General features: G+C 46.3%; 4 protein-coding genes across 17 annotated transcripts in view; all 4 read left to right on the top strand.

The window, feature by feature from the left end:
• The window catches only part of LOC115179823 (ubiquitin carboxyl-terminal hydrolase 40), a 17,486-nt gene extending 14,228 nt beyond the window's left edge, over positions 1-3,258 (top strand). For all 3 annotated transcript variants that reach the window (XM_029741635.1, XM_029741636.1, XM_029741634.1), the window contains exons 23-31: positions 338-412; positions 484-613; positions 694-776; positions 852-970; positions 1,053-1,118; positions 1,249-1,459; positions 1,565-1,660; positions 1,807-1,892; positions 2,060-3,258. In XM_029741635.1, coding sequence (XP_029597495.1) covers positions 338-412; positions 484-613; positions 694-776; positions 852-970; positions 1,053-1,118; positions 1,249-1,459; positions 1,565-1,660; positions 1,807-1,892; positions 2,060-2,183 — 990 coding nt within the window. In that variant the 3' untranslated portion in view covers positions 2,184-3,258. The remainder of the gene's footprint in view (positions 1-337; positions 413-483; positions 614-693; positions 777-851; positions 971-1,052; positions 1,119-1,248; positions 1,460-1,564; positions 1,661-1,806; positions 1,893-2,059) is intronic.
• Positions 3,259-9,672: 6,414 nt separating this feature from the next.
• On the top strand, positions 9,673-45,804 carry pcnt (pericentrin). 9 transcript variants are annotated; one of them, XM_029741447.1, is made up of 62 exons: positions 9,673-9,878; positions 10,981-11,010; positions 13,609-13,788; positions 14,472-14,657; positions 17,032-17,181; positions 17,299-18,098; positions 18,224-18,598; positions 18,684-19,182; positions 19,487-19,653; positions 19,696-19,945; positions 20,052-20,366; positions 20,461-20,604; positions 22,087-22,342; positions 22,479-22,766; positions 22,928-23,007; positions 23,133-23,244; positions 23,394-23,520; positions 23,681-23,800; positions 23,920-24,103; positions 25,558-25,669; positions 25,853-25,893; positions 25,984-26,118; positions 26,317-26,590; positions 26,692-26,842; positions 27,048-27,498; positions 27,592-27,756; positions 27,910-28,014; positions 28,100-28,204; positions 28,376-28,528; positions 29,359-29,505; positions 33,474-33,634; positions 33,772-33,941; positions 34,089-34,273; positions 34,467-34,629; positions 34,746-34,988; positions 35,105-35,134; positions 35,475-35,707; positions 35,789-35,905; positions 36,047-36,067; positions 36,476-36,712; positions 36,789-36,971; positions 37,123-37,275; positions 37,387-37,548; positions 37,721-38,641; positions 39,557-39,727; positions 39,809-39,986; positions 40,075-40,403; positions 40,483-40,585; positions 40,853-41,046; positions 41,118-41,330; positions 41,409-41,579; positions 41,722-41,921; positions 42,012-42,897; positions 43,020-43,223; positions 43,392-43,574; positions 43,704-43,930; positions 44,029-44,111; positions 44,213-44,336; positions 44,493-44,626; positions 44,868-44,996; positions 45,304-45,369; positions 45,506-45,804. In XM_029741447.1, exons 1-61 carry the CDS (start codon positions 9,831-9,833, stop codon positions 45,345-45,347), a joined length of 12,702 nt encoding a protein of 4,233 aa, XP_029597307.1. In that variant the 5' UTR covers positions 9,673-9,830; the 3' UTR covers positions 45,348-45,369; positions 45,506-45,804. The 9 variants fall into 9 exon arrangements, with proteins under 9 accessions (XP_029597307.1, XP_029597315.1, XP_029597306.1 ...); XM_029741455.1 differs by lacking the exon at positions 44,868-44,996; XM_029741446.1 differs by having other exon boundaries at positions 45,304-45,804.
• Positions 45,805-49,278: 3,474 nt separating this feature from the next.
• Positions 49,279-55,810, top strand: LOC115179173 (sentrin-specific protease 2). 3 transcript variants are annotated; one of them, XR_003872873.1, is made up of 17 exons: positions 49,280-49,824; positions 50,234-50,295; positions 50,425-50,534; positions 50,697-50,766; positions 50,918-50,999; positions 51,115-51,295; positions 51,403-51,509; positions 51,605-51,690; positions 51,773-51,900; positions 52,000-52,122; positions 52,229-52,360; positions 52,508-52,714; positions 53,718-53,797; positions 53,927-54,011; positions 54,182-54,277; positions 54,368-54,691; positions 55,141-55,810. XR_003872873.1 is itself a non-coding variant. In XM_029740531.1 (16 exons), the coding sequence occupies exons 1-16, from the start codon at positions 49,673-49,675 to the stop codon at positions 54,428-54,430; spliced, it is 1,761 nt and encodes a 586-aa protein (XP_029596391.1). In that variant the 5' UTR covers positions 49,279-49,672; the 3' UTR covers positions 54,431-55,810. The 3 variants fall into 3 exon arrangements, 2 of the variants coding, with proteins under 2 accessions (XP_029596391.1, XP_029596390.1); XM_029740531.1 differs by having other exon boundaries at positions 49,279-49,824; positions 52,003-52,122; positions 54,368-55,810; XM_029740530.1 differs by having other exon boundaries at positions 54,368-55,810.
• A 241-nt stretch (positions 55,811-56,051) lies between these two features.
• On the top strand, positions 56,052-61,958 carry LOC115179317 (uncharacterized). Of its 2 annotated transcripts, XM_029740722.1 has the most exons (9): positions 56,052-56,117; positions 56,338-56,443; positions 56,594-57,442; positions 57,589-57,788; positions 58,071-58,347; positions 58,488-58,606; positions 58,783-58,830; positions 58,928-59,017; positions 59,172-61,958. In XM_029740722.1, the coding sequence occupies exons 2-9, from the start codon at positions 56,375-56,377 to the stop codon at positions 61,282-61,284; spliced, it is 3,765 nt and encodes a 1,254-aa protein (XP_029596582.1). In that variant the 5' UTR covers positions 56,052-56,117; positions 56,338-56,374; the 3' UTR covers positions 61,285-61,958. The 2 variants fall into 2 exon arrangements, with proteins under 2 accessions (XP_029596582.1, XP_029596581.1); XM_029740721.1 differs by having other exon boundaries at positions 56,052-56,443.
• Positions 61,959-69,309: the final 7,351 nt, after the last annotated feature.

Here is a 69,309-nt window from a genome sequence, read left to right as displayed (position 1 = left end):
ATCGTCTGGTGGAAGGATGAAATAAAACAAATGTACTCATTAAAACATATATCTTTTTTATGAAAACAGGTTCATCTTTTTTTATAGGTCGGCAATTGTTTTGTTAAAGCAATAAGGGCCCTCGAACCCGGGGATTATCGTGAATAACACCGTCCTAAGGGCCGTTTCCTCGAACCTCCGCTTCGCGTCAGGCTTAAGAACAGGCCATAGTCGGGTGTTATTCTCACGATAATCCCTGGGTCCTAATAAATTATTGCTTCAGCGAAATCAGGAAGTGGGATACATTTTCCGCTCTCTTTTTCACTCACTGCCATAATCTCTCTCGTTTCTTCCCCAGGAGGCGTCTCTCTCAGAGCTGAAGATGAGTCATGGAGACGCTCTGGTGATTACTGAGGGACGACTTCCTCCCAAGGTACACTCAACTTCCTGTTCTCTTACAACCCCATTTACTCTCTACAGACACATATTCCCTCTCTCTCTCAGGGTTTTCTGAAGCTCTCAGTCTGGCTGTATGTGGAGCCGAGCGCCTACCCCGTTGTCTCTATGGAAACAGAGGTCAACGGCATGGCCACGGTGTCCACGGAGGGTCAGAGGTTGGAGGTCATGACTGCAGGTGAGACACACACACACACACACACACACACACACACAGTATGAAACCAAGTTCACTGGTTAAAATGTGTGTGTGTTTAGTGGGCGGAGCCATGGTCGAGCTGAGGACTGTGGGACAGGTGGAGATCTCAGAGGAGGCTACACTGGAAGAGCTGAAGACTCAGGTAGTGTGTGTGTTGATACTGCTCCTTCTAGCGAGTGTATGTCCATGCTGTGTGTGTTAATACTCTGTGTGTTAGGTGCTGACCCTGCCGGCGCTGCAGTATGTATGTGTACCCAGTCCTGCGTTTCTGCGTGTGTGGCAGCTGGAGGGACAGAGACTAACCCGTATCCTCAGAGGACAACAACACACACTCAGGTACACACACACTCCTCCCTCTCACTTCTGCCCATCTCCTCTCGTCCCTTTCTTTTTCTCAACAACAAGTATCTGTTCACAGGAAGTTGAAGTTGAGCAGTGGGGTGGAGTTTTGTGTGCAGCAGCTACTGAGAGAAGAGGATCTTGGGTAAGCCTGGGGTTATTTTACTCTCATTGGTCAGTTAAGCAGATACCGGAAGCATGATTTCTGGATCTGTTGTTATCCCTCCCTCGCTCTTTTCTTCCTCTCTTATTGCCCCATTTCTCCCCTCCCCCAGTCCTAAGGAGGTGTTGCTGCGTGTCCAGATGGGGGTGCCAGGGGAGAGGGGTTACTACCCTCCAGAGGAACTGGTCTGGGATGCTTCTCGAGACCCTTCCCCCAGATCGCTACGCTCTGCCCTGGCCTCAACATACGGCCTCTCTCCTGACTCCCTGCTACTGGCCAAGCACCAGCCACACACACACACCTGGGAGACTTTCTCCAACTGGGTAAGAGATGTGGAGGGAGGGAGGGAAGCCTGATGTTTTGTTGTCACTCTCCTGTGGTTTATTTTATGACTCTTCCTGGCGCTTGTTATTGATGCGTGCACACAGAGCCAGCAGGTGTCCAAACGGAAGAAGAAGAAAAAGGCGGAGTCTCTGCTTGGAGCGCCTTTCCACCTTAAAGACGGTGACATCATCGGTGTCAAGGTAACAAATGCACCTCTATGGCTCATCGTATTGGTTGCTTTCCAGCCTGCTCTGCTTTAATTGGACAGAACTTGCTTATTGAATGTGACATGGTTTTCTGATTGGATAATACGTCGACAGTAACATGGTGTTTTCTGATTGGACAGAACCTGTTGATTGACAATAACCGGGACTTTAGCACCCAACAGGATGAGCAGAGGTTGAGGGAAGAGAAGGAGCAACGCAGGAAAGGGTGGGGCTTCTTAAAAGATCCAATGAGACTCAGGTCACAGTGTTGACACTGCTTTTCGTGTATGACATTAGCTTTACAAGAAAGTGTATTTATAGTTAAAGTTAATATAAATACATAAGTAAATATATACATTTTACATTGATACTATTTCCTCTTTACTCCTGTAGAGGGCAGTGTGCAGGGGCTGAGGTTGAGACCAACCGAGGCGTGGGACCAGCGAAGAAGATGGGGCCAATCAAGGCCAGAAAGCCAGAGGTGGCCCTGTCAATCAACGTGGGGGTGTTCAGATAGCCTCGCCTCACACACACATACAGTACACATGCGCACACACAGACTTTCTCACCGTGGCATCGCTCAACATCATGAACAATCTTCTGGACGTCTGTTTGTACGCCAAACATTTTTGATAATGTGTTCACACAGCATGACCCCCCCATAGATCTGCTATCTACTGCTAGTGTAGGTCTGGTGGTGGGATGACTTACTGGTTCGCTATACAGACCTCTGTCTACTCAATGTCACAAGCTGCAGTCTCTGACTATTCCTTCATCTCTCTGTCACTACCTCTGGATCCCTTCTCCCCTCTACATGAGACCCAATAGGAACCAGTGTTTCTACATGAGATCCAATAGGAACCAGTATTTCCACTCATAGTACTGGGTGTATTACATATATATTGTTATGTATTTACAGTATCTGCTGATTAGTTTGCAATGGTACACACCACAGAGGTATAGATATGTACCAGTAGATTATAGATAATATATACACCTATATTTCTAATAAGAGTTAGTGGGTTTATATCCATGCCTTAACATGGACGAGCCACAATTCAGCTCAGTCCAGAATAGTCCTCCCTACCTCATTTCTCTACCTCTGTTGCGCCTTCTCTCGCTCTACCTTTCTTTCCCTCCTAACTTCATCTTCGGTTAGTGGTCTCACCCTCTCGCCATTTTCCTTTCATGGGAAAGAGTCCCATGTGTTTTCTCTTTATCCCATCATGCCTCTGTACCGGAGTTGATCACGTTAATCAAATGATAATTATGTTTGTTTCATGCAGTGGGTGTGTGTGGACGAACTTCAGGGAGTTAAAATAATGAATGGATCATTTAACTAATATGTCATACATAACTTTTAGAAATGACGGTTGGACAGTGAATACGAGCGACTTTGTTTTGGATTATGAGATTATTTGATTTCCTAACTAATCTGATGTTTTTATTTTTGCATTTGCTGTAAGAATAACTTAAGTTAGTTTTGAGTATGACTTCTACTTGTGGTGTGGGTCAGTGCCAAGAAGCAAGGTTTGACAGATGGAGAGTTTTTTGTGTTTTGGATTAAATACAGAATAAAACAGATCAAGGTGCATGTTTGCAAATCTTGTTTTATTTATTTTGAAGTCATGATGCATGTTTACAGACCTTTATCATTTGCATATTCTCTGCTGCAACCACGAATCATTGTAGGCCTACACATTTGAATTTACAACATGTTGCCAGTGCCAAGAAGCAAATTCTCCATACAACCATCATATTTGGCTATACCAAAACAATGCTTATCAAACATGCTGAACAATTAATCAAATGGCCATCTCTGGACTATTTACATTGACTGACCCCCCCTTTGTTTTGTACACTGCTGCTACTCGCTGTTTATTATTTATGCATAGTCACTTTACCCCTACCTTCATGTACAAATTACCTGGACTAACCTGTACCCCGCACATTGACTTGGTACTGGTACCCCCTTTTATATAGCCTCCTTATTTTTATTCTGTTACTTTTTATTTTAGTTTTTACTTTAGTTTACTTTAGTTTAAATATTTTCTTAACTCTTTCTTGAGCTACATTGTTGGTTAATTAAGGGCTTGTAAGTAAGCATTTCACAGTAAGGTCTACAACTGTTGTATTCGGCGCTTGTGACAAACACGATTTAATTTGACATAAATGATGTGTGTGTGATACTGACCTGTCCTGGGTTAGGTGGTGACAGGGCTGTGGGAGGTATTGCTTTCAGCATCATGTTGTGCATTATGATCTGATGCATTCTGCATCAACATCAGCTCCACCATGTCTAACACACACAAGTAGCTGCATTTGGCATTTGTGTGTGTGTGTGTGTGTGTGTGTGCCTTTTGATGCTCCCAGACCTTGGTGCAGGGTAAGGCTGAGGAGGGGGTATCTGTTGTATGAGGGGCTGTTGCTGTGGTAACTGCTGTATGAAGGTAGTAGGCTGCTGGGGAAACTACAGACCAAGAGAGAAATAGCATCAGCTGTCTGTGTGTAAGAGAGAAAGCAGAGCTAGAGGGAGAGAAAAAGAAGGATTTTTGTCTCACCATTTGCTGGGGGTGCAGGGGCAGGCTGGTAGATATGGATGGGGGCCGGAGGCAGAAGGACGGCAGGAGGTCTGGGCGGTGCCGTCTCCCTGTCCCACCCCAGGTGTGAGGTCCCACCCCCACTCTCCCGTCCCCAATTTACCTGTAGCTCTTTAGCCGTACGTCACACACCTTTCGATCAGCTCTCAGTCTCTACGCCAAACGGAGACCACTTACCTGGTTACTAAGGGACACAACTGTTTATGCCAACCAAGCCACGCCTACTGCTTGGTTACCTTTCCTGGTTTTGGTGTTGATCCTAGGTTATTGTTTACCATCTGAGCCTACACAAGCAGTGTATTTCTCTTGAACAACCCAGTAAGGCAATTAAATAAATGTAAGGGTCAGTGAAATTGTTTGGGATAAGAATAGAAAGTAATATATGCAATCAACACACAGACTGTTAGAAATTGGTATAAACTTGGGTGGTCATTTAATCATACCAGATTGGCACCCAAATAGGGTCTGGAATGAGAAGCTCTGGGCTGAAAATGTATAAATTGAGTCTTTATTGGAGGGATTGGAGGTCTTCTCCTGTCCAAAAACTTGGACCCGGACCCAGGGACAAACTTTATAATTTGGAGGCCCCAGGCAGAGGCCAGTCTGAGGCCCCCACCCCTCCTCATTAAAAAAAAATATTTATAGTAAAGACATTTAATTTAACTGTAAAAAATATATGACCTTTTAACCCCGTTGAGTCTATGGGCCCGGGGCTGTGTTTCTACTGAGCTAACATATGGAATTGTTTTAAGATGGTCATACCAAGGATCATTTAGCTATTTACTTTAGAATTTTAGGACCCATGTAGGTATCAAAAATATATGAAAAAAAATTATTTGATGAAACATTTCATTTGGCCTTACTGCTGTTTTTTGTATTATTTATTTATGCCTCAAGCAGAGATTTTTATTTCTGTTTAATGGCAAATCCGCCAGTGCTCGGACCTGAAAACAATCAGACCCATACCCGAATGGACCCGAGGACAACCCGAGCTAGACACGACCCATACCCTAACATACCAGAGTGACAAATCAAAATTATCAGCCAAGTTGCTCTTGTAGTTAACGAATAGGTCAATATATGTTGGCTAGGCCTTCTATAAGTCAATACATACACCTTAATAGCTTAAAATAAATATGCTATAGGTCAGGGGTATTCAACTCTTACCCTATGAGGTCCGGAGCCAGCTGGTTTTCTGTTCTACCTGATAGTTAATTACACCCATTTGGTGTCCCAGGTCTAAATCAGTGCCTGATTGGAGGGGAACAATGGAACAAAAAGTACTGGAACTGGCTTTGAGGTCCAGCGTTGAGTTTGAAGGCTATAGGTTATATAGAGCCATGATCGTGTCCATTCGGGCCCACTCTGGTTTATCGGCTGTAGTTACATAGACCAGATGACAATCAAAGGCTGTGTTCACACAGGCAGCCCAATTCTAATCAAAATTTACTGGGTGAGAGGGGCTGGTTTCGGTGCCAATGCACCACACAACCAATAAACAAAGCACACTGACTTCGTGCACTTCAATGTCATGGTTTGTCTTTTCAACATCACAATAAATACACTAGTCCCCAGGTCCAGAACAGAGGCTGGGAAACAGTATTAAATAGAGCCATGACTACATGGAACTCTGCCACAACAGGTAACAAATTTTAAAAATCAGATAAAAGAACACTTTACTGCACAAAGGGGACTGAGAAGAGACACAGACATGTTATATATATTGTATTGTAATTTGCACTGTACTATGTATTTGTCCTAAATATTGTGTGTATGTACTGATATGTAGGCTATGTGTGACATTTTAAATGTATTTTGGTCCTTGACTAATGTTCTGTACTATGTATTATGTCATGTTTATGTGGACCCCAGGAAGAGTAGCTTATGCTTTTGCAGTGGCTAATGGTGATTCTAATAAATACCAAGTGTCAATCTCGACAAACAGAAAATACATTCCTACCTACCTTGTAGGCTTACCCAGTATAGAATGTAGGGCTTGACTTTTTGGTGTTTTGTAACAGATGTCTCTTTCCCTGCTGCACAGTTTGGATTGATTGATTTTATTTGTCAGTATAAAAAAAATCATATATTGTGGTCCCTATTTTTTTTTTTTGTACATAAATACATAGACACATTACAGAGATAGACATGAAAAAATGCTCATCTTCCAGATGAGTATGAGGGGGGAGTTTAAGTACAATTCTTACAAGCTTGTTTGGCTGGTACAGAAGCTTATTCTTTAGATGTTTGGGGCTGCTGGTGAACCGTGATGTGCAGGCATATTCAAAGTGACACTGGGCTTGCACATTAGCAAGGTTTCCAACCAATTGGAAACAGACTCATGTGAATATTCAAAAATCTAAATAAAACAATATGCCTAGGGCCTCCCAAGTGGCGCAGCAGTCTAAGGCACTGCATTGCAGTCACTACAGTCCCGGTTCGAGGCTGTGTTACAGCTGGCTGTGACTGGGAGACTCATGAGGCGGCACACAATTGGCCCAGCGTCGTCCAGGTTAGGGGAGGGTTTGGCTGGCCCGGGATTTCCTTATTCCATCACGCTCTAGTGACTCCTTGTGAAGGAGAGCTTGCAAGCTGACTTCAGTCACCAGTTGGCCAGTGTTTCATCTGACATATTTGTGTGGCTGGCTTCTGGGTTAAGTGAGCAGTGCGGGTTTGGTGCTGGACAACATTAAAATTGTAACAAATATATATAGCCTCTAGAAAACAGAGAAGATTAGGCCTAACCCCAGAGAGATAGAGAAATACCAGTGGCCTGCTACGACACCAACATGCATGTCTTTATGTCAGATGGCTGCTGCGTCTGCTATACATATTTAGACAATTTTTTCAATCAAAATATTTTGTATAAAGATAAGTATTATATTGTTAGATTACAGGAGTAACTCTAGTAGGCCTGAAACAGTCTTCCTCCCCTCAAGTTCACCTGTCGGAATCAGTTGGAGTGCTGGGGCGCACTGCCGTCATATCATAGGCCTGCAGTAGCTAAAGCTTAATAATAGCCACACCAAACCAAACCTCCACAAACATTTCTAAACTTTATTAGCGTAATATCAAAAGTAAGTCTAACCATTATTTATAGGGAAAGTATGAGCAGAAGAGCAGATGTAAACCAGGGAAAAACGCACTACCCTCCCATGTGCCCAATAAAAAAATAAATAGTTTGACAACCCTCCCTATTTGGACCACCCCTCCCCCAGTACATTTCGATGTGTCTATAACTGGTATTTTGACCAATCAGATCAACTCTGAAAAGATCTCACTGAAAATATACTGCTCAAAAAAATAAAGGGAACACTTAAACAACACATCCTAGATCTGAATGAAAGAAATAATCTTATTAATTCGTTTTTTCTTTACATAGTTGAATGTGCTGACAACAAAATCACACAAAAATAATCAATGGAAATCCAATTTATCAACCCATGAGGTCTGGATTTGGAGTCACACTCAAAATTAAAGTGGAAAACCACACTACAGGCTGATCCAACTTTGATGTAATGTCCTTAAAACAAGTCAAAATGAGGCTCAGTAGTGTGTGTGGCCTCCACGTGCCTGTATGACCTCTCTACAACGCCTGGGCATGCTCCTGATGAGGTGGCGGATGGTCTCCTGAGGGATCTCCTCCCAGACCTGGACTTAAGCATCCGCCAACTCCTGGACAGTCTGTGGTGCAACGTGGCGTTGGTGGTTGGAGCGAGACATGATGTCCCAGATGTGCTCAATTGGATTCAGGTCTGGGGAACGGACGGGCCAGTCCATAGCATCAATGCCTTCCTCTTGCAAGAACTGCTGACACACTCCAGCCACATGAGGTCTAGCATTGTCTTGCATTAGGAGGAACCCAGGGCCAACCGCACCAGCATATGGTCTCACAAGGGGTCTGAGGATCTCATCTCGGTACCTAATGGCAGTCAGGCTACCTCTGGCGAGCACATGGAGGGCTGTGCGGCCCCCCAAAGAAATGCCACCCCACACCATGACTGACCCACCGCCAAACCGGTCATGCTGGAGGATGTTGCAGGCAGCAGAACGTTCTCCACGGCATCTCCAGACTCTGTCACCTCTGTCACGTGCTCAGTGTGAACCTGCTTTCATCTGTGAAGAGCACAGGGTGCCAGTAGCGAATTTGCCAATCTTGGAGTTCTCTGGCAAATGCCAAACGTCCTGCACGGTGTTGGGCTGTAAGCACAACCCCCACCTGTGGATGTCGGGCCCTCATACCACCCAGATGGAGTCTGTTTCTGACCGTTTGAGCAGACACATGCACATTTGTGGCCTGCTGGAGGTCATTTTGCAGGGCTCTGGCAGTGCTTCTCCTGCTCCTCCTTGCACAAAGGCGGAGGTAGCGGTCCTGCTGCTGGGTTGTTGCCCTCCTACGGCCTCCTCCACGTCTCCTGATGTACTGGCCTGTCTCCTGGTAGCGCCTCCATGCTCTGGACACTACGCTGACAGACACAGCAAACCTTCTTGCCACAGCTCGCATTGGTGTGCCATCCTGGATGAGCTGCACTACCTGAGCCACTTGTGTGGATTGTAGACTGCGTCTCATGCAACCACTAGAGTGAAAGCACCGCCAGCATTCAAAAGTGACCAAAACATCAGACAGGAAGCATAGGAACTGAGAAGTGGTCTGTGGTCCCCACCTGCAGAACCACTCCTTTATTGGGGGTGTCTTGCTAATTGCCTATAATTTCTACCTGTTGTCTATTCCATTTGCACAGCAGCATGTAACATTTATTGTCAATCAGTGTTGCTTCCTAAGTGGACAGTTTGATACACAGAAGTGTGATTGACTTGGAGTTACATTGTGTTGTTTAAGTGTTCCCTTTATTTTTTTGAGCAGTGTATTAGAGGAAAAAAATATCAGAATTGTGCTGCCTGTGTAAATGCAACTAAACCGGAACCAACCTGCACAAGTTTGAAATTTGGACCCGGAGAAGAGCTCTACTATGTAGTTAGTGGACAAAATCCATAGTCAATATACCTCAGTTGACAGTTGAATTTGGGAAACACAACGCTTTGCTGCTTCTGGTTAACTAATTTCCCCCGGGCATTTAGTGCGCCGTTTGCATAGGTGGAGTAGTTGGTTTAAAAAGCTTCATGGTCCAGTCAAAAACAGGCACATATTTTTAAAATAAAAGTGAATGGGTGGACTATTTTTGTAACTCTCTACATGTATTGGCTAATTTCTTTTTCAATCAAAGTTTAGCTTCACCATTCAGTCCTCTGATTGGTTTGTAACTTGTCAGTCAGGGACCTGTAGAATGTGGGAGGGAATTTTTTACTGTGCATGTAAATAGTAAGAGAGCATGATTTCCATTGGCTGGGAAATTCGCTTCGAGTGTGTTGATTGGCCATATTAGCGGAGGAAACATGATAAAGGCGGTGCGAAAAACGACATGGCGGCCATATTGAATTTCATATTGACAGTTGTTCCAAAGATTTTCCATCCGAGGTACAAGAAAGTGAAAGGTTTTAGTGGAATAATCAGCGATTTCAGGACATTTGTCCTTAACCTTTAATGGTTGTGTTTCAACCAAGACATGGACGAAGATGAACGACAGAGGAAACTAGAAGCTGGAAGAGCAAAGGTTTGTAACGATTTTATGGGTTATGCATCAAAGTAGCCATCTAGCCAACAAGTTAACCTAGCTAAACGTATCAGTAACATTGTCGTACAATAAAGTAATAGGTTGCAGTTGCTTGATAGAGGGCTTTGAGTAAGTTAAAGTTTTAGCTACAAATTGAATCGCTAACAAACTAGCTAACTACATTACATGTAGCTATGGTTAGCCGAGTCTAAACTAGCTACAGTGTAGTAACTAGCTAAACACTTTGCTATTCATGAATCATAATGCCCCACTTTGTGGCTTACTAAACAAATGTTAGTATTGTTCTATCGTTAACTCACCAACCCAGCTGACGTTACACTGCCTATTTTAACTACCCTATTGTCTCATCTACTATTTTAATAACTTACTTTGATAAATGACCTAACTAAATGCACCCAGTTTACTACTGTTTATTAACTTAGTTAGCATTTGGCTAGTTGCTGTATAAACGGTTTTCTATTCAGTTTGCTACCCCAGCCCAAATATATTCCCCTTCTGTTTACTGACTAGTGTGGGCCGTATTCTGGAAGAGTATCATCCCTGTTTATCAAATCGATGCAGGTGATGATGGCAGGAGGATTTGGATAGTCTGTGTAACGTTATGTGGTTGCTTTTAAGATGCACATTCTCTGCACAACTCTGCGCATATGATCCAATATTTGCAATACATGCAGAGGTGTGAAACACTACCACTGAGGTTGAACATCTCAGGACCAGGTAGGCCAATGTAGTATAACGACCCTATAATCCGCGCAGACCTTAGCGAAAATGTCTTGACCTGTCACCTGAGCATCAAGTCTTGCACTCTGCGCACATCAACCCTACCGTTCCCCACAACGGTGTCTATATCGCTTCAGGTATGGCCTCTGCTTGGGGTGGCATTCTCCCAGCAGTTGTTGTTCATTTAGATATGCATGTGCTATAGATGGAGGAATCTGACCGCCTCACCAGAGTCTTGAACTGATGCATGACCTACCTATTTTTGGCACACCTCAAACCTGGGCGATTCTCACACAGCTGAGTTGGTATGACTTCCTTCACAATAACTTAATTGATAAACCATTGTTATACCTTATGACAGAAATCCACCAACATGCAGCGCAGTCAGTTGGTAAGTGGTGTGAAATACAGGCTCTTGGGTTGTGGTGATTCTGTCTATTGATCTAGAACAGTGGGTGGCCAACCTTCATCCAGGAGAGATACTGAGTATTATTCAGGCTTTTGCACCAGCCCTGCTCCAACACACCTGATTCGGCTAATCAAGGTCCTGGTGAGCAGCTGATTAGCAGAAAAAAACCTGTGGTAGCTGCAGCTCTGCATGCGGAAGGTTTGCCACCCCCTGGTCTATCTATGGGATCTATTCATCTGTTTTGGGATGTTGTTGACTCATCACTGTCTTGCGTCTGTCTCTTTTTCAATGGGATTCTGTTTTGTGGACGGGACACATTTATGAAGCTTTGCAGATAGAAATGCACCACGCAGAGACTTCTGTTCATTTATTTCCACATGATTGAAGTTGTCCCCCTAGACACTGATCCACCAGCAGTCTTCAGTTGTCCCCCTAGACACTGATCCACCAGCAGTCTTCAGTTGTCCCCCTAGACACTGATCCACCAGCAGTCTTCAGTTGTCCCCCTAGACACTGATCCACCAGCAGTCTTCAGTTGTCCCCCTAGACACTGATCCACCAGCAGTCTTCAGTTGTCCCCCTAGACACTGATCCACCAGCAGTCTTCAGTTGTCCCCCTAGACACTGATCCACCAGCAGTCTTCAGTTGTCCCCCTAGACACTGATCCACCAGCAGTCTTCAGTTGTCCCCCCTAATGGTTGAATTAGTGGAGGGCTCGCTGATATCATAGCATGTGTGTCATTGTGAACACACACCATCAGATGGCGCCATGACACTAAAGCTGGCCTCTGGTCCTGGAGGACTCCCAACAGAACACATTTTTATTGTAACCCTGGACAAGCACACCTGATTCAACATGTCAACTAATCATCAAGCCCTCAATGAGTTGAATGAGGCGTGTTTGTCGAGGGCTACAACGAAACTGTGTACTGTCTGTTGGCGGTACTTGAGAACCAGGGTTGGGAAACATTGGTCTAAAATAGTATAGAAAAAAGGGTTCAGTTTCAGACATAATCGAACACATTGGATCCCAGTAGGCCTTCTCTTGCAGTTAGCATCCCAACCCTGACATGGCACTTCTGAAGGAGCTAGTATGCCCTCAAATATAGCAACAGTATTAGAAAAGTTGAAAACTAATCAACAAATGGGCATGACATAGGCTGCAGTAGGCTTTTTCATGCTTGTCTGAATTGTGAAATCGTCAGTTAGCCACTTATGGCAGCTGTTGCTATGGTGACGTGCCACGTCTGCATCAGTTGTCTTTTGCTTTGAGGCAAACCAAGCTCCGGTCTTCAGGTTGAACACAAATAGCCTACATACGTACACACACAGCTGCCTGTCTGATAGTGTTAGTGTGTAGAGCAGCATGTTCGACTACAGCCAAGTCTAGCCTCACTTTATCTCAGATACAGACACAGGAGGCTGTGGATGGTGAGTGGGTGCGTACAGTATCTGTTGAAAGCTGGGCAGACTTCAATCGAGTAGAAGCGCCCACATATAGAGATCAGGCATTGAAACACACACACACTCATGTGGGTCAGTAGCACTGCTCAATGCAACATGAGTCCTGGGGCTGGACATGGCATGGGTCGGCTTGTTACGGGTTTGCTCGGGTTGGAACAAAACACGTGCTACCACACTGACACACACTTTGGGCTCAGGACAAAGCTCCTCCTGTGTTCTCTGCATTACACTGCCATCCCAACCCTCGGCGGGAGGTTGAACTGTCGTATTGAGACTAGTGTGCTTGTCTGCCGTGTGTGTGTTGTCTCAACTGTGTGTGATTGATAGATTGGGCTGATGGTTTGAAAGGGAGAGTGAGTGAGGGAGAGAAAAGGCTGCGTGAGGGAGAGAAAAGGCTGCGTGAGGGAGAGAAAAGGCTGCGTGAGGGAGAGAAAAGGCTGCGTGAGGGAGGGAGAGAGGGGGAGGGAGCGAGAGTCAAGAGGTGGAGCGTTATACGAGGGTCTCTGAACCACTGTAATCTGATTTAAGCTGCTTATAGAAGAGGGGAGAGAGGGAGAGACCAGGATGCTGAAAGAGATGCAAAGAGAGATTGGATGCACAATTACACTGACTAAATCAGTGCACTTGGACTTCAAAATGTAAGGTTTTTCCGATCGCTTTGTTGGGAACCTTGTTGTCCAGTGATAGTGGTTTTGGGAGATCTATGGAGCGATGCTGGGAGGTTGACTGTTAGGACTAAGTGGAGACTGGCTGGTTGACTGCTTTGGACTGGCAATGTGCTGGGGCTTTCATTCTCTCTGCTGGTTCAATCAGGGATGTTACCTGAGTGCTGGGAAGATGATCTGAATCAAACTCTTGTTCTTGCTCATTAGGCGGATGAAAACCTTCACCCCTTAAACCTCCAGCCTTTTCTGACTTCTTAAGTCACTGGGATGATTGATTGAAACGTTGACCTTTTTATTCCCTGATCGGAATGATGGATTTGTACTTTGATGGACTTTTGGTGGACTCTAACCCCTGACTTCTAAGTTAACCCCTGACATGCTGATAGTGTGGTGGTGTTCGGCCCTCCTGACCTACGTGTCCCTCTACCTCTCCCTGTCCTTCCTGCGTAGCTTGCTAGCTTCCGACAGAAAAGGGCGAAAGGGGACGGTCAAGTCGCGCAGAAAAAGACGCAGAAGAGGAAGGGCCCGTCTCCAACGCAGAATGACGGCCCAGCGCAAGGTCGCCCCCTAGGGATGGACCTCCAGACAGACGGCAACGCCACACAGCAGGACCACATGTGTAACCATGAGGTGAGCCTCTGGCTGAATGAATGAAAGGAATGTAAATGTCCACACTGTTGCATAGGCTGACTATATAGTTTAATGCAGCATTTCGATCATAAGGTCTTTGTCAGATTTGATTGTATGCCAATCCAATCCCAACTCTATGAGCATGTATCTCTCCATGGGTCAGAACATGTCATTCGTTTCTCTGTGGAATCAAAATGAAAACGATTCAGAAGACAGATTGGCTACGGTGTCTGACCCATATGTCTCAACCTATGGATGTCAACTCAGCAGCCTCCTATGCTTTAGCAACCCCCCCACACATAGGGTAAAAATGGGTCACTAAACACAAAGATGCTTGTGGCGGCTGGTTGTCATAGCAACATGAATGTGATTACTGTCAACTCTATGTACAGGCTTTAAAGGGGAAGTCCATCTAATTTCATGGAAATAATAAAGCAAGCCATCTATTGAGTTTGTTCAATGAGGTGTGTTTATGCAATGCTAGAACAAAAGCCTGCACCATCTGCATCACCCTACAGCTCTCAATTACTAATATTAGATGGTCACGCTGCTTTAAATGTATAGTTCATAACAATTAATCAAACTTGTCTAATGTTATAGATAGCCAAGCAGGTTGTCTATGACTATGTGCAATATGACTAGGTTTACTTAACCCCCCCCCCCAAAAAAATGTAACCCTTAAGGAACCACAATGTTTTGGTGAGACCGATCCGAGCCAACTTCCAGAGTTCCAGGGGCACATGGAGCAACACCATCCCCAGGATGGAAGCAGTGTCCTGGGGGAGCAGGTGGTCGGTGGGCAGCCTGGGGAGATGGAGGTTGTGGGAGACGATGTCCTAGTGGTTCACACTGGAAAAGATCAACTCAAGGTACTTAACCGTACATACATACATACAGTTTATTTAATCAATAAGGCCTGAGGAGGTGTGGTATATGGCCAATATACCACGGCTAAGGATACAGTGCCTGGATACAGCCCTTAGCTGTGGTGTATTGGCCATATACCACAAATCCCCAAGGTGCCTTATTATAAACTGGTTACCAACATAATTAGACCAGTAAAAAGTGTTTAAAAAATTGTCATACACATGGTATACGGTCTGATATACCACGTCTTTCAGACAATCAACATTCAGTCTTTGTCTATGAATTAGGAAATATGGAAAGCTTGTCCTATTGTAGAGGATGGATGGGAGCGAAACGGCTTGAATTCTTTTTTCATTATTGCTGGAGAAATAATCGTGTTATAAATACGTACCAGGAGAAATGGGTTAGACGTGTTCCTATGCATGCCCTGCAACAAGAGTTACACACACACACACACACACACACACACACACACACACACACTTGTGTCTTGTGTCTTGTACCTCGTCCCTCATTCAGGGAAGAGTAGTTATATTCATGACTTTATGGTTAGATGCACTTGTTTGACACACACCAAACACACACACACAACACTCCTAACTGGGTTGGGTATTTTCTCGTTTGGATTAATTTGTTCTCATGCTTTTTTACCCATAAGAACCCGGGGCTGATTCTGAATAATTAGAGAGAGAGTGCCTTCAGAAAGTCTTCAAACCCCTTGAGTTATTCCTCATTTTGTTACAGATTCAATTCAAAATGGATTAAATAGATGATGGTTCTCACCCCTCTGAACACAATACCCCATAATGGCAAAGTTAATTTTCTTTTAGAAATGTTAGCAGATTTGTTGAAAATTAAATATAGTAATATCTCATTTACATAAGTATTCACATCCCTGAGTCAATACGTAAGTCTCTAAGGGCTTTACACACCTGGATTGTACAATATTTGCTGATTTAAAAAAAAAAATTGTTTAAATTATTTTCAAAATTCTTCAAGCTCTGTCAAATTGGTTGTTTACCATTGCTAGAAAACCATTTTCAAGTCTTGCCATAGATGTTCCAGCAGATTTAAGTCAAAACTGTCACTCGGGAACATTCACTGTTTTATTGGTAAGCTACTCCAGTGTAGATTTGGCCTTGTGTTTTAGGTTATTGTCCTGTTGAAATGGTAATTCATATCCAGCTGTCAGAGCAGCTCACAGATCACTGCACCTGTTCATAGCCCATCTATAATTTAGCCCAAACTACTACCTCTTCCCCTACTGTATTTATTTATTTTATTTATTTTGCTCATTTGCACCATATTATTTATATTTGAACTTTGAACTTTCTTCAAACTACAAATCTACCATTCCAGTGTTTTTCTTGCTATACTTTATTTACTTTGCCACCATGGCATTTTTTTGCTTTTACCTCCCTTATCTCACATCATTTGCTCACATTGTATATAGTCTTATTTTTTTTTTTCTACTGTATTATTGACTGTATGTTGTTTACTCCATGTGTAACTCTGTGTTGTTGTATGTTGTCGAACTGCTTTGCTTTATCTTGGCCAGGTCGCAATTGTAAATGAGAACTTGTTCTCAACTTGCCTACCTGGTTAAATAAAGGTGAAATAAAAAAAATAAAAATAAAAATATCCCGGTGTCTGGTGGAAAGCAGACTGAACCAGGTTTTCCTCTAGGATTTTGTCTGTGCTTAACTCCATTCTGTTTATTTTTTTAGACGAGGTAGTCATGTAACAAATAATGTTAAACACATTGCACACAGTGAGGCAATGCAACTTATTATGTGAGTTGTTAAGCAAAACTAATTTAGGCTTGTCATAACAAAATGGTTGAATACTTGTTGACTGAAGACATTTCAGCTTTTCATTTGTAAAAATGTAGAAAAACAATTCCACTTTGACATTATGGGGTATTGTGTGTAGGCCAGTGATGACAAATATTAATATAATCAATTTTAAATTCAGGCTGTAACACAACAACAAAGTCTAGTGAATACCTTCTGAAGGTACATCTTTCTCTGCTCTCTCTCTCCCTCTCTCTCCCTCTCTGCTCGCTCTCTGCTCGCTCTCTGCTCGCTCTCTGCTCGCTCTCTGCTCGCTCTCTGCTCGCTCTCTGCTCGCTCTCTGCTCGCTCCCTCTGCTCAGGTTCCCTTTCACTCGCTCTGTTCCGTCTCCCTTTCTGCCTGTTCCTCTCTCTCTCTGTTATACTTTGCATTCCCCTTGCAATCATATATTTGCCATTTAGCAGACACTTTTAATCCAAAATGATCCGAAATGAAATGTAATAAAGTAAGGTGTTAAGAATAAAATGTGTGTTTATGTCTGTGTGCGTGTGTCTGACTCTATGGTCTTTCTCTCTCTCTGCAGCAGTTACAGGCAGCAGTAGAGAAGCGTAATGAGATCATTAGCAGACTGAGCTGTAACCTGCAGGAGGCGCTGGAGAGCAGAGACCAGGTACAGCAGGAGGCCTCCTCCCTCACTGGACAGGTTCAGGCCCTGCAGATGCAGCTACAGCAGGTACACACTCACACACACACACTTCAAAAAGTCTAAAAACATTCAAGTGTTTTTATTTTACTGCTAGTAATGAAGTAGTGAATGTAAGCTCTTCGATGTCCCTGTTTTATTTTCCAGACCTGTCAGTTCTTTCGCTCCAGGACACAAGGGGGCTCTGAGCTCTCCCTAGCCCAGCAGCAGGCCTCCCAGCCTGGCCACAGCTCCCACGACCTCTCCTCACTCCCCAACCACCTGGAGGTCCCAGTAACAGAACCAGGGAACCAAATACGCACACTCCGAATGGGACATGAACAGACTGGAGCTGGGTGTGAGAGCCTAGAACATTGTATTGATCCTGAGATGGATGCACTGATCCACACATTGAGGAGAGAGCTGCTAGAGGAGAGGGATAAAAACCAGCTCATGCTTTCCCAACTAGAAGAGGAGAGGAAAGGGAGGGAGGAGGAGAGGAGAGAGATCCACCAGTACAAGGAGGAGAAGGAGGTGTTGAATAGGGAATTGCAGGAGCTAAGGAGGAGACTGGAGGAGGAGGCGAGGGAGAGAAGGATCGAGAGGGAGGATGAGCGAGAGATCAGGGAAAGACAGGAAGAGGAGAAGAGGAGACTTGGAGAGGAGGTGCAGAGAGTCAAACAGCTGTTGGGGGAGAGAGGGAGAACGAGGGAGGAGTTGGGATTCAAGGCTTCTAAAGACAAACTGAACCAGGCAAAGGCCAGTGTGGAGGAGGAGGATGGAGAGAGGGAGGAGGAGGAGAGAGAGGAGTGCCTTCTGGACATGTCCCTCCCCACAGATGGCACCCCGCTGTTGGAACGCTACCTGTCCTCGGCCCTCCCCTCACACTCGTGCTGGGCCAATGAAAGTCTGGAGGAGTGCAGCCTTCTGGAAGAGCACAACCTGCTGGACAACTCTGGCAACTACAGGTCAGAGGGACATTACTGTGTGTGTGTTTTTGCCCTTATGGTGGATTTTCCCCCCATACGAATCACATCTCCTAATCTCTCTCCTTTCAGTCCTCTCATCCCTCTCTCCCTCCATCCCACCACAGGTTTGAGCTGGACAGTGATATCGTCAGTGGTGGTGACCAATCCCAGCTGTCCTTTTCGCAGGAAGAACAAACTCACTTTTCCGTCCCACCATCCACTGCACTTTCCCCCCACCCCAACTCTGAGAACGAAACCTTGCCCTCTTTCGCCTCCCAGTGGCAGAACGACCCCCTCTCTGTCTCACGAGAAGCCAGCGAGACCTCTGAGAGACTCAGTGAGACGTCGGAGAGTCAGGAGATCTCAGACCTGGGCAAGGAGCTGCTCATCCAGCAGTGTGGAGACCTCAGGGAGGAGGTGGCTCTGAGGGAGAGGGAGAAGGAGGTGGTGATGGAGGAGTTGAGGAGGAGCGCTGAGGAGCTGGAGGAGGCCAGGGCCAGGTGAGTGTGTTAGTGTGTACCTGTCTACCATATCTTTGTGTGTTGGAGAACTTACAGCTCATGTTCATGGTGTGTGTGTGTGTAGGTGGGCCCAGGTCTCCGAGGAGCTGCAGGAGGTGCACTGGGAGCTTGAGGAGGAGCGGGAGAAGAGGAGGAGAGCTGAGGAGGAGGTCAGCCTGAAAACACACGAGGAGGACAATCTGAAGAACAGACTCTGCACCTTACTGGAGGAGAGAGAGAAAGAGATGGAGAGACTCAACTCCTCTCCTCTCCTAGAGAAGGAGGGAGGTACTCTCCTCCCCAGCCAGGAGCAAGTGATGGAACAGCTAAAAGAGGAGAAATCTCTCCTCCTCTCTCGTCTAAAACAGCAGGAAGAGCTGCTCTCCTCTGTCTGGTTGGAGAAAGGAAGCAACAAGGAGAAAGAGGGGGAGCTGAGGGAGGTGGAGGAGGAGAAGAGTGTCCTCCTCTCCAGGTTGAGGCAGCAGGAGCAGCTGGTCTCCTCTCTGCAGGAGGTGAAACAGGCAGGAGACTCTGTCTCCTCTGAAGTCCATGCTCTGTTTGGACAACAGCTACAGTCACTACAGGTAGCTAGGAGCTTTCTTCTTCCTCCCTCACTACTCACTACTACTTGTCCCTCTTTCTTTTTCCCTTTTTCCTCTCTTCCTCCCTCATTCTTTTGTTTCTCCTTTCTCTCACTTGCTCAATTCACTATCTTCCACTAGCTAATCCTGGTGTTTTTCTCTCTCTCTCTCTCTCTCTCTCTCTCTCTCTATCTCTCTATCTCTCTATCTCTCTATCTCTCTATCTCTCTATCTATCTATCTATCTATCTATATAATTGGTTTGATTGGTTCTAATTGGGTCCAAGCTAATAACCTCTCCTCTCCAGACCCATCGTGACCAGCTTCTAGCCCTGCTGGAAGAAACTAAATCCAGGCACAAAACCACCACTGCCCTCCTCGGTCAGAAAACCCTGGAGCTCGACACCGCTCAGAAAGAGATGGACAGAGTCCAGAAGGAGGCGGAGACAGCGAGGCAGGAGGCGGAGACAGCGAGGCAGGAGGCGGAGACAGCGAGGCAGGAGGCGGAGACAGCGAGGCAGGAGGCAGAGGAGAGGGAGAGGAGGATAGAGCAGACGGAGAGGGAGAAAACAGAGGTAGAGTCTGAGTTGCTGTGTCTGAGACAGAACCTGTGTAACCTGGAGGAGGTGCAGGCCCATGGAGCGAGAGAGATGGAGGAGGGCAGAAGGAGAGAGGAGGAGATGGACAGAACCATGCGGAGGATGGAGAAGGTGATGGCGGAGGAGCTGGAGGAGTTCCAGAGACAGCTTCAAGCCAAGGAGGAAGAGGTGAGGAGGAGGGTGGTTGTGATGAGGAGGATGGTGATGATTAGACTATGTATTTGGACCTGTTCAGGAAGTACTGAACAGACATGATATGACATCTCTTTTTCAGGTGGAGGAGGAGAGGGAGAAGTGGGAGGAGGAGAGGCAGGAGAAGGACGAGGAGGTGCAGGGGGTGAGACGCCTGCTGGAGGAGCAGCGGAGGGAGAGGGAGCAGGAGGTGAAAGCTCTCCTGGAGCAGCAGATGCGGTCTGTGGAGGAGGCCACAGAGAGACTGAGGAGATCTCACAGTGAGGACGTGCAGGAGCTGCAGGAGAAACACCAGGAGGAGGTGTCTGAGCTGAGCGGCCGTCTGGAGAGAGAGCTGTGTGAGCAGAGAGCCACTCTGGAGGAGGAGCAGAAGAGACAGATCAGCCTTATCAAACAGGTACACACACACACCACAACAACAACCTGATACGCATGCCTGTGTGCTGCTAGTCATCCCCCCTCTCTCTATCGCTCTTGTTTTCTGTCTCCAGGTGAACGAGAGAGAACACCAGAGGATGCTGTTGGAGATGATGTCACAGCAGAGGGAGGAGATTAGCCGTTTGAAGGCAGAGCTATCAGGGGAACAGAGAGAGAGCCTGGAGGCAGCCCACCAAGCAGAACTACTACAGATACAGGTACACACACACACAACCACCCCTACCAGGTTTTCCGTTATCCAGTTTTTATTAAACTGGCGCTGACCAGTTGTCCCAAAAAATAAATAATAATCCCATTGCAAAATAAGTATGTAAATACATTTGACCGGTCATGCTTATCGGTCTACAGGTTAATTTGTATAATTTAATGGAATTCAGTTAGCGCGTGTGTGTTTTCGTTGGTCGTTATGTTTATCACACACGCACAGCATACAGATGCAGAGCCTATATGAGCGGAAAATCTGTCAGTGGCGAGAGCTGCTGCTACAGGTCCTCAAACAGCTCATTCCTTCCTGCTGGAGTGAAACATGCTTTTATAATTATAATAACAATATAATAACAATTCTAAATGAAATCTCGTGTTAAAAAAAACTTTTTGATGGCCACGATTTAAAGAGCTACTATTTTTATTTCTCAGCTGGTAATTGAAACTCGCTTCCCATTCGCCATTCAAGTACAGTGGTAGGCAGGCTTCAATCCGTCACACACCACTTTACAATGAGCTGGAGGCAGTATGCATTTGGAGAAAATATAGTTAGTAGTTTGAAACCTGAACGTTTTACTTCATATTATGACTTGGCATGGCTTCAAAGTGTAATCCCACCATAGAAACGCGGAGGCATTTATTTTACGAAGACGTCCATTGAAACCAGTAGCCTATATTTTTTTACATGTTCTATTGGTTTTCAAATCCACTTTCATTGTCCAGTAGCCAAAGGCACAATCCTAGTCATATTAGCAACCCATGCTAGTTCCTGCATCTTTAGATCTCCCCTCTTTCTAAATTTCTAACGGATATTTTCATCTCTGTCACATGAAACTGTTTGCATTTGCGGTGTGCTTTTGACCACTGTTCTCCTGCTAATTGCATTATGGAACGAACATGCGCGCGTAGCCTACTGCTTTGGTGCATTGCTGCGCTAATAATCTGAAGAAATAATAGTTTATTAAAATGTTACGGGAAATGTTTGGATCTGTTGCATTGACCTCATTGCTTTAAAAAATATATATATTCTAATGTCGCTTAGGCCTACTGGTTGTATGAATTTGTGATCCATCATCCCACAACTGTCCTGGAGTCTGTTGGGAATAGTCTATTTCTTTCTCCCACAGAACGACTAGCTGAACAATAGAATACATTGAGGGAAAAAAGTATTTGACCCCTGCTGATTTTGTACGTTTGCCCACTCACAAAGAAATGATCAGTCTATAATTTTAATGGTAGGTTTATTTGAACAGTGAGAGACAGAAAAAATCCAGAAAAACGCATGTCAAAAATGTTATAAATTGATTTGCATTTTAATGGGGGAAATAAGTATTACGCACCCAATGCATATGGGTCCGGTAAATTTCTCAACTGTCCGTTAAATTAAAATGCTTCCTTCAAATGTCCGGCGTCACATTTTCCTAATGGAAACCCTGCCCCCTACCTACCTCTCTGTCTTAACTTTCGCGCTATAGAGCCAACAGGCCCTGGAGCTGGAGGCGCTGCGTCTGAGCCTGACCAACCACCAAACGACCCAGCTAGAGCTCTCTCAGGCCAACCTGCAGCGGGAGCGGGAGGCCTCTCTAAGCGAGCTCCAGGCTTCCCTCAGGGAGAAGTGGTCCCAGGAGAGGGCCGTGCTGCAGGCCAGACAGCAGTTTGAGGTGGAGAGGCTGAGAGCTGAGTGTGAGGAGAGGATCCAGCGAGAGCAGCAGGAGTATCACAGGAACATGGGTGAGGAAGATGGTAGAAGAGTAGGGCCTTCTCACTCAGATGCTCCAATGCATAGCTCTGTTTAACAAATGGATCCTTCATCTGACCTGATTGAGTAAACTGTCATTGGTGACCATGTTTGTCGTTGTGTGTGTAGATGCTCTGAGGCAGGAGTGTGAGAGTCGTGTCTCCCAGGAGAGAGCGTCCATGGAGGAGCGGCAGGCTGCAGAAATAGTGGCCTTGAGGTCCCGTTGGCAGCAGGAGTCAGAGAAGGCCCAGTCAGAGCTCCAGACACAGCTGTCAGAGGCTCGGGCATCACTCTCTACCCAGGCAGCCTTCACCCAGACTGGGGCAGATCTGTCCGAGGACAGGGCTAGCCTGGAGGAACTCCAGAGGCTGGAGGGGGAGCTGAGCCAGGCCTGGAGCGACAGGGACGCTGCTGCCCGTGAGTCAACTAATAAGTGTTATTGATGTTGTCCATATGTTCTAAACATGTTGTAAACATGTGATAATGATGTTATGAATGTGATGATGGTGTCCATATGTTGTAAGCATGTTATAAACACGTGATAAGGATGTTGTGAATGTGTTACTGCTACTCTCCAGGTGCAGTAGAGGATCTGGTGTCCAGACATCAAGTGGTGCTGCAGGAGAGAGAGGAGCAAACACTGCAGCTACAGCAGGAGGTGAACACACACACACACACACACACACACACACACACACACACACACACACACTTCTGTTTCTGAGATTTGCTTTATGCTTTGGATAGTGCCTTTCCTAAACTCTCTCTCTCTCCTTCCTCTAGGTGTGTTGTCTGCATGGAGAACAGGTGACTCTGAGACAGACTTGTGACCAGGAGGTCTCTCAGCTCTGGGCTCAGCTAGACAACATGAGGACCAGCCGCCAGGAACTGGGAGGTGAGTACACACACACACACACACACTCTGGACCTATGCTAGAACATAATTCGTCAAGTAGTGCAAATTGGTTTGATTGGTCAACCAACAGAATTTCAGATACCTTCTCTTTTTCCATCTCTCTCTCTTTCCCTCGCCTCTCTCTCCAGAGTTGAAGGAGCAGCTGCTAGCTCGTTCGTCGCGGGTGGATGACATCGAGCGTCTGAAGGCGGAGTTTAACGAGCAGAGGCGGGAGATCAATGAGCAGAACGAGGTCGAGCTGGAGAACCTGAGGAGGTACACACATGTGCACACACACACCTATGCAGCTGAATGTGCTCTCCTACACACACCTATACAGGTAGGTGCATGCACAAGGTATACAAGTGAACACACACCAATGTAAACCCATGCAAGTGAACACACACTTACACCCCATTAATGTATACCCGGTCAGGTACTTTGAGCAGCGTCTGCGAGTAGCAGAGGAGAGCTACCGGGAGGAGATAGCCCTGCTACAGCTGAGACTGGTGGAGGGAGCCCTGGAGGACTCTGTACTCAAGACCCAGGATGCTAGGTATGCTAATGCTAGGGGCCTCACTCGGCTAATCTGCCCGCCAATTACACACAATCTATAAGCCTGGGCCAGTGGTGGGCCATCTTACTGACCGGTGTCGTGTATGTGTGTGTGTGTAGTTTCCTGTCTGAAGGGAGAGGGGAGGAGGAGAGGACCGATGTTCTGGCTGAGATCACACTGAAACTGGAGAAACACCAGGAGGCGTTTGACCAGCTGCGTATCCAGTTGGAGGAGAGACACACTCAGGAACTGTCTAACCAACGGTCCTCTATGGCCCTGTCCTACAGAGAGGAGCTGCTACAGGTACACACACACCAGGGTTTTACCGTTAACTTGTAATAGCCGGCTTTCTCCCCCAAAAAATGAAAAGTCGATATATAAAATTGGCCCCGGCCAATTGTCCGGGAGAAATAAATAAATCCCATAGACCAAAATGCCGGTATTCATTGATTGAAACATCTGTTGATGTAGCGCGAGAGCTGCTAGCTAGCGCGAGAGCTGCTAGCTAGCGCGAGAGCTGCTGCTACAGATCATCAAACAGCTTGTTTGTTGCTGCTGGAGTGAAACGTGTATAAACCCAATTATTGCGCAACAGTTCTTAATGCAGTTTTAATGGCCACGATTTAAAAATAGCTTTTTATTTCTCATCTGGTAATTGAAGCATGCTTCCCATTCACCATTCAAGTGCATAAGCAACTAGGCAGGCTTCAGCGTGTCACACATCACTTTGCAATGCGCTGGAGGCAGTATGCATTTTGAAAACATACTTAATTGTTTGAAACTACATATTATGAGGCATGTCTTACCTTGCTTCAAAGTAGCTTAGCCAAAATCCAACCAAGTGTGCAGGCAATTATTTTATAACGACTTCCATATGCCATTTAAACCAGCAGCCTATTTATCTCATGTTCTATTGGTTTTCAGATCAACTTTTATTGTCCAGTAGCCAAAGGCACAATCCTAGTCATATTACCAACCCATGCCAGTTGTTGCATCTTTAGATCTCCCCTCTTTCTACATTTCTAACGGATATTTTCATCTCTTGAAATCGCTGGCATGTGCGGTGCCCTTTTGACAAGTTTTTTCCGCTAACTGCATTATGGAATGAACATTATGGATAGTGAACACATGCCTTGTGCGCATTGCTGCTCTTAGAATGTAAAGAAATAATAGTTGATCAACATTTTAAGCTAAACGTTCTGATCTGTGGCATGTACCTCATTTCTTTTTAACCTTTTTTGGGGGGGATGTATCCTAGGCCTACTGGTTGTATGAATTTGTGCTCTATCATCCCACAACTGTCCCGGAGTCTGTTTGGAGTTGGCTATTTCTTTCTCGCACAGAACAACAAACGCTTCTTCTATGTGAAATAGTAGATTGACGTAGGCTTGTGATTTTGCTGTTCGTTACTCCTCTTGTTGGCTGAGGACAAATGCATGTGGACAGTGATTCTAACATCTTCAAAGTGTGCATCGGAATTCGTTAAGGACGCAAGCCATTGCATCTTCGAGTCTAAATGAGATTTCTGGAATTCAGAGCACTGTGGGTGGACACCCTAACCAGGTTACACACCCAACGCATATTGGTCCGGCAAATGCAATAAATGTCCGGTAAATTAAAATGCTGCCGGTCAAATGTCTGGCGCCACATTTTCCTTGCGGAAACTGCACACACACACACACACACAGGAGCAGTCTCACCTATGATCCAGCATGATCAGGCCTAGTCTTTCCCTCACTCTTTCATTTTCTCTCTAGGTGCGTTCGGACCTGACTGATCGTTACTATGGCGACCTGCAGGAGCTGAAGACTCGCCACGCCCTCGAGATGGAACAACTCCGCGCTAAACTGTCAGACAGCCATGTCAGAGGTATACAGACTCTCGCTCTCTCGCTCTCTCGCTCTCTCGCTCTCTCGCTCGCTCGCTCGCTCTCTCGCTCTCTCGCTCTCTCGCTCTCACTCACTCTCTCTCACTCAAGCAATTGGAATATTCTTCAACATATAAAAAATATTTTCTCTTTACCTCAATTTATCATTTTCCTCTTCCACACAGAGCTGACGAGGGTGCGTCTGGAGGCTGCCAGACAGGTGGAGGTAAGAATGATGATAGTGAATGAATTAGATTCTGTGAATCGAAGTTCTAAGTTTGCAGTGGGAGTAGGTTTGCTAATGTGATGTGAACAGGTGGAGGTGGAGCATAGGATGTGGTGTCACTCTGAGGAGCTGCAGACCAGAACGACCATGATCCAGAACCTGGAGACACGACTGGCTGCCCTGGCAGACGCACACAACCTGGAGCTACGCTCACACACTATGAAGGTACATACATACATACATACATACATACATACATACATACATACATACATACATACATACATACATACATACATACATACATACATACATACATACATACATACATACATACATTATTGTGTGAGTATGTGTGACAACGTAATGAGTGTTGCCACATGTTGACCCGGAATGACCGTATGTTGACCCGGATGTTTTTAGCTGAAGCAGAGCTTTGCTGAGGAGCTGGGTGTGAAACTAGCAGAGGAACGTAAGGAGGAGAGGGAGCGAGTGACGGAGGAGATGACCCTGAGGAGAGAGGAGGAGGTTCAGAGGCTCAGACAGGAGCTCCAGGAGGAGGAAGAGGTACGGGTCTCTGCCCTGAGAGAGGAGTTGGAGAGAGGGATGTCGGCAGAAAGGAGCGCTCTGGAGAAAGGGATTGAGGAGGCGAGAGCGGCGCTCAAGAGTCTACAAGCCTCACTGGACAACGACCAGAGTAAGTGCATGAAAATGTTTCATGGAGTTCAACAACTCCCTTATTTTACTGTCACTTCTGCATGGTCTTTGTCCTTTGTGTCTCACATATCTCTCCCCCAGACCCCCAGGCGGTGGCAGTGAGACAGAGACTAGAGGCCCAGTATGAAGCTGAGCTGACCAGGGCCAAGTCCACCATGGCTGCTGAGGTCAAGGAGCTGACTGCTCTGCTTCAGGAGCAGGGAGACCAGAGGCTATGCCAAGCCCAGGACAGGTGAGACCTGGCTGGGGTTAAACACCCAGAGAGACTGTGGGGTCTGGAGGTTAATACAGTGCGTTTCATGTAATACCAGAGATTCTTACTAGCTAGTGAACGTTTGCCCCTTAGTAAACAAATGCATTCACAGAGCAAGTTAACGCTCTGTATCTGTCCTTTAGTCTTGAAGTGAATCTGGCTGACCTGTTCTGCATGTGTGTAGGTTCCAGGAGGAGAGGGGGGAGTTGGAGCAGCGTCTGGCCCAGCAGGGTGAGGTTTCTCTGGGGAAGCTGAGGGAGGAATACATGGCCGCCATGGAACTCCTGAACACCACGCTACTGACCAACCACACGAAGGACATGGACACACTACGAACCAATCACAAAGCAGAACTGGACTCCTTGTTGGCCAATCACAAGGCTGAGCTCAAAGCAATGGCAACGGAGATCGCAACAAAACACGAGGAGCTTGTTGCTTTGGAAACCAGCCTAGAATCAAAGCGCAAGTCAGAGCTCGATCGCCTGGAGGCAGTCCTACAGGAAACCAATCAGGCTCAGCTAGAGGCACAGGAGGCGGAGTTAGAACACCGGCATCAGGAAGAGAGGGAGGAGCTGGAGAAGAGGATGCTGGGTAATATGGACACACTGGAGACCACGTACCTGAGGGAGATCCAGGTGAGAACACACACACACACACACTGTTTTAAATCTTGTATATCTATATTCTACATATCACATCTATTTTATCTTAATGTTCTCATATCTCAGACTCTGCGCGATCAGAAGTCTGCGCTTGAGGCGGAGCATAAGCATGAAGTGGAGCGTGATGGGTTGAAGCAGCAGTCCGTCAGGAAGGAGCTGAGGAAGGAGCTGGCTCAGCTTCACATGGAGAAGTTTAGCGCCATGGCAACAGAGCTCAGCCACACCCACCAGGTGAGATAACAAAGTGGTAATTTGAAGTCAAGGAAAGATGCAAATTCGCCACAGTAAAAAAAAAATATGTTTTGTATATTCATTAGACAATTCTGATGTTCTTTCGCTCACTCTCTCTCTCGCGCTCTCTCTCGCTTTCTCTCTCTCTCTCAGAATGAGTTGACAATCCAGAAAGAGGCCTTAGAAGCTCAGTTGTCTGTCCAGAGAGAGGCCTTAGAAGCTGAACACCACATGGCTCTGGAGGCCCTCAGGAAAAAGGTACTCATCCCTCCATCTCTTGGCTGGTCTATCCATTAATCTGAGCATCCGTCCAGGTGTGTTTGATCTGGTTGTCTGTCTCCAGGTCTTGGAGTTGGCGCAACAGCACTGCACCGCCTTAGAGGAGCTCACACGTACCTACACCTCAGAGACACAGCAACTCAACACACAGCACCAGCAGCAGCTTCAGGTCTGACACACTTACACACCATCCCAGAACATCCCATTCCCCTTCTCAGTAGTCTTAATGCTGACTGTGTCTCTAATGGCATATAAAAGCGAAGGGATTACTCTCTCATTGTGCTTTCACACACTATTAGACGAGGGGTCATTGTGTGTGTGTGTGTGTGTGTGTGTGTAGGAGCTAAAGAGTGCGTCTGTGAGAGAGCTGCAGGCGTGTCGCCGGGAGCTGGAGGAGGAGTCCTCACGGCAACGGCTGCACTTCCTGGAGGAGGTTGAGCTTCTGAAGGCCCAAGCAGAGGAGAGTCTTGCGCAGAAGACCAGCCAACTGAAGGTGAGAGAGGGAGGGGTGACAGGTGGAGGGAGGGTAATGAACTTGCTGTCTGATAGGCTAGAGGAAATATTCATCGTATTGCTTGAAGCCACCAAATCCTTTCATAACTATACAAATACCTAGGGCAGAGGGGGACTAAGAGGAAGAGAGAGGGTGGGGTAAACAGTGTGAGGTCTTCATCAGCCTTAAACATTGCAATGAACTATACAGGAACATATGTAACAGTGGTGGGTGTCTTTTAGGATACATTTGGGTTGAACGCATTCAGTTGTGCATCTGACTGGTTATCCCCTTCCCCTGTCTTGATGTCACAGTCGTCTGCCATAGTGGTCTACGTGTAGATCACTGAGATAAACTGAATACGGACAGATTACATTATATAATGGGGCTGGGTTTTGAAGGTCTGTCTCTCTCTTTCTGTGTATGTGTACACCCCAGCAAGACTAGGGTTAGCCCATGCCTGGCCAGTGTCCCATGAGATTTACACAACCATCATAATCCTTTCTTCATATAGGACAGTGTGTGTTTTTCGTATCAGTATTTCTGTGGATGTGTGTTACTGCCACGTGAACAGTGGCTAAATGGGATGGATTTGAGCCTTTGATCCTCTGATGCAGAAGGTTTTATTTTGTACACTTAAAAAAAAAATGCATTTGAGCTGAGCGTTAGCTAGCAGTCTGTTAGTCAGTCAGTCTGAATCAGCTTGTGAGTTTTTGGTTGTAGGGAGAGCTGTTACCCAATAACCTTGGCGTGAGTTTTAGAACAAGTTCTAGAACAGAAGTGCTCTCTGGCGGTTTGGACAGCATTACCAGCATCTCTTTCCTCTGAAGGCGGAGTTTGAGGAGCAGAAGGAGGCGGAGCTAGCAGAACAGAGGCAGACCTTCAGTTCTGAGCACGAGCAGAAGGAACAAAGCTACACCGACAAGATGAGCCAGCTCACTGCACAACTGCTACAGCTGGACACTGTGGTGTCACAGGTAACCCACACCACACACACCGGAGTAATTGAGCATCTGGAGCGCCGAGCGAGATTCCCTCGCTCCAATTTCCCTCCAGTAGCACTTACTTAAGGAGCTCAGGGCATGCCCGGCCCAGCATGCATTTGTAGTCTACTTATGTGCAGCTATAGCCCCTTGCTTTAGCTACTGTCTGTTTGCTGAATATTTTCATAAAGAATCCAATAAAACACACAGGTGCAAAATCAAGGTGACTTCCAAAGTTGAGGAGCAATAGAGATGAGTGCGGTGACGTAACGTTAGTGTCCACAACTAAAGAGTCATTGTAGAATCTGAGAAAGCATGATGGTACACTTACTACCTGCACATGCTAAAATAATACAGTAGATGGGTAGATATGGAAATGTCATTGTAGCAAGGTATTTATAAACAAAGAATCGGATCTCTTAAACGTTTCATTCATCATACAATCGACCATAATTGATTTTGGCCCAATATGCCTGGCATATTCCCACGTTCAAGGAGCTTTGTTTTGATTGGGTTGTTTTGCCTAAAAACCTTTCGGCCTACCTATAGAAAAGTAAAAACAACTCTGCATCCCCAGAGGATATCCTCTGCTGCTGGCCGGCTCTCCAGACACCATCGTATGAGCCTGAAGCCACAGACTGGCCAAACTCGGCTTTCTAAAAATGAAGGCACTAATAAGTCATTTTTATTTCATTTGTATTTAATTCTATGTAAGTCACAGCCTATATGCACAATTTCTAGACCATAATGATTTAATACGCTTTATGTCCCTACCAGCCTATTGTGACGCACTAGCAAATGCTTCTCAATGTATTTCTTTGTAGGCTATAGCCTTGAAATAATATAGACTAAATAATTCCTTTACGTTCCTTCTTAGAGTCCCTGTCTGTCTCCTGACATATTTAGTGTTTATATGCTGTTTAATATGACATGTAGTCTATTTGAAATTGAGTGCTTCTTAATTCACCTTTTCATGTTTATTATAATACTTTTCATTCAAATCATATGGTTTGGTTTCAATACTTCAAAACCAAATGTTAGGTCCAGGTAGTCACAAAAATAGATTGGTGTTGGTTAAATAGTGATTTTAATGAAGGGAGCAAATGCAGGTTTTTTCCCCGTGAGCACAGAGCGGTTTTTAGCGGTAGGATAGGACATGGTGCACCAGAGTGGTGTTTAGTGGTAGGAAAGGACATGGTGGCCAGAGCGGTTTTTAGCGGTAGGAAAGGACATGGTGGCCAGAGCGGTGTTTAGCGGTAGGATAGGACATGGTGCACCAGAGTGGTGTTTAGCGGTAGGAAAGGACATGGTGGCCAGAGCGGTGTTTAGCGGTAGGAAAGGACATGGTGGCCAGAGCGGTGTTTAGCGGTAGGAAAGGACATGGTGGCCAGAGCGGTTTTTAGCGGTAGGAAAGGACATGGTGGCCAGAGCGGTGTTTAGCGGTAGGAAAGGACATGGTGGCCAGAGCGGTGTTTAGCGGTAGGAAAGGACATGGTGGCCAGAGCGGTGTTTAGTGGTAGGAAAGGACATGGTGGCCAGAGCGGTGTTTAGCGGTAGGAAAGGAGATGGTGGCCAGAGCGGTTTTTAGCAGTAGGAAAGGACATGGTGGCCAGAGCGGTGTTTAGCGGTAGGAAAGGACATGGTGGCCAGAGCGGTTTTTAGCGGTAGGAAAGGACATGGTGGCCAGAGCGGTGTTTAGCGGTAGGAAAGGACATGGTGGCCAGAGCGGTTTTTAGCGGTAGGAAAGGACATGGTGGCCAGAGCGGTTTTTAGCAGTAGGAAAGGACATGGTGGCCAGAGCGGTGTTTAGCGGTAGGATAGGACATGGTGGCCAGAGCGGTGTTTAGCGGTAGGAAAGGACATGGTGGCCAGAGCGGTGTTTAGCGGTAGGAAAGGACATGGTGGCCAGAGCGGTGTTTAGCGGTAGGAAAGGACATGGTGGCCAGAGCGGTTTTTAGCGGTAGGAAAGGAGATGGTGCACCAGAGCGGTTTTTAGCGGTAGGAAAGGACATGGTGGCCAGAGCGCTTTTTAGCGGTAGGAAAGGACATGGTGGCCAGAGCGGTTTTTAGCGGTAGGAAAGGACATGGTGGCCAGAGCGGTGTTTAGCGGTAGGATAGGACATGGTGGCCAGAGCGGTGTTTAGCGGTAGGAAAGGACATGGTGGCCAGAGCGGTTTTTAGCGGTAGGAAAGGACATGGTGGCCAGAGCGGTTTTTAGCGGTAGGAAAGGACATGGTGGCCAGAGCGGTTTTTAGCGGTAGGAAAGGACATGGTGGCCAGAGCGGTGTTTAGCGGTAGGAAAGGACATGGTGGCCAGAGCGGTGTTTAGCGGTAGGATAGGACATGGTGGCCAGAGCGGTTTTTAGCGGTAGGATAGGACATGGTGGCCAGAGCGGTGTTTAGCGGTAGGATAGGACATGGTGGCCAGAGCGGTTTTTAGCGGTAGGATAGGACATGGTGGCCAGAGCGGTTTTTAGCGGTAGGAAAGGACATGGTGGCCAGAGCGGTTTTTAGCGGTAGGAAAGGACATGGTGGCCAGAGCTGTGCGTGTGGAGCGACAGCATGAGCGAGGACCGGGATTTCCAACCATTCAACCTCCTCTGACACACACACCACACACACCGTTAGTAGGAAATGAATTCTGTGGGCAAGACCAGACAAGCCCAACTATCCACAGAGCGAGAGAGGGGGGCACAAAGGGAGAAAGTGGAGACAAAACAGGAAAATGAGAGTATGGGAGAGGAGATAGAGAGAGATATCTATATATGTGTGTGTGTATAAATAAGAGTAGAGGTATCAGAGAGGAAAGAGGATGATTGTGGTGGGAGACTTGCAGGAAGAGAATAAAAAGAGGTTGATGTTGTATTTTATCACTCTTAATGTCTAGAAACACTCACAGCCCAGTGGCTCTCCTAAAGGGATTATCATCTTCATTAATCTCAATACTAATCCCGTGTGTGTTCTGTCCGGCGTGCACACACTCTGCTGGCTGGATGGAAATCTCTAATCTCTCATCATGCATAATGGCATTTCAGTTACATGCACATTCGTTTATTCAAAAATGATTTTCATTCATCTATTCATCCATCCATCCCTCCCGGTATGTTCATTTTAGCAGAGTTCCCAAGCTAACCATGACCGATAGTCCTGCTTTCTATCCAACCTTATTCACAGAGACAATCCGTTCTATGCTAATGCTATTTTAGATCCTCCTACCCCCAGGGGTGTGGGTGTGTTTGTTTCCATAGTGTTTGTTTCCATGGATCAGGTAGTGTGGGGTTTTTGTGCTACAATAACTACCCCCTCCCTTTCTTAATCTTAAGGGATATAGGTGGGGGGGAACTGTTGCTAAGGCAACTAGTGTTGGTTGTTAGAGGGAGGGAGAAAGCGAGGGAAGAAAGTGTAAGAGAACGAGCGAGACTGCAGAAGACATGGAGAGAGGAGCCAAGTAAAAGCTTTGGGAAGACGAGGTAAAGGGATTGAGAGGGAGAGGGAAGAAATGGGAGGTAAAGGGAGGGAGTTCAAATTTCGACTCACTCCCACTCAAAGTTGGTGTTGAGGCAGAGAGCTGCTGCCTGCCCGGCACGCAGGATTACACCATCTTTTGTGTTTGTGTAGCTCTACGTTTTTGTGTGAGTGCTTCCTGGTAGGCTAAACAGGCAAATATCAAACTAATGGTGACTGAAAATGGAGATTGTCCATTTCTCTTTCTCTGATTGGGCATTACAAGACACATGGTTCTGCTTTTGGTCCTGTTATGTAAAGGGAGTGTGATGTTGAATGCAACTGTATCTATGACTGGGAGGACAATTCTTTGATCACGTCTAGTGATGACTGGTTTCCTGTCTCTGGTTTCTCTTCTCTCTGGCTCTCAGCTGCAAACTGAGGTTTGTGTCTGTCTGTGTCTTTGTATCAGTACTGCTGTGCTATCACACTCTCTCACTCTCTCGCTCTCTTTCTAGCTGCGAGCGGAGGTGGGTAGTTTACAGGGGGAGTTGGAGGGGAAGAGATCGGAGATGGAGACCCTGGATACACTCCTCCAACGGCGAGAACGAGAGAGTCAGGAGGGAGGCAACCTCCTCAACATGCTTACTGAGGACCTACACACTGCCAAGGAGGAGAGGTGAGGCTGTCTGGACGAATGTAGGCCTGACCATGATCAGCTAGTGTATAGGCTTCATTTTTAAAAATTGCCTTCAAGTTGTTTTTTTTATGGAGTGATTTTGTTGGTCTCGTCTCACTTTGACCTCTGACCCCTAGGCAGTCTCTCCAGTCAGCCAATGAGAGGCTGAGGAAGGTTCTGGTTGAGGTGGTTTTGAGCACCATGGCAATGGAGGAGCTAATCGGCCGCCGGGTCAACGCCTGTGTCGGGGTCAAAGGTCATGATCAGGGTGTGAGTCCAGGAGAGAGAACAACCAATCAGGAGACAGGTGGGTGGAATCTAACAACTGGACCTGTGTCCTTGATACATTTATGACAGGAAGTGAACAAGTACACACTTGGGAAGAAAGGACTGATAACTGTGTGTGTAATACCTGACCGGTCTCCTCTCTCTCCACTATGTGTCTCTGTTGCAGACATGTCTACAGGCGATCTGGATCTCTCTCAGCGTGTGTGTGAGAGCCTCCTACTGGCAGAGTCCCAGACAAACTCTGGAGGAGAGGAAGCAGCCCTGGGAGAGGAGGCAGCCCTGGGAGCCTGCAGCCAACTACGCCATTCTGTCGACACACTCCTGGAGCTCCTCACACGTGCTAACACACAGGTAACACACACACACACTAGCTTGTCGCCATGCAGTCATTGCTTAATTCATAGTGAACGCTTGAGAGGTTATTGGGGGGGTCAACACAACATTCTATGCATTGAATTTGCATGAAGCTCAGCCACTGATCTTTGCGTTCATCTGTCTCTCTGTCGGTCTCTTTCTCACTCTCTCCTTTGTGGTCTCTCTCTAGTTGGAGGAGTCTTGTTCTGTCCATCTGTCTCTAGAGGAGAGATTTTCCCAGGGCCGTTCAGACTCCTCCCAGATGCTGCTCCAACACCAGCTCGTATTGGATCAGCTGGACCAGGAAGCGGGGCTGAAGAGCAAGCTCCAGCTGGAGCTCCACAAGGCCGAGGGTCAGTGGAGATGCTGTGTGTGTCTCCATGTGTTTTTAGAATCTTTGTTTGTAAAAACAGTGTGATATTGTGTGTGCATTCATGTATCTGTGTGTATCCTGTTTTTGTGTGTGTAGGTCTGTTGGAGGGCTATGTAGCTGAGAAGGCAACTCTGGAAGAATCTCTACAACAAAAGGAGGCTCAGGAAGAACGGCTTGTTGAGGAGCTAGAGGGCCTCCGGGCGCAGCTGCACCAGAAGGAAGGCCTCACCTCGGAGCTGGAGAACCTCAGGGTGCAGCTGCAGGAGCTCAGCGAAGAGCACAGTCTCCTCCAGCGACAGAAGGTTCATCTCACCGCCGGACTGGGAGAGAGAGAAAAGGGTGAGGGAGGGGATAGATGAGAGAAATTGTGGTTTAAGCTAAACTGGGATTGATTATGTTGCATATGTTTTGTGTACACGTTAAGTCCTGTTCTTAGTTGTCTGTTCTTCCTGTAGGGTCCTGTCAGAGTATAGAGGGGGACACAGGTTTGTCGCTCAGTCCTGTGTGTGTCTGTGTTTTAAAAGCTGCCCTGTCTCATTTCTTAGACAGAGGCCAGTTGGGGATTAGTGTGCGAGTTGATTTATGCAGTATGGTTTTTAGTGTGGTTGTATTTGTTTGCTATGACTTGTGGTCAAGTTTTGTTTTTCTGACCAATTCTATACTTCCCCTTATCTATAGGAAGTGCATGTTTGGAAGGATTGTGTGTGTGTCATTGTGGATTTTGTGAACATTTGTGTGCGCATGTCTGTTCCTAACCGTGTGTGTGTCTGTGTGTGTGTGTGTGTGTGTGTGTGTGTGTGTGTGTGTGTGTGTGTGTGTGTGAAGGCCTTCTGGTTGAGGCAGAACGTCTGGGCCAGGAGAGGCTGTGTGTGCAGCGGCAGGCGGAGAAAGACCGCAGCTCACTGTCGCTGCGCCTCAGGGCTCTGGAGACCGAGCTAGAGGAACAGGAGAACCAGGGCCTCACGGCGGAGCAGCAGCACAGGGCTCAATCAGAGGACCTCCTGCAGCGCGTCCAGGCCCTCGAGAAACAGCTCAAACACGACAGGCAGTTTATAGACGTAAGTGTCACGCTGTGGGGAAATGTATGGATGTGTAACACACACTTGCACACACTCAAGTTTATATCTCTGTCTCTACAGGAGCAGGCAGTGGAGCGGGAGCATGAGAGAGATGACTTCCAACAGGAGATCAGAAACCTGGAGGCTCAGCTCAGACAGCCAGCCAGACACTCTGCTGGGACCAGCAAGGGCCAGCGGGTAAGATACACACACGCATCCTTACCTTAGTGTATTGGCATGTGTTTAGTCAAGACAATATCTGATGTTGACTCATTAAAGATATTGAATGGACCTGTTGCTGACTGTGTGTTTTGTGTTTTATTTCATGGAATGCTCTAGATTGAGGACTTGGTTCTGCAGGTGTGGAATCTCACCAGTGACTCCTATAGCTACACCTCGACTCTTCTGCATGCCCCCACCGTGTCTGTCTGTCTGTGTGTGTGTGTGTGTGTGTGTGTGTGTGTGTTGTGATAACACCTGCGTGAATAACTGTTACATAATCATTGAAGATGCATCTGCCATTAGTGCCGCTCCGTCTCCTTTTCATCTCCCCCTTTTCTCCATCTCGCTCTATCATCCTCCTCTCCCTTTTCTTCCATCCCTCTGTGCTGTGTGTTGCTGCTCTGTCGCATGGCTTCAGTTGTTGTAGTGGCTGCAGACCCGGAATGGCTTTAGTTAACCCGTCGTATAGCTTAACATGGGAAACCCCATAGTCACCCGGCAACTGGAGCCCTCAGAGCCAACATTACTCCCCTGTTTCTTTCTCAGGTGGAGAGCCTTCAAGCTCTCATCAGGGACAAGACAGAAGACCACACCTCCCTGCTGGCAGCCAATCAACAGGTCCAGCTCGAGGTTGCTGAGCGCAATGAGGAGATTGACAAGCTGGCTGGGCGAATTAGGGAGCTGGAACAGGCGTTGCTAAGCAGCTCCGAGAGCAGCAGAGCTGTCAGTCAACTGGAGCAGGAGCTGCACAGAGCTCGGCAGAGAGAAGAGGAGCTCACACAGGTATCTCTCTCACTCTCTCACTCAATCTCTCTCACACACACACACACACACACTAAATGACTCTCTCTCCCTCCAGGATAAGGAGTCATTGCAGCAGCAGCAGTTGTCAAATCGTCTCCAGATTTCAGCGCTGCAGTCTAAACTGGACGAGACCCGTCACCGTTACCGTGACAACAACGCTAGCACCCCCGACCCCATCCAGCTTCTCCGAGACACGTTGGACACCGCACAGCAAGACCTGCAGGACAAGGAGCAACAGGTGTGTGTTTCCAACCTCAACACCTGCTTTAGTGGAAGGCCTAACAGAGCTTCACTGCTACCTGCTGGCTAGTGCATAGAGATCTTTGGCCAGAGAAGATTAGTTTGCTTGGTTGGATTCATTTGTTAACTTGTGTGTGTGTGTGTTCTAGGTGTGTGTGTTGGTTGGTCAAATGGAGGAGACTCAGAGAGACCTGACCATAAAAGAGGCGGAGTTAAAACACCTCACACTCCAGCTGGAGCTCCTGACCAATCAGAACACGGATACTATCACCCAGCTTCACGACCAAGTCGCTTCTCTCAAAGTGGGTGTGCTACAGTGTTCAGTCATGCTAGTACTTGTTAGTCCTCTCTAACGCCAACAATGGTTGTCCTCATGTGTTCTAAATCTCCCCCCTGTGTCTTTCTCTGTTTAGGAGACCGTTTCAGCCCTTACCTTTCGCCTGGAGGAGAGAGGGATAGAAGAGGAGGAGAGTCTCCCATCTGCTCTGTTAGAGGAGAAGAATGAGGAGATAGACCACCTGACCCAGGAGATACACAAGCTAGAACTGGAGCTGGAGACAGCCAGGGACATCACGGTACACCCACACACACCCACACACACACACCTCCATAATCCAGCCCCGTTATATAATGACATAATCTCTCAGAATTCAAACTACTGTAACCTCAATGTAGTACACACTACACACACAATGGAACTGTCATTATTTTTGCCTGGACTTGAAGCCATTCTCCTGGTCTCTACAGGCGTTCCAGACAGAAGTTGAAGACCTGCGCTCCCAGGTGGAGCACCTCCGCTGTGACATCATCAGGGTGCGTCAGGACAAGCAGGAAGAGGAGGAGCGGCTTCACGAGGTCATCAGCACACTACAGGCGGAGCTAAACACCCTTTGCCCTGCCTACCACGAGGTCAGCGACCTATCACAAGAGGGCGACAGTGTTAACCCTTCGCCTGCTCCCAGCCCGGAACCTGCCAACTACCCCCAACCAGAGAGAGGAGGACCGAGAGGAAGACCGAGAGGAGGAGAGGGCGACAGTCTTAAGCAGGAGATGCGTCTCCTCCACTCCTCCTCTTCCCGTTCTCTCCGTTCCCGTGTGGAGGCCCTGCAGGGGCAGCTGGAGGTGATGGTGGGAGAGAAGGAGGCGATGGAGAGACTGCTGCTCTCTCAGGAGGAAGAGTACAGAGGACAGGGGGAGGAGATGGGGAGGAGGCTCAAGAAAGAGAGGGAGAGAGGGGAAGAGGTGAAGAGAGAACTAAATCTAAAAGAGGCTGAGCTTGAAGAGGTGAGAGCCAGGATAGAAGGGCTGGAGGAGGAGAGGGATGCAGCTGTGGAGGAGAGTGGTCGCTGGCAGGCTCTTGCCCAGGATACAAACTCCCTGCGAGGGGAGAAAACTCGGCTAGACTCCCTGGTCCTGGAGCTAAAATCAAGGGTTGAAGAGCGGGAGAAAGAGACTGAAGCCCTGCTACAGACCGTGGTGGCTGTCGAGACGGCGAAGGCAGAACTTTCGTCAGAACGCGAGGCCCTGCGGAAGAGGGAGTGCCGACTCCAAGAGGAAATAGAACGCCTCCAGCAGGAAGTGACCTCTCAGAGGGCCTGCCTCCAGGAAGTCAGCCGTCAGCTAGAGGAGAGGCGAGCCAACCAGGAGGAGGCTCAGAAGGAAGTGCTGGTAAGTGGCAGCAGCGTCGGGCCAATCAGATTGACTCAACATGTGGCATCAATTTAAACACATTTCTTTCTAGCCATGTAGGAGCGGTGATATCTTCAGTAGTATTAGTTATTTGTAGATTTAGTTGGTAGGTTGACGGAGAAAGGATAAGTTGTCTGCTTTGAAAGCCTGCCTTTGATGTTTTCATTCAAACTTGAGTAATCCATTCCATTTAGCCTCTCTAAGCCTAACTTGCAACACTAAGTAACGTTCACTATTTAGGTATTTTGCGGTGTGAGCTCAACTCCCTCTACCACAGCTGGCTATGGTTAAAGAGGGAGAGATTGAGTCTTTGGAGGAAAAGCATCTGCTAAATGGTATATTTATAGAGGGGGAGAAACTAAGAGCGGGTGTAAGAGAGAGAGAAACTACGAGATGTTGATGTGTTGGCACCCAACAGAGGAGTTTTACTCACAGAGGAAGTGACCTCATCAGAAAGAGGAAGTCAGGAGTGGTCAGAAAACAGTTCCGTGTTGTGAAGTTCTTGCACACTGGCATTTATTTACTTTCTTTCTGAAATTGGAGAATGGAGTATAGTTTTCTTGCCATGTGTTCTGGAATGGGAGTTTCCAAGCGCTATTTTAAACACTATTGGTGAACAGTTTGCTATAGATTTGGGTTTGGGGAAAATAATGGTGTTGAGTAGGGTTAGTCGCTCAGTGTTATACACTGCATTTTCTGCACATTGTGGGTAGGAAGGGTAAGGGATTTGTGTTGGTGTGAGTTTTGCGCATGTTTCTGTTCTTGAATGAATCAAAGCCCTGGATAACAAATTGAAACAAAGATTTTGTGCAAAGAAGACAGATTACATATTTTATGGTGCTGTTGATATTGATCATGCTGATGATGCTGATGATGAAGGCTGTTCTCTTCCAGACGTGTGCCGAGGAGACTCTGGCGAAGGCTGACGCTGCCCTGAGACAGAGGGAGGAGGAGCTACAGAGACTAGGGGCGGAGCATCAAGCCCTGGGGGCAGAGTTAGCAGCTGTGAAGGAGGGTCTTTGCTCCAGCACAGAGAGAGCTGCGAAACTACTGGAGGAGGGACAGGTACGGACAGGCGTGCGTGTGTTTTTAAAGGACTGTAAATAACACTGTATTCTCTGATTATTTCATTCACCTGTCAATCAGACCAAAGACCGGGCCCTGGCTGACCTGGAAACCAATAACCAGCATCTGAAGGCGGAGCTCCGGGGCCTACAGGAAGACCTGGCCGTGCAGGAAGAGGAGCTGGCCTATCAGCAAGGGGAACTGCTGCAGCTCAGACAGACCTGCAACCCACACAACAGACAGACACACTCATTGAAGGGTGAGTACACATTCAAGCTGCTACGCAGACAATGGTGTTCCTCTGAGTGAAGAGCTGTTGGATGACCGTGATCATCTTCCTCCTCCAGACATCACGCCCAGAGGATTCCAGGACGGTGTGTCTCGCAACGGGTCCCTGAGTTCTCCCGAGGTTCTCCGTCGACTGGACTGTTCTGAGGAGAGAACCAGAGAGGACAGGTTCCACCCCTCTGTTCTCCACGGTTCTAGACTGTCTGACCTCAGTGCTTTAAACAGCACAGGCCTGGAGCTCCAGGCTAAAGCCTCCCCCAGGGGAAGGCAAGACCAGCCCTGCCCAGGGACAATCAGCCCAGAGCTGGGCACACACAGCACCCACTCCCCTGGGTCCATCTCTGCCTCGGACAACCTCTCCATGTTGGACTCAATGGACGCTGACAAGGTGGGTGGAAAAAGTGTTGCGAAAGTGTCCACACACACACACACACACACACATACATTAAACCTCTCTCACCTGTCAGGTGCATGAGCTGGAAGCCCTGGACCTGACGGACCCTCCCTCATCTCTTGGCTCCGCCTCTTCTCTGTCCGTAACGGAGTGGGCCAGTGATGGATATGGCAGCAGTAAGTCTGTTTGTCTGTCATTTTGTTGGTCTGTCTGTCTGTGTTCATGTGTCTAACCTCTCTCCCTTCTGTCTGTCTGTCTGTCTGTCTGTCTGTCTGTCTGTCTGTCTGTCTGTCTGTCTGTCTGTCTGTCTGTCTGTCTGTCTGTCTGTCTGTCTGTCTGTCTGTCTGTCTGTCTGTCTGTCTGTCTGTCTGTCTGTCTGTCTGTCTGTCTGTCTGTCTGTCTGTCTGTCTGTCTGTCTGTCTGTCTGTCTGTCTGTTGTGTAGATGTCAGTTCAGAGCTCGGTGTAAGACTCAAGGTAGAGTTGGAGCAGACAGAGAGGCTGGATGCTCAGTTCTTGGAGTACCTGCGTTGTCGAGGCATGAACCCCGCCGACAACACACGCACAGACAACACACGCACAGACAGCGCCGCCGGGAGTATGAGCTACAGCGACGAACTGTTGTCTCCTGAACTACAGGTATGAACACACAAACACACACACCTTAAATGTTACAAATGAACCCTATACCAAACTGTGTGTGTTTCCAGGGTCTGTTGAAGAAAGTGTACCAGGAGAGCTGCAGGGTTCTCGCCCTCTCCCAAAGTAAAGCCCCCTCCTCCTCTAACCACCTCTCATTGGACCAGACGATCTGTCAATTAGACTCTAAAGCTCCTCCAATGGGTTGGGAGCAGGAGAAGAGGGCGTTACAGGAAACTGTCATCGCTCTGAGAGAACTGCTCTGTAGGATGGCACAGAGACCGGTGAGTGTGTGTGTGTGTGAGATGTGTGCTTAACTTCTGCATGTGTGCATACTGACCCTCCTGTGTGTGTTTTAACAGGACAACTCGGTGGATGCTGGTTGGAGCAGAGGACTGCAGGCTGCAGTAAGGGGTGTGTTTGACTGTGAGAGGGCAGGGCTTCGCTCTGAGCTGCAGGCCTTTCTCTCCTCCCACCCTGAGATAGACTCCACCCACCTCCTCCGTCAGCTGGAAACACTGCTACAGAGACAGGTGTGTGTGTGTGTTTGCGTGAGCATGTTTGGAGCGGTCTCCACTAAGGAAGTCCCGCATACAGTAAAAAAAAACTGCATTGTATCTGCTTAGCTTAATTGAAAGGGTTAAAAAAAATCTCTCCCCTCCCTCATCTCTCCAGGAGGAGCAGCAGCGTGTTGTGGTGGAGCGTCTGCTCTCTGCAGACAGACACGCTCTGCAGCTGCAGCACTCTCTGGGGGAGGAGTCATCTAAAGGGGAGGTGTTATCCAGGCTGAGGGCGGAACTAGAGGAGAGCAGAGAACGACTTAACTCCTCCCACAGCACCCAGCAGGAACTACAAAACGAGATCCGCAATCTCCGGTATACACACACACATTATTGTTTACACACACACACACACACACACACACACACACACAAATAAATACTGATGTGTGTGTCCTCTCCCAGGCTGTGTATAGAGGACTGTGAGGATGCTGTAAGGAGGGAAGAGACCAGAGTCCAGGAGCTACAGCAGGAGCTGGACCAGGAGAGAACTGACACACACCTCCGGGAGAAGGAAGAGGAGCAGCAGAGATCAGAGGTCGTTACCCTGAGGGGTCAGCTGGACCAGGAGAGGACGACCTCTAGTAACCTCCGACAGGAACTCCAGATAGAACTCTCCCGCGGCCACCTCCTCCAATCACAGCTCGACACACGGCTAGCTGATGCCCACAAGGAGCTGGAGGAGGAGTGTGCCCGTTCCGCCCGGCAACTCAACACTTTCCAGTCACAGGAAAAGAGTCGGCTGGAACACTTCCTGAAAGAGGCTGAGTCCCGCCTAGCCGACGCCCACATGAAGGAACTGGAGGAGGAACGCGAGCGCTCCGCCCGTTGTCTCGATGACATCACACGCAGACAAGAAGCGGACGCGTCCCGAGACAGGAAGTTCATCTCGGAGCTCCGCTCTCAACTGGAGCAGGAGAGGAGGCAGGGGGAGGAGCTAGCCACCGTGACAGACGGGCTGAGGGCGGAACTTCTGCAGAACCGGAGGAGAGTAGAGGAGGAAGAGAGGAAGAGGAGAGAGGAGGCACAGAGAGATCAGGATGCTGCAGCCCGCCTCCGAGTTACTATGGAGACACTCAACGAGCAGAAGCAGGAGGCTAGTCGAGCATTGGAGACAGAGAGAAAGCATTCTGGTCGCTTAGGGGCGGAGCTCAACGTGCTGAGGGAGAGGCTTCGATCGGTCAATGACAAGGAGAGGGAGCGGGAGGAACAGAGGGAGAGGGAGAAGAGGAAGGAGAGACAGGAGCAGACGGAGAGAGAGAGGCGACACGAGAGGACCAGCAACAAACTGGTGAGATTTACACACAACATTTTAGCATTGCCTGTCTGACTTGTAATACAAGTCTCAGCCACTTATATGCCATTTTTTTCTTGTTTACTTTCCTGTTTTCTCTTCCCTCTCTCTCTCTGCAGTGTGAATTGGAGTTATTGCGGCAGCAGGACCAGCAGAGGATGAGAGATCTCCAGCAGACTCTGGCTGAGCTAGAGAGGGAGGAGAGAGAGATGGCCACAGAGAGACTGTCCAACCGACACCAGTACAACTCCAGCCCACTCCAACCCAAGAATAACACCTCGACTGGGCCAGACCAGCCCAGCACAGCCCTATACAACCACCAGGTACCAGAAATGGCTGATCATAGCTAGGCCCATGCATAGCAACATGAAGCACTGGGAGACGAGCTAGACGGCAGTGTTTTAAATGTATTTATGGTGTTTGGGGGGGATTTGCGACGACAATAAATGAGTTTGATAAGGACCACGATAACCAATTCTCCCTCCCTGCAGTCTTCCTCTTCTTCCTCGGCGCTGGTGGAGAGGTTGTCGAGGGAGAACTCTGACCTGTCGGCCCGCGTGAAGGAGCTGAGTCAGGAGAGGGTTAACCTGAAACACACCCTGTCCTGTCTGGAACGACAGCTACGACAGGCAGAGACTGAGAACCGTCCCAGCACTGACCTCAGCAACAGCAAGGTGAGCCACACGCGCCAACTAACAAACTCACACGCACACACACACACGACCTCTGGGCTGAAAGTCCCCATGGATCGTCTGGTGTGAAGTCCCTTTAAACCTGTGTTTGTGTTTCTGTCTCTCCTCTAGTTCCAGCGACTGTATCAGCGCTATCTACGGGCTGAGAGCTTTAGGAAGTCTCTGGTCTACCAGAAGCGCTACCTCCTGCTGCTGCTGGGGGGCTTTCAGGACTGTGAACAGGCAACTCTCTGTCTTATCGCCCGGTTGGGGGCACACCCCTCGCCCCCCCATACCCACACACACTCTCCCCTCTCGCGCTTCAGAGCTGCAGTACGAGCTGTCATCGCCATCTCACGGTGAGTCCGGTGTTGGGTTGGTCGTGTGGGTGGGTGTTATATAGATCTATGGGTCATTGTGTTATGCATGTTAACCCTTCCCTGTCCTTCTCCTGCAGACTGAAGTTCCTGACCAGGAAGTGGCAGAGAGTCGTCAGGAGAGGAGTTACAACAACTGTCACTGTCAACGGACACAGCACAGGTGCGTGAGAGACATCCAGAGCGATGAAGATAGGATTACCAACGTCACACAGGCAAGGTACATCGGCAGTTCAGTGTGTAACCTTTCCATTTCTCTCTCAGCTTCCAGGACTGAGGTTTTGAGGCAGCAGCAGTCACTGGCCAATCACAACTCCTCTCCACCTACTAGAGACAGCAGCCCCACCCGTAAGGGTGTGGTCTCACCAATGAAATCACCCTTCAGCCGGTACGGCTCCTTCCATAGTAAACATCCATTCATGCGAGGGGAAATCTCTAACGACTTACCTTGAGATTTAATTTCTTTCCTTTTCTCTCTTCCGCTTGTCTTCTGCCCCATCTTATTCTCTCCCCCCTCTTATTCTCTCCTCTCTTATCCCCCTAGAGTGTATTCCAACCCGGTCCTGTCCTCTGAGCGTGCTTCGTCCAGTGTTCTGTCCCAGGATGCCGAGTGGTCTCTGACAGACTACATCCACCACCTTGAGAACGTACAGCAATGCCTGGGGGCTGCACGTCCAGGTACAAACACACACTGGTTGCACTTACTGGTTGAGCACACACTCACTGAATGAGATGGGGGGGAAGATCAGAGGTGACAGAGAGAAAAAGGGGCTTTAGCTTGGTGATGGCATCGTACCATGGCAAGTCCACTACCCACAATCCCCTGGGTTAGGGGACGGCATTGTTACCATGGACATACTTCCCCTCTGACAAACTGATCAATCAATCTCACAACCTCCAATCCCATCTCCTGACCCAGTTAGCAGGGCTTACTTAGCCCCGCCTCCAAGTTCCCCTGATATGATTGGCTATCGGCACCAGTGGCTGCAAAAGAACAGGACATGGCTGTACCTCAGCTGTCTGTCCCCCATCTACCGGTACGGCCCAGGTGAGGACCTAACTACAAGTACCAGAATACACTGCTTCGTTAATCTCCCCACATCACCCTCACCGTACTGAACAAACTTCAAGTACAAACTACAAGTACCAGGATGCACGTCTCAGGGTAGGGTGCATTCTGGTGTAAGCAGGCACATGTGGGTAGTCACTACATAGCCATTCTAAAATGGACAATGGTCCATTGAATAGTTTTCTTCTGTACACCTGGGTGTTCATATGTTTGTGTGTGAGAGAGAGGGAGAGATTGTGTGTGTTGCCCTTATATCTGGTTCTGACACATTTTCTCGCTCCTCCAGACTCTCCATCTCTTCTCTCCTACCACAAGAAGTCTGACCGCTGAAGGAAGGAAGGAATGAAGCAATGTATGAATGCCTCCTTTCAATCCAACATCCTTATGATCCGTCTTTGTGTTCAAATATACATTTGTCTAATATCGGATTTAGAAAGTTAGAATTTAAGACATTAAATTATTTTTTTACGATTATTTTTTTTCTACCGATATTTCTGTCGACCTCCGAGTAACTCCCTAAGAGGTCTTCTCACACGAATGCATGTGTTTTTGAAAGTATTAGATCGCTATTTTTCTACCTGAGTTTTATACAAGTTTATCTCTGATTCTGTATATATATGTTCTTGGTTATTAATATTTGTTAAAGTTTGACGTGGATAAATGTGTAAAGTTTCACACTGGAATTCCGAGCTATAGATCAAAGCTGGTGGACATGTTTTGTCAATCATTTGTTTTTTATCGATCACCATTTCTACAAAATAAATATTTTAATTGTGTGATTACCTGCCTTGCGCATTGGGTGTGTATCTTTTTAAGGCAGGGCCGAACATAGGCGGGGTCAGACATACAGACTTACATCAATACTTAGAGTATTGTTAGATTATGGGTTGGCCAAAAACTGATGGTGGTACAAACACCCCTACATTTTACTGTGTTTATCATTCATTAACACAGGTGATTAGTTCTGGGGAGCTTTAGAGCACATGTATTTACCATCTCAAAATGTGACCAGCAAGGAAAATGGTAATTAAGTAGGCTAGTTCTTTTAGACCGGTCATTCCAGTCCAGTGTCATTTGACAACAGTTTTACAGAAGGGGGAAACCAGTCTTTGGTAGTCAAATCACTGATATGCCATGTACTGGTTCTCTGGTAATTTATAAATGAAACCATTTATATACTATATTAGAATGTGTTATATCAGCAACAATTTCAGCTGGTACATCTGGGGCTTTAAATCCCTGAGATGCCCATTAAATGATGTAATCATTCGGGGCATACAAGGTAGGAGGTGCCAGCTAACTACCAGTTACACACTCACCTAACTAATGACCACGTTTAAATACGCACACTTTTCCCGATAGTAGCTCATATCCCGTTTAAGGTCTTATTCCTATAAACTGTTTACATACACCTTTGATATCCCGCTCACGAGTAACCCTGTATGCATGACTAAGCAGAAACGTCCTCATTTAAATTAATATGGGTTAAATAGAATAGTAACTGAAATCTGGACACTGACTGTGCATATTTTTTATTTTATTTCACCTTTATTTAACCAGGTAGGCAAGTTGAGAGCAGGTTCTAATTTGCAACTGCGACCTGGCCAAGATAACGCATAGCAATTCGACATACAACACAGTTACACATGGAATAAAGAAAACATACAGTCAATGATAAAGTAGAAAACATTTTAAAAAGTCGATATACATTGAGTGCAAATGAGGTAAGATAAGGGAGTTAAGGCAATAAATAGGCCATGGTGGCGAAGTAACTACAATACAGCAATTAAACACTGGAATATAACCTCTCACGTACCGTAATATATTAACTCCTGCAGAATTATGCATGTCTTGCAGTAAAATTATAGAACAAATCTTACATTTGCCTCGGGAACAGAAAATAACTATACTGAACTAAAATATAAACGCCACATGTACGTGTTGGTCCCATGTTTCATGAGCTGAAATAAAAAAAATCCCAGAAATGTTCCATACACACACAAAGTGTATTTTTCCTGAATTTTGTGCACACATTTGTTTATATCCCTGTGAGTGAGCATTTCTCCTTTGCCAAGATAATCCATCCACTTGACAGGGGTGGCATATCAGGAAGTTGATTAAACAGCATGATCATTACACAGGTGCACCTTGTGCTTACGTCAAAAGGCCACTCTAAAATTAGCAGTTTTGTCACAAAATGCCACAACGTCTCAAGTTTTGATGGAGGGTGCAGTTGGCATGCTCACTGCAGGAATGTCCACCAGCGCTGTTGCCAGAGAACTGAATATTAATTTCTCTAACATAAGCCTCCAACATTATTTTTGAGAATTTGGCAGTGCGTCCAACCGGCCTCACAACCGCAGACCACGTGTAACCACGCCAGCCCAGGACCCCCCATCAGGCTCCTTCACCTGCGGGATTGTCTGAGATCAGCCACCCAGACAGCTGATGAAACTGGGTTTGCACAACCAAACAATTTCTGCACAAACTGTTAGAGACCGTCTAAGGGAAGCTCATCTGTGTACTCGTCCTTCTCACCGGGGTCTTGAACTGACTGCAGTTCAGCGTTGTACCTGATTTCAGTGGGCAAATACTCACCATCAAAGGCCACTGCCACGCTGGAGAAGTAGGCTATTCACACATGAATCCCGGTTTCAACTGTACCGGGCAGATGGCAGACAGAGTGTATGGTGTTGTGTGGGCGAGCAGTTTGCTGAGGTCAACATTGTGAACAGAGTGCCCCATGGTGGCGGTGGGGTTATGGTATGGGAAGACATAAGCTACAGACAATGAACACAATTGCATTTTATGTTGTCAATTTGAATGGCCCGTTGTTGTGCCATTCATCTGCCGCAATCCCAACGTTTCAGCATGATAATGCACAGGCCCATGCCGCAAGGATCTGTACACAATTCCTGGAAAATATCCTAGTTCTTCCATGGCCTGCATACTCACTAGACATGTCACCCAATGAGCATGTTTGGAATGCTCTGGATCGACGTGTACAACAGCGGGTTCTAGTTCCCGCCAATATCCAGCAACTTGCAGTGCCATTGAAGAGCAGTGGGACAACATTCCACATGCCATAATCAACAGCCTGATCAACTCTATGTGAAGAAGAGTTGCATGAGGCAAATGGTGGTCGCACCTGATACTGACTGGTTTTCCGATCCCCTACCGTTTTTTTAAGGTATCCGTGACCAACAGATGAATATCTGTATTCCCAGCCATGTGAAATCCATAGATTAGGGCCTAATGAATGTATTTCAATTGACTGATTTCCTTATATGAACTGTAACTCAGTAAAATCTTTGAAATTGTTCCATGTTGCGTTTATATTTTTGTTCAGTGTATGATTTCTTTCTTTCACCATCTCTTGAGAAAATGCAAATGTGTTATCTTCGACACTGTTTTGCTAGCAGTGTTTCAACCACATCAAATATGCTTCCAAAAAGAACTGAAGTCTTCTCAGAAACGTGTTTCAGCAGCTTTTAATTTCCTTAAACCCGGTCAAACTGATGCCATTTGGAGACTTTGCACAGGACCAACCATTCCCCATTTTTTTGGTTTGTTATTGCGTTCTCTCCGGGTCCCTAAACGAAACCAGCCCACTTAGTCTACAAGCCGAAAATAGTGCTCTGTCCTCTTGAAACGACCGAAGATGCAATTGGCGCGCATGCCAGGCCGGGTTGAGAAATTCGGATGCGCGCCCGAGGCCCCCAGGTGCCGAGCAACCATATTTCGATCCCCGGCCGCGGCATACAAAGCGCCACACGACATGCAAGCCGATCTAGGCAACAATCGTTAATTAGTTGAGGTCCAACCAATAGGCTTCTTAAATTGTACATACAATTTATAGACTAATTTATATCCAAAGTTAGCATCATCTGTATGCGTTAATTCTATCCAGAACTTGAATCCGAGAGGAGGAACCATATTATAAATGGTGTTAATCCATTTGTTGTTCGGGCCCGTCTCAAACATTCCTGGGGAGAATTTAGCTTGAGTACCCAGTGTCACTTTCGTCACTGCTTCGAGTGCTTTAGGTACTATTTGCCCTTGAGTAGAATCTATCTCCTTCAGACACTGCTTCGAGTGCTTTAGGTACTATTCCCCTTGAGTAGAATCTATCTCCTTCAGACACTGCTTCGAGTGCTTTAGGTACTATTCCCCTTGAGTAGAATCTATCTCACAGCCACTTGTCTGCAGGTTTCACAGGGTTGCCTGAGGAGTCGCCACAGTATCCAATCTAATGCCGCGTTCAAATACCAGTCGGAACCCCAAGATGCTCCGAAATGTTCGCTAACTGGTTGTATTTATGCAAGTGTCGATGTCAACCAGCTAGCAAGTCATACATTTCCGAGTTTCCTAGTGGAAACTAGTACGAGAACGCGGAATAAGATTAGCATATCCAAGTAGACCGTACGAGGAAGTTTCTGACGTTTTCCCCGTATGAGGGTCTTCACGTTTGTATACATTCACGTCACTCATTTCAACGCGAAGCTAAATGCTAGGCTAACTGTGCTAGATAGAAGAACGTGAATGGTGATTTGGCGCAGGTAGAACATTCGTGTCCACTGAGCTTGTAATTTAAACTGCGGATAGTCCTGGCCCGACCGTACGAGGAAGTTTCCATTCTCTCGTATCTGTCTGTGATGTACGAATGGGTAGTTGACGGACTATCGTCGCTCTTCGAGCCTATAACCGGGCAAAAACATTCCGGTTGGCCTGGTTTGAACGTTGGCGGGGAGATAGACTCACAGCGGCAGGATAGCAACGCCAGGCCAACCAAAAGGAACTACCAGAGGTCGGTGACTGGTTTGGTGCTAGCACACTATTTGGTGCTAATGTGCTCTGTGTAGCTGTTTATGTAACGCGTTAGTAAGTTAGCTGGCAAACGCTAGCCTGTCAACTAGCTAATAGCTAACTTATCACCCCTAGCTCGGTAACCTAGTTAACTAGCTAGCTAATTATTAGCAACAATTGTCATTCATTTCAGTTGGTGTTAGCTGCTTGCGTCAAAAATAACAAGGAGAGCTAACTTTTTCCTCGCGCCACATACCAGACATTAGCTAACTATTTCCTAACGTACCAAATAGCAAGGTACTGTAAAAATGAATAAATGTAGCTAACATGTAACGTTACTACCTGGATAGTTACTGATAGGTAGTTCATGTTCATTGTTGTTGACGGAACGTGTTTACATTCTGTTACAGCGTTCATGTTTCAGAAAATATTAGCCAGAGTGAACCAGTGGCGATCAAGAGACGGAGAAAAGGTATGGTAACTTACTACCAATAACTTTTAGCCACTGTTTTTATAATGAATTGTCGTTGTAACTAACGTTAGCTAGCTAGTCCGCTTTGAACTGACTACATGTGTACTGTACTCTTTCTCATTGTCATAGACATAATTAGTTTTGTGAAGAAGACTGTAGCAGGGGTGGCTGGGCTGCTGAGACTGAGGAACCCACTGTCTCCTGCCAGTGAGGAACACAGAAGGTACACAGCAAGCCAGGTATGAATGTGTACAAGTGATGCACTCTAGTACCGTACGCAACACACTCACTCATAAACCACTGCTCTGACTGAAAGACACATACATTAAAATGTTTGTGCAATAGCTGCACAATATTCACATCTTACTATGTCCTAAATCATTATTATTATTATTATGTAGGGCCCCGTGGGCCTGATGGGAATAGATGAACTCCACACCTCATGGATGAGCAGCTCTGATTGGAAGATGGGTGAGTAACGAGGGCTCTGATTGTTTGATCGATAAGGAAGGAGGACAGCTGTGTTGTACATTACAACATCATGGTATATATATGTGTAACAGCAGAGGGGACAGGTCAAGTGGTTGCTTCAACTTGTTTATCCCTCTTTCTGTGTCTCCAGAGAAACCAACGGTAGGAGGACAGAGGGAGAGAGGGGGGCTGGGCCTCCTCCAGGGAGCCTCTACCCCTCTGAGGAAACACACGTAGGTCTCTTCTGTCTACTGCATACTTTCAGTTCTGGGGCTTTAATTAATACAAATGTTCTACATATGTGGGATGTTCCACCTGTAAGCGTTGTGTTCTCGGTCTTGTTTTCAGTGGCTTAGTGTTGGGTCCAGGGAACCCAGACAGAGGGAGAGATGGAGACAAGCCCCAGAGATGCTCCCTCCAGCTCCTTCCCAGTCGGCCTACCCAGGGAGTGGGGGTTGGGACAGGACCCCCCAGCTCAGACTTGCCCACCCCTAACCGCTTCCACAGACAGTGCTTGGCAGTGGAGGAGGTGAGTTAAAAATGAGTTTGAAATTAAAATCAACCCTGTGATTGATCCTGGTTTTTATTAAATGCCACGCCAGGTATGTCCGTAGTAGTCAGGTGTTCTGTTTCCAGGCTCTGAAGGAGAGTGATAAGGAACACTACAGACGGCTACTGGAGATTGTGTCAGATAAATACAGCAAGAGCCAACCGCTGCCCTTCACCCGCACCAAACCCCAGGGGTGAGTGGTGATGGAGAGTGTGAGATTATAGTTTTCATTCCAGTGGTTACGTTAGCTAGCTTTTACAAACCTCTCTTTTCTTCGCTTCCTCACAGGGAAACATTTACACAGGATGGACATAGAATGGGCATTTTGGGAAGAACCTTTGAGTCTGTGACCCCAAAGACAGGACCTCTCAGAGGTAGACTACTATCACAGCCTCTCTCACCCCCCTTCTCATGTATTGGAAGCTGTCCTAGGCTAATGTATTCTCCTATCTGCAGCCAACCCCAGTGTGTATATGTGGAGAGATACATCCTCAGCCAAACAAAACAGAGACATGAGAGGAGAGTTGTGTCTCAGTAAGCCTCTCAGCGCAGCTGTGGACACACAACCTGCCAGCAATGCAACGGTAGGAGACACACTTATGAACTGTAGTAAGGGTGCTAGGAAGAGTCATAAGGCTGCTATGAAGCATCATAAGGTTGATATAAAGTCTCTCTCCCTCCAGCAGAAGCAGCCAGAGCTGGATCTCTCTGCAGAGGTAGCAGCAAGACTCAACCTAGTGGACAGAGAGACGCCAACACACACTGACACACTCAACAGCACTGAGGAGCTCCCCAGGTTCAGCAAGGTGAGTGTTCTTTTTCCCTGTAACGATATGTCTGTGTAGTGTGTTGACATATGAGTGTAGTTATTCTATGGGTCTGTCTTCATTCTGTTTATTTCAAACTGTGTAGGAGATGGCTGTGGAGGTGAGTCGTGCCCTGTCTCAGAGGGATCCTAACCTGGTCCTGAGCTCAGCCTTCAAGCTATGCATCACACAGAGAGACCTGGCTTCCCTACAGGAAGGGAGCTGGCTCAATGATGAGGTGTGTATGGTTGTTGGCTGTTAAGTTTGAGGTTGTTGGTGTGTGTGTGTGTGTGTGTGTGTGTGTGTGTGCCTGCATGAGAGAGAGAAGGATAGATGTACGCCTGTGTGTGAGTCTAACAAAAAAAACTCTCCCTCTGTGTCTCAGGTGATTAACTTCTACCTGTCCCTAGTGATGACTCGTAGCAGTAGTGCAGGGCAAGGGCTGAAGGTCTACTCCTTCAGTACTTTCTTCTTCCCCAAACTACATGGAGGGGGGCACGCCGCCGTGAAGCGATGGACCAAAGCTGTGGACCTCTTCCAGTATGACATCATCCTCGTTCCGCTGCACCTGGGAGTCCACTGGTCACTGGCTGTAAATCTCCCCAGATTGACGGGGCTTCATTCACTTTAGAACAGTGGTCACCAACCGGTCGATCACTGCCGACTGGTCGATCACCAAGGCATTCCTAGTCGATCACGAAACATTTCTGCTCTTGATTCGGCAGCCCTAGTGCTGGGAAGGCTGTGTTCACATTTTGAACCATTTAATGTGTTTGAAGGTAGATCTCCGCTTACCGGGTAGACCCATAGAGCAAATCAAGTGCACCCCTATAGGCAATGTTCCCTCTAAGCTGCACGCTGAAATATCAGCCTGCGCAGAGAAGCACGAGATTGAACTTCACTCAACTTTCTAGAGTTTACACTATCAACGTTTCCCTTTACTGTGGGAATTGTGATTGAATCAATGCTATACTAGCCACTTTCAATGCAACACACCGAAACACAATGAACTATGTAAGACTTATTACTATGCAAAACTAACTATGCAAGGGATTTTGTTGTAGGCAGAACGCGTCATAGTAGGATTCTATTGCATTGACACGCACGACTCAGCCCATACTCTACACAGACTGGTGCGGCATAACCAATCAGCAATGCAGCAGGCCTATTTGCAAATAGACCATTGCCATATATGGATCTGTGCCATTCACTTTGAACTGGACTGTGTTTACAGCATGACCGGTCGTGAGTAGATCCGCTTGTTTTGAAACAAACGTTTGAAATGTCTGAAGAACATTGGCAGAGCAATTCAAGCATAGCCAATATGCAGTGATGGTGTGTTGGGCCTATAGCCTACTATAGCACAACCTTCATTGGTACATAATTGTTTTTAATTGGTTAATGTTGCATAGGCTTACATTTTTTTTAAGTCATGTTAAAAATATCTGAGCGGTAGATCTTGGCTTGCATTTTGACTCAAAGTGATCGTGATTCAAAAAAGGTTGGTGACCACTGCTTTAGAAAGTCCACTGGTCATTCTCTGTGGTCATTTGTAGATACCTGTGGACTTTGTTTATTTCCCTTTCCCCCTCTAGGTGATAAACTTTAACTCCAGGACCGTGAGGTCCTATGACTCTATGGGACAGAGACATGACGACATCTGCAGCCTCTTACTGTGAGTCCTCAGTCCCCTTCCAGTAATAATTTGGTTTGACAAAAGTACCTGTAATCTGATGCCCATCTTTTTTTGTCATTTCATTCTGTAATCCTGTTACATGTATTTGGTTCGTCCAACCCTATTCAGGCTGTACCTAAGAGAGGAGCACAAGGCCAGGAAGGACCAGGATCTGGACGAGTGCAAGTGGACAGTGGGCAGCTTGAGGGCCAGCGTAAATTACCCTAGACAGAAATACATATCTAATCATCTTTGTTGTTCTTATTTTGTCTTGAATCCTAGAGTGCGTCTAGGGCTGTCAGAAATAGCATCCGTTCTCTAGTGATTTGCTTTTCACCAGGTTCCCTCGCGTGTGTGTGTGTGTGTGTGTGTGTGTGTGTGTAGGAGATCCCTCAGCAGAAGAATGGCAGTGACTGTGGAGTGTTTGCCTGTAAATATGCTGACTACGTCGCCCAGGGGTGGCCTCTCACCTTCCGACAGGTACATAGGCCGTCGCAGGCTATCATACTCACTCGGTGAACACTCGTACAATCTCTTTTTCACTCACACACTGTCTCTCACTCTCCTCAGTGCCACATGCCCCTGTTCAGGAAACTGATGATCTGGGAGATTCTCAACCAGAGGCTTCTGTAGGACTACACAACTACATAAAAATAAATTATAGCTGCAAAACAACCATTACAACAGAAATGATAACAAACAACGACAACAGGCATGACTACTACACAGACTCCAAACTACAACCGGAAGGACAACTACAGCGAACAGCTAAGCACAAAAGCAATAAATAATAACACTTAAAAGAAGGACTTAAAGGACCAAAGCTATGGACCACAGAATGACCTCTTACCCTCTATCAGTGGGTAGAAGTGCAGTCCTTGTAGTGAAGATAGGGTGAGTGTTCTCCGAAGCATAGAGGTTACAAAATAATGGTTTGGAATTGATTGTGTGTTCAGATACAGCCTGAAGTGCCTTGGACTCCAGAGAGTGTCTCTGTCATACTTATAGAAAACACTAAATGGGGAATCAGACACTTGAAAATCCCTGCTGTTGTAGATGCGAACTTAAATTTAAAACAAGCTTTCTGTGTGAAACCAGAGTGTTTGTTAATGTTGTGTGTGTGTATATTTATATATAATGTCTATATTAGGTACTTTATTTTTATGACTAGTAGAAAGTGGAGTGACAACTGAGGCATATGTTATGAGTGTTATTGAATGTCTTAATTTATGGTTGAATCGTCATTGAGGAGGAGAAGGCAGACATAAGAAGGCTGCATGTGTGTGTGTGTACTATATTTATGTAAATAGATATTTTGTTGACTGAAATGTTTGTGTGCGTAGCTGCTTTCATTTTGGCTGGACTGGAAGAGAGACCGGTGTGTGAGGTGTGCCATCTCAAGCAGAGCAAGACACCATCTTAATCCCTCACCACCACTAACAGATATGGACAAATCATTTAAATCCTAAATGTGTAACAATAGTTTATTTATTTGATGCGGAAGGCTTTTCTTTTATGGCATGTATATAATTTCATCCAGCAGTAACAGCATCTGTGTAGACATTTTTTTGCCATGAACTTTATAGCGGTTCTATTGGATTGTATCAGTGTTTTTGTTGAAGGCATGTAGAGAAGAATTTCTAATGAGTCTGTACTGCTTTAGCTTGGGTCTGCCTCTGAAATTGCTCCCTATGACTAAAAGTGGTGCACTATACAGGGTTCCATTTCCAATAGGCCCCTGTCCATAAAGCTGTATGTGCTTTATCTTACACTCCTGTAGTGTTCAGTGTGATGGTAAACCTGTAGCTGACATGTATGGGACGGCAAAGGAAGCTGAGTTGGCTAAAGCGCGTTCAGACCTGGGACCAGGCTAGTACCGCTTATGTACGGATCATTGCACTGCGTATTACATTGCGTGTATTTCTGCTGCAATTATTCATGTGTGCATAGAGCCGTGTTGACAACCTCAGTCATATGTTTGTATATAATAAAGGTCAGAAGGAAAGAAATGGATCAGCTTGTGTTATTGACTAATCACTGTCTCATGTCAATTATGAGTGTGAATGGCATGTAATGTCTTGGGGGGGCGGTGTGTGTGTGTATATCTTTTGTTTATGGAAGATGTATACAAGAGCTATGTTTCATTATACTCCAAACCTACAGGTGGCAGTATTGTGACTGGGCGTCTAGTCAACCATTTTTTTTTGTAGGAAGGAGAAGCCCCGCGCATGCGTGACTACACAAAAACGGACCATCGAAACACACCGACTTCCACGCTATATTACTTTCAACAGTTATCCTACCTAAAGTAGTTTGAAATGTAATGTATTTGCCTTAATCTATGTTTGATATACCTTATAAAATGCCGTCCTTTTACATTACAGTATTTGTGTGATCACTAGTGCAAATTCGTTCTTCTGTGGTACTGTAGTTTGTTTGCAATATTTCGCATGTAGCTGGCGGGAAGTGAAAATGTTATCATATTTATCCCTTTACGATATTTTCATCAATTAGCCAATGGAAGGTGTCTTTTTAACCAGGGCGTTCCGCGCTTAATGTTTTGGAAAATCACGGTCGATGAATGTGAGAGAAATACTTACACCGGGGCTTTTTCTGGATGGTAGCGTCCCACTGGAAGGATCCGCTGTGAGTCTGCTTTGTTTCTCAAACCATACATTTTATCTGCTCCCCCACAGGAGAATTGTATGTTTAACAATTGCAATGTGAGTTTTATTAATAGGTTATCATTCTTCGATTAACAACCATCAGCCCTTTTTTGTCCCTTTTCTTTTGAAGCGCTCTGACATTTCCACCACAATGTCTCAGTCAGAGACGTGTTGCATTTGTGGGGTGAGGTTTGTGAGGGGGCCCAAGGGTTACAACAGGAGGAAAGTCACCACGCTGACCAGCCCCAAGACCTTCCAGCTAGTCTTTGACATCACTCCTGATGATGACTCCTTCCTCTGCTGGGTCTGTCTTGGTGTGCTCAGAAGGAAAACCAAGCAGGATGGGAAGCTTTGGACTTGGTCAGATTTGCCACCAAAAGTTGGCAGACCTCGAAAGCCCCGTGCCGAAATACCAAGCTCATCCACAACATTATCCAATCAAACTCCAATTATAACCAACCCATCCTCTTTATCCATAGAAGAGGAGTGCATTGCTTTTAAAAAAAACAAACGGAGGACAGTTCGTCAGTGGGACGGGGAGAAATGGACCACCATGACTTCTCGTTCCCCAGAATCGCATTCAACAACCATCAGACGACCTCCAACGCCCATAGCCCCAACCACACACTCTTCAACACCATCAAATCAAGTCAATTCCTCAACATTATCAAGTCAAACTTCAAATCAGATCAGTTCCCTGTTCTCCTTTGGAGAGCGGACAACAAAAAGACATCCGCAGGCACCCCACTCTACAACACACTCCACACTCCCGTCTCCGTTCCCCGTTAAAAAAGGTATAAGCCCCAAGAAGAAGCAGCTCCCTTTTTCCAAGACGAAGCAGAGCAATGGGTTTGGACCTCATGCCAAGGCCCTGTATTACATGCACAGCCACCAGCACCTGAAGGCCTTCAGGTCCTTGATGAAGACCAAAGCTAGAGAAGCCATGACCCTTTTCCTCGCCGAGGTCATCGCCCAGGAGGTAATTGTTTTAACATAACCAAATACATTCTTTAAATTAATTATAGGCTACCTGCAGTTTATGGCTCATCAGGTGTGAGTGTGTTGTTGTTGACGATAGATGTGTTTGGCAAAGAAATGTATGTGTCCATCTGTCTGATTTACTAGAGTAAGGTATTGATGAAGGACCAACGTGGGCCATTGCGTCAGCCGCTGACTGAGGCGAGTGTGAGTGTGTTTTCCTGGGATTCAGTTCTCGCGTGGGGGGAAGAAAAGGCCCCTATGACCCTGGCATGTCTTAGGGCCATGTTCCCCAAACCCAACACCATCAGGACACGGGTTATGATGGGAGCAAGGAAAATTAAACGGTGAGAGAAGAAGAATCAATTAATAATCATTGATTGTAGGCACTTTTCCAGATGATCAAAGCATTTATATTGTATGGGGGTCACAACAGTTAACTGGCTTTTATTTAAAAAAATGTACATTTAAAATTCTGTTTTGTACTTGAACTCAACCCTGGAAAATGAAAGAAAAGGGTTCCACAGGGCTGAATTATGTGACTGCTGTTCATTATTAATGACTTGCTCTCTTTGTGCATGAAAGCATAAATTGGTTATAACATGTTTTCCGTTGATATCTTTTTGAAGCCCGAGGACAGAAGAGGCAGGTGATGTAGTCAGCCAGAGGGTGGGGCTTATCTTGGCCATCGTCCTCTACACCTCCATGCAGAAGTGCAATTTCATCCAGGCCTCTCTGGGGGTCGAGTTCTGGAAACAGGGCTGTCCTCTCAGCGTGTTCAAAGCCCTCAGTGCCCTGGGGGTGTGTCCCAGTGCTGCCTCCACCAGGAGACACGCAGAGAGGCTGACAACCAGCTTTGATCCACCTCAGCAGGACCGGACAGAGGGGGTGGAGGAGGAGTCTGGGGTAAGTTTTACTCCCTCAGGAGAAAAAGTGATCTGTTTACCTTTGTATGTCTCTTGGTGTCTGTGTATTAAATGAGCTTTGAAAATAATTTCCCCTTGATTTGTTCTGGTGTGGTTCTAATTAATTTGTGGTCCCTGCAGGACTCCTTTTGTAGATCTGAGGATGAGAGTCGTTCTCTGAGTGGTTCTGAAGAGTATTCCAGTTCCTCCCCGACCCACTCTCTGAACTGGTTCTCGGACCAATCCCACTCCAGAGACGGGTAAGAACCATTTCATGGAGGGAGTAGTTCCTAGTAGTGTAGTTGCTCAAAATTAGCAGTCCGTAGCTACTCTTTTGGTAACCACAAAGTCTGTCCATAAAACTACCTCGCACAGAAAGGTGGGATTAACTGGAGCTAATTTTGAGATTCTCATCTATTTATCTATGTGCGCTCAGGTCCTGGTCCGATCGGAGTTCCAGATCTGACTCCAGATCTCGCTCCAGGTGAGAGTATGTGTTTTTGATGTGTGTGCGTTTGTGTTTGATGATGATCCCTCTCTCCTTGTGTCCCCTGACCTTTTCCCTCTTGTGTCCACTGCAGGAGCGACGACCACCAAGGCCCTACTCAGAGGCCTGACTCCCGGGAGTACCAGAATCTGATCAAAGAACATGGTTACCACAAAGTCCAGAAGTAAGTTATGGAGAAGTGATCCTCTACGGAGCTGTAGTAATCAAACTGAATTTTGGTTGAGGACCTGTGTATATAGGTTGTCACGTCAACCATTTGCTCTTATCTCAAGGCTTTAACTTACTAGTGTCTTCCTGTCCCTCTCATGCCTTTACAGACCTACATTGAGTCGATGGACGAAGAACAGTGAGGACAAAAGGGAGGCAAAGAAAAAACCTGTTCTAAATCCCAAGAGAAGGAAGATGACGAAAAAGAAACCTGCTCAATCGCCTCCAGTAGTAAACGCAACTGGCGAGCACCGTTCAGACATGGAGACTTCTCAAATAAGTAAGGTAAACATGGAACTCGTTCAAACGTCTCAAGTAGACAACACACACATGGAACCTGTTCAACTCAGCGATACAAACAAGAAACCTGCTCATATAAGTGAGACAAATGTACAACTTGCTCAAATGTCTGTAATGAGCGAGACAAACATGGAACAAATTAAAATGCCCGAAAGAGGCAGGCCAAGGAAGGAACTTGCTCAAATGTCTGTAATGAGCGAGACATACATGGAACAAATGAAGATTCCTAAAAGAGGCAGGCCAAGGAAGGAACTTGCTCAATTGTCTCTAATGAGCGAGACAAACATGGAACAAATTATAATGCCCAAAAGAGGCAGGCCAAGGAAGGAACTTGCTCAAATGTCTCTAATGAGCGAGACAAACATGGAACAAATGATAATGCCCAAAAGAGGCAGGCCAAGGAAGGAACTTGTTCAAGTAAGTAAAACAAACATAGAACACACTCCACAAATAACCGACACACACTTGGAACCTGTTCACAAGCTCAGAAGTCCAAGGAAGAAACCTGTCCAAACGTCCCAGGTAACTGACAAACGAAACAAACCCATTCAAGTAACCAATACAGACATTAAACTTGCTGAGACAAACAAAGAATCTGTTGTACAGGCCAAGAATGGGAGGCCAAAGAAGGGATTCGTTCAAATTCCACAATTAACCGACACTTGCATGGAACCCATTCCGGTAAGCGAGGTAAACACGGACACCACTTTAATGCCCAGTAGCATGAGATCAAGGAAGAGACCCAGACGAGTTCCCCAAGTATCCGGCACAAACCAGGAACAAACTCAAATGCCCCAAATAACCAAAACCAACAAGGAATCCTCCAAAATGCTTCAGAAAATGGACAAACACATGGCACCTGCTGTAACATCTAAAAGAGGGAGGACAAGGAAGGGACCAATTGAAATATCTCAAGAAACCGACTTACACACAGAAGCCGGTCTAATGCCTCAAGCTGGTGAAATGAATCAGCAATGTGTCGAAGGACGGGAAATAAATAAAGAACCCGCTGAACCCCAAAAACTCACTGGAAAGCCTAAAGTAAATCAGACAAAGAAAGTACCTGCAAAGACACCTGAAGAACTAGATCAAATGGAATTAATTCCAAAGCGCAAAAGAGGCAGGCCAAAGAAAGAATTTGCTCAAGTAAGCAACACAAGCAAGGAAACCCCTTCAATGCATAAAATAAGCAAAACAGGCAGAGAACCTGCTCTTACCCGGGAGATAAAAATAATTGTCAATAGGATGGAAAGCTGTAGTACTGCTGAAATGCCCCAAATACGTGAGATGAACAAAGAACCTGTTCAAGTAGGTGCGGAAAACTTTGAACCTGTTCAAAGACTGAGTGGGGGGTCAATGGAGGGACTCGTTCAAATGCCCCAAGTAAGCTGCACGGACATGGAACCTGGTAAGTTAGGCAGGACCATCATGGAAACTACTTCAGCTGCAAAAAGGACTGACAAAGAATCCGTTCAAAGGCCTCAAGCAAACGAAACAAAAGCAGAAGTTGCTCAAACATCTCAGATAACTGAAACGATAAAGGAACACATTCAAACAACCAACACAGACAAGGAAACCGCTTCCGTGCCCAAAAGAAGCTGCACAGACATGGAACTTGCTAAAAGGTACAAAATGAGTGACTTTCAGACCCGGGTAATAAGAATAGTTGACACTAGGATGAGGGCAAACAAAGAATCTGTTTCAATGCCTCAAGTACACGACCCAAACCAGGAACCTGAACCTGCTGCAACACCTGAAATAAGCGACACAAACAAAGCATCCACGCGAGTGATCAGAATAGTTGTTAACAGGAGGATACCGGCAGACATATGTAGTCACACTCGGAAAAGCCTGGAGTGTCTGGCTGAGGTAGCAGCCAAATGTGCTCCATTAGATGTTCAATCTGCAGAAGAGGATGGATAGGTAGGTAGACGCATGTTACTTATCATTATAACAAACTTCACAACATGACGTCTCAGGAAGAAAAAAGAATGTGTGAAAGGGTATAACCCTAACCTAAGGGGTGGGGAATAGTCTGCCTCTTGTCTTCTGTATTCGTTTTACTGTAATTGTACATACCAGGCCTTTGTCTTAGCAATTGTCTTCTCCACCTTGTTCATTTGATATGTACATAATCCCAGCAACCTTCTGTGTTTTTGTCATTGTGTCCACTGTGGATTTAGTGTATTTGTTAATCTTATCCCATTTTGTATTTAGTTGTTCTGATTGTACTTCTGTGGCTGTTGACAATGTAATAAAAGTGTATGTGTTTTGTACTAAGGGAATTACTGCAGTCTTAGTATCCATGCTAATTTCAGGGTATTTGTTTTCGTTACACTTACAAATGTTATTTGACTAAAAGCAAAGACTGTAAACCAAAACAGATTTGCCCACTAATCTTTAAGCTAGAAAATAAATTGTTAGGAAACAACCACAGCGTTTATCTTGACTCAAGGCTTTTCCTTTCATTCTGTTTTTGATGTATACATTCTTGCAATAATATCCTGTGGTACTACTTGTGTTAATTTTGTGTATATTACTGTTGTCTCATGTAAAAATGAAGCTCACAGAATAAACAGTGCAATTGTATACATGGATACCAATGCTTCATAATAAAAGATATTTGAAACTAGAAGAACAACCACAGTGAGATTCAAGCCTCAGGCATCAACAAGATTAGAACCAGTGATCTGGTCCATATCCCTGTAGCTAGTCCACGGCACCATCAGGGGTAGGGACAACCTTTGTTTTTTCACATATTTGAAGCTGTTCTATCGGTTAGTCATTTCGAATTTTGTTAGATTAGAAAAGTGAAGTGTATATTGGGTAAGGTTGGAAAACAGAAGTTGAAATCCAGAAGGTAAATGTTGAACTTTTGTTGCACACATCCAGATGGTGCTGCGTACCATTTTGGGCAATGATGCTGTACGTGTGATCTAGGCGTAAAAGCCTTTTCTAATATTTGACTCAGACCCTCGCTCACACCTACAGCATCATCAATCAGTCCAATGTATTTATAAAGCCCTTTTTACATTGGCCAATGTCACAAATTGCTATACAGAAACCCAGCCTAAAACCCCAAACAGCAAGCACTGTGGCTAGGAAAAACTCCCTAGAAAGGAGAAACAAAAGAGAACAAAAGAGAACAATCACTATTTAGAGGACGGCTACAACAGGAGTTTCAGTGTTTGATAATATATGCATGGGAAAATACTCCTACTGACCTGAATGGGAACGGGAGACTTGGGCATCCAAGTCTCTCGCTCAAGATTTTTTTATTATTATTTATTTTTTTGTCTTTTAGAAACGCTAGTTGTTTTTAGGAAGAAACCTAGAGAGGAACCAGGCTCTGAGGGGTGGCCAGTCCTCTTCTGGCTGTGCCGGGTGGAGATTATAACAGTACATGGCCAAGATGTTCAAACGTTCATAGATGACCAGTAGGGTCAAATAATAATTAAAGTGGTTGTAGAGGGTGCAACTGGTCAGCACCTCGGGAGTAAATGTCAGTTGGCTTTTCATAGCCGATAATTCAGAGTTTGAGACAGCAGGTGCGGTAGAGAGAGAGAGTCGAAAACAGCAGGTCCGGGACAAGGTAGCACATCCGGTGAACAGGTCAGGGTTCCATGGCCGCAGGCAGAACAGTTGAAACTGGAGCAGCAGCACGACCAGGTGGACTGGTGACAGCAAGGTGTCATCAGGCCAGGTAGTCCTAAGGAATGGTCCTAGGGCTCAGATCCTCAGAGAGAAGAGAGAGAATTAGAGGGACCATACTTAAATTCACACAGGACACCGGATAAGACAGGAGAAATACTCCAGATATAACAGACTGACCCTAGCTCCCTGACACATTAGCTATTGCAGCATAAATACTGGAGGCTGAGACAGGAGGGGTCGGGAGACACTGTGGCCCTGTCCGACGATAACCCCGGACAGTGCCAACCAGGCAGGATATAACCCCACCCACTTTGCCAAGGCACAGCCCCCACACCACTGAAGGGATATCAACAGACCACCAACTTACTATTCTGAGACAAGCCCGAGTATAGCTCACAAAGATCTCCCCCACGGCATGAACCCGCGGGTGGCGCCAACCCAGACAGGAAGATCACGTCAGTAACTCAACCCGTTCAAGTGACGCACCCCTCGTAGGGACGGCATGGAAGCGCACCAGTAAACCAGTGACTCAGCCCCCATAATAGGGTTAGAGGCAGAGAATTACAGTGAAGAGAGGGGAACCAGCCAAGCAAAAACTCTCACATGGATAGGCAGACCATTCCATAAAAATTGAGCTCTATAGGAGAAAGCCCTGCCTCCAGCTGTTTGTTTAGAAATTCAAGGGACAATAAGGAGTCCTGCGTCTTGTGAACGTAGCTTACGTGTAGGTATGTACGGCAGGACCAAATCGGAAAGATCGGTAGGAGCAAGCCCATGTAATGCTTTGTAGGTTAGCAGTAAAACCTTGAAATCTTTTGTTCAGATATCGGTAAGTGGACTGGAGGCAGGGCATGAAAGGGATAACGAATCCAGTTGTTTGTGTCATCTGTTTCGGGAAAGTACCTGCGTAATTGCGCACCCAACTCACTCATGTGCTTCACTATATCACATTTGACATTGTCTGTAAGCTTGAGTTCATTTGCACACAAAAAATCATACAGTGATGGAAAGACCTGTGTGTTGTCCATGTTAATGCAGACAGAGAAGAGCTCCAACTTCTTAATCATAGCCTGAATTTTGTCCTGCACATTGTATATAGTTGCGGAGAGTCCCTGTAATCCTAGATTCAGATCATTCAGGCGAGAAAAAACATCACCCAGATAGGCCAGTCATGTGAGAAACTCATCATCACGCAAGAGGCCAGACAAGTGAAAACTTTAAGCTCGTCTCTCAATTTTAAAAAAAACTGTTAAAACTTCTCCCCTTGATAACCAGCGCACTTCTGTATGATGTAAAAGTGTTACATGGTCGCTGCCCATATCATTGCATAATGCAGAAAATACACAAGAGTTCAGGGGCCTTGCTTTAACAAAGTTAACCATTTTCACTGTAGTGTCCAAAACGTCTTTCAAGCTGTCAGGCATTCCCTTGGCAGCAAGAGCCTCTCTGTGGATGCTGCAGTGTACCCAAAGTGGCGTCGGGAGCAACTGCTTGCACGTGCGTTACCACTCCACTATGTCTCCTTGTCATGGCTTTTGCGCCATCAGTACAGATACCAACACGAGCAGCAGCTATGTTTGGCTACATACAGACTGTTAGTGGAATTCCCGTGAGAGAGTAACGGTTAATGTGATTGGATGTTAATAATTTGACTAGGCTACCTGTATTTGACATTGTGTTATTTTGCTGACCACTAGATGGTTTAATTTTATTTTTGGCAGTGAAACGAGGCTACTCAGGCGAGAGAGAAAAAACTCACCCAAATGTATAGCCCCGTTGGAAAATATAAATGTACTGTTTGAAAATGTGAATCACATTTTTATTTGGCGTACCCTCGACAGCATTGGGAGTAAGCGTACCCCAGTTGAGAATACCTCATCTAGGTTAAATTCAGTTCCTCAGCTAGGTGGTTAGGTGGAGGGAGTCTGGAAGGGCATCTAGGAATCTTTGGGTTGTCCGAGAATATATAGCACGGCTTTTGATGATCCTTGGTTGGGGTCTGAGCAGATTATTTGTTGCGATTGCAAACATAATAAAATGGTGGTCCGATAGTCCAGGATTATGAGGAAAAACATTAAGATCCACAATATTTATTCCACGGGATAAACTAGGTCCAGAGTATGACTGTGGCGGTGAGTAGGTCCGGAGACATGTTGGACAAACCCACTGAGTTGATGATGGCTCTGAAAGCCTTTTGGAGTGGGTCTGTGGACTTTTCCATGTGAATATTAAAGTCACCAAAAATTTGAATATTATCTGCCATGACTACAAGGTCCGATAGGAATTCAGGGAACTCAGTGAGGAACGCGGTATACGGCCCAGGATGCCTGTAAACAGTAGCTATAAAAAGTGATTGAGTAGTCTGCATAGATTTCATGACTAGAAGCTCAAAAGATGAAAACAGTCATTTTTTTTGTAAATTGAAATTTGCTATCGTAAATGTTAGCAACACCTCCGCCTTTGCGGGATGCGCAGGGGATATGGTCACTAGTGTTACCAGGAGGAGAGGCCTCATTTAATAACACAGTAAATTAATCAGGCTTAAGTCACGTTTCAGTCAGGCCAATCACATTAAGATTATGATCAGTGATTAGTTCATTGACTATAACTGCCTTGGAAGTGAGTGATCGACCATTATGTAGCCCTATTTTGAGATGTGATATCACAATCTCTTTCTATTATGACAGGAATGGAGGAGGTCTTTATTCCAGTGAGATTACTGAAGCGAACACCGCAATGTTTAGTTTTGCCCAACCTAGGTCGAGGCACAGACACGGTCTCAGTGGGGATAGCTGCGCTGACTACACTGACTGTGCTAGTGGCAGACTCCACTAAGCTGGCAGGCTGGCTAACAGCCTGCTGCCTGGCCTGCACCCTATCTCATTGTGGAGCTAGAGGAGTTAGAGCCCTGTCTATGTTCGTAGATAAGATGAGAGCACCCCTCCAGCAAGGATGGAGTCCGTCACTTCTCAGGAGGCCAGGCTTGGTCCTGTTTGTGTGTGAGTCCCAGAAAGAGGGCCAATTATCTACAAATTATATCTTTTGGGAGGGGCAGAAAACAGTTTTCAACCAGCGATTGAGTAGTGAGACTGCTGTCGAGCTCATCACTCCCCATAACTGGGAGGGGGCCAGAGACAATTACTCGATGCCAACACATCTTTCTAGCTGATTTACATGCTGAAGCTATGTTGCGCTTGGTGACCTCTGACTGTTTCATCCTAACGTCGTTAGTGCCGACGTGGATAACAATATCCCTATACCCTCTACACTCGCCAGTTGTTACGTTCCCCAGTTTCTGTGTTGTGGTTTTGTTTGTATGTGTGTGTTTCAGGATGGCTTCCTGAAATTCCCCCAAGCAGCTGATTGGTCGGCCCCATTGCTAATTGGAACTGACCCCGCCCTCTCGTTAGAGGATACAGCTGTATCCCATTACAGACTCCTTCTCCAGCTAGAAAAGCCAGTGTTCCTTTGTTAAAGAGGGCTGATGGTTATGTTCTGTGTTAGTTGTTGCTCAGATATTATATATATATTTTTTTGTGAAGTATTTTGTAGCCGGTCCTGCGGCGGTATATTTATGTCCAAAGGACTGTTTTGATTATTGAAATTGTTTGTATTATTCTGGTTTTGTTCCCAGGGGGGAAGGGGAAGGCACCAAGGGAGTGCTTAGGCAAGAGGCCTGCGGGCATACATAACCCGTAGTATTGACTGTCTATGCACACTAGGTAAGACCTGGGCGGACCACCCCCTGTATTTTGGTTAGTGCACCAGGTGGTGCTAAAAGATGAGTTAAGTAGTGGGTAGGCAGGTAAGGTAGGAGGGGGGGGGGCTCTAACTTTGACTTTCTTTGCTTTGGTTCCGTCCAGCCCCTTTTCCCCAAATTCCTTCACACAGTAAATAAATTCCCAGTGAACAGTAAATTATCTGCCTTTGTCATCCTTACCCGCACCTACAGTCCCATACCTCTTTCGCTCCACAGGGAGTTAAGTTGTGGCAGGGTGTTGCGTTCCCTCTTCCTAGAGGCGTACGTAACACCAGTTTTATCCTTAACCAGCACCATCTTCAGATTAGCCTTAACATTGGTAGCCCTGCCCCCTGGTAAACAGTGTATGATCGCTGGATGATTCTTTTTAAGTCTAATACTGCGGGTAATGGAGTCGCCAATGACTAAGGTTTTCAATTTGTCAGAGGTAATGGTGGGAGGCTTCGGTCGTCTCAGACCCCGTAACGGGTGGAGAAGAGACCAGAGAAGGCTCGGACTCCAACTCGTTGCTTAATGGTGAGAACCGGTTGAAGGTTTCTGTCGGCTGAATGGGTGACACCGGTTGAGCATTCCTGAGGCCATGAGAAAATTGTCTGGCTGCGGAGACTGTGCGAGGAGATTTATACTACTATCTGTACTTATTGGTGGCACAAGTTGTTTCATCCTTTCCTACACTTAAATGAACCTTGCCTAACGATTGCGTCTGAAGCTGGCTTTCAGCACGCCTGAAAGGCGATCGTTCTCCTGTTTATTATGAGTACAGTAACTGCAATTAGATGGCATAATGTTAATGTTACTACTTGGCTTCGGCTGGTGGAGGTCCTGTAGAACCATGTCCAGATAAAGCGTCTGGGGTGAAAGAGTTGAATGAAAAAAGAATGAGCGAGAGGGGGGAATAAAAGTAAAGTTGGCAGGTAGCAAAGTAATGCCAGCAACAAACCGCACAGCAGCACATAAGTCCACAAGTTGTGACAGGAAATCATGCGTTTTGGTACACCAGAATTACATTCATTTTCAATGGAACACTGCGTTTGCCTTTCAGCATTCTGTGTGGTGCATATGTTGGATTTATTGAACGTGCAGTTGAAGTAGGAAGTTTACATACACTTAGGTTGGAGTCATTTAAAACTCGTTTTTCAACCACTCCACAAATATCTTGTTAACAAACTATAGTTTTGGCAAGTCGGTTAGGACATCTACTTTGTGCATGACACATTTTTTCCAACAATTGTTTACAGACATATTATTTCACTTATACTTCACTGTATCACAATTCCAGTGGGTCAGAAGTTTACATACACTAAGTTGACTGTGCCTTTAAACGACATGGAAAAGTACAGAAAATGATGTCATGGCTTTAGAAGCTTCTGATAGGCTAATTGACATAAGTTGAGTCAATTGGAGGTGTACCTGTGGATGTATTTCAAGGCCTACCTTCAAACTCAGTGCCTCATTGCTTGACATCATGGGAAAATCTAAAGAAATCAGCCAAGGCCTCAGAAAAAAGATTGTAGCCCCCCGCAAGTCTGGTTCATCCTTGGGAGCAATTTCCAAACGCCTGAAGGTACCACATTCATCTGTACAAACAATAGTACGCAAGTATAAACACCATGGGACCACGCAGCCGTCATACCGCTCAGGAAGGAGACACGTTCTGTCTCCTAGAGATGAACGTACTTTGGTGGGAAAAGTGCAACTCAATCCCAGAACAACAGCAAAGGACCTTGTGAAGATGCTGGAGGAAACAGGTACAAAAGTATCTACAGTGAGCACCATAATTCATTGGACAGTGACCATTTTTTGGGTTCTGTTCTCTAGTACTTTGAGTTTGGAAGGATACAATGACGATGGTGAAGTGCAGACTGTCAGCTTTAATTTGAGGGTATTTTCATACATATCAGATGAGCCGTTTAGAAATTATAGAAGCTTCTGTACAAAGTCCCCCCCATTTTTGGGCATCAAAACATTGGACAGTTTTAACATAATGTAGAATAAAGTAATCATTGTTAATATTTGGTCGCATATCCTTTGCATGCAATGACTGCTTGATGTTTGCGATGCATCGACATCACCAGACGCTGGGTATCTTCCCTGGTGATGCTCTGCCAAGCCTGTACTGCAGCCATCTTCAGTTCCTGCTTGTTTCGGGGACTTATTGCCTTCAGTCTCCTCTTCAGCATGTAAAATGCATGTTCAATTGGATTCAAATCTGGTGATTGACTCAGCCAGTCAAGGATTTTCCATTTTTTGGCCATCAAAAACCCCTTCGTTGCTCTAGCACTATATTTAGAGTCATTGTCTTGTTGCATGATGAAGTGCCGTCCAATGAGTTTGGAGGCATTTGGTTTTATCTGAGCAGATAAAATATTTCTGTAGACTTCAGAATTCATTGTTCTACTTCTGTCTGCAGTCACATCATCGATGAAGACAAGTGAGCCTGTTCCACTGGCAGCCATACAGGCCCAAGCCATAACACCCCCTCCACCATGTTCCACTGGTAGCCATACAGGCCCAAGCCATAACACCCCCTCCAC

The sequence above is a fragment of the Salmo trutta genome, chromosome 39, assembly GCF_901001165.1.
Source record: "Salmo trutta chromosome 39, fSalTru1.1, whole genome shotgun sequence".
NCBI classification, from domain to species: domain Eukaryota; kingdom Metazoa; phylum Chordata; class Actinopteri; order Salmoniformes; family Salmonidae; genus Salmo; species Salmo trutta.
The sequence above is the reverse complement of the archived record's forward strand: the minus strand, read 5'-3'. Positions and strand labels throughout refer to the sequence as shown.

Excerpts from the sequence above, each read along its gene's own strand:
- pcnt (XM_029741447.1), top strand. The coding sequence starts at position 9,831 with ATGGACGAAGATGAACGACAGAGGAAACTAGAAGCTGGAAGAGCAAAG. Across the intron at positions 19,946-20,051 it reads TTCAAGCCAAGGAGGAAGAG|GTGGAGGAGGAGAGGGAGAA; the intron begins GTGAGGAGGAGG and ends TCTCTTTTTCAG. Across the intron at positions 35,135-35,474 it reads GAGTATAGAGGGGGACACAG|GCCTTCTGGTTGAGGCAGAA; the intron begins GTTTGTCGCTCA and ends GTGTGTGTGAAG.
- LOC115179173 (XM_029740530.1), top strand. The coding sequence starts at position 49,673 with ATGTACGAATGGGTAGTTGACGGACTATCGTCGCTCTTCGAGCCTATA. Across the intron at positions 50,535-50,696 it reads GAAGGTACACAGCAAGCCAG|GGCCCCGTGGGCCTGATGGG; the intron begins GTATGAATGTGT and ends ATTATTATGTAG. Across the intron at positions 51,296-51,402 it reads AGTGCTTGGCAGTGGAGGAG|GCTCTGAAGGAGAGTGATAA; the intron begins GTGAGTTAAAAA and ends TTCTGTTTCCAG.
- LOC115179317 (XM_029740722.1), top strand. The coding sequence starts at position 56,375 with ATGAATGTGAGAGAAATACTTACACCGGGGCTTTTTCTGGATGGTAGC. Across the intron at positions 57,789-58,070 it reads GGAGCAAGGAAAATTAAACG|CCCGAGGACAGAAGAGGCAG; the intron begins GTGAGAGAAGAA and ends ATCTTTTTGAAG. Across the intron at positions 58,607-58,782 it reads CAATCCCACTCCAGAGACGG|GTCCTGGTCCGATCGGAGTT; the intron begins GTAAGAACCATT and ends ATGTGCGCTCAG.